The following is a 72,089-nucleotide window of genomic DNA, read 5'->3' as shown; positions in this document are numbered from 1 at the left end:
TGTTCAGAGTCATGCTGGGAGCAGATAGCACATCATTTGTCTTATGACTAATCTGCTGCTTGGTGAGGAGGAGAGCTAGGGCTTCCTTTCCTCCTATGCAGGGCAATGGCAAAGCTCTGAACCATGATGAGAAATTTTCATTCAGGCTGGAAGCAATGAGCCCCATCAGGGGTGCAGTGAGCATTGGGAAGGTTGGGGACTGAGAAACCTCCACAAGGTGAGCAGGTGATCAGCAGTTGTCTGCAAACAGATGCTGCTCTTTTCCTCACAAAATGCCTAAGATGCTTGAAAGGTTAATCAGAGATTTATGAAGCTAAGAGGGAAAGGTGAAGGGATGCACGGCAGCTGGCCAATGTTTTATGGCCAATGTTTTATGAATGACAGCAGCATCCTTAAAATAAATGAGGCTGTTAACAAATCATTGGGTTCTTGGCATATTGTTATCAACATGCATAGGCAAATGAACAAGTGAATCATTTCATTAGCTTATTCAATGTTTTGTGCCCGATGAATACTAATGTAAGCAGTGTCAGGGAAATGGTGAGGTTATTTCTGGCTCATCTAATTATAACATAGCTGGATTTTTTTTTCTTTTCACTAGTATTTTGAGATGCTTAGTTAAAATCTGCAGTGAACTAAATGCCTGGGAAAACCTCCGATCTCTATGGAACTTTTGCAGGAAGTCAGAGGAGATTCAGACAAGAAGCCTTACAGAGAATCACAGAATTAAGTATGAGTTGGAAGGAACCCCTAAAGGCAATCTGGTCCAACCCCCCTGCATGGGGACACCTGCGGCCAGGTCAGGCTGCTCAGAGCCCCATCCAGCCTGACCTTGAACATCTCCAAGGATGGGGCATCCACCATCTCTCTGTGCAACCTGTTCCAGTGCTTCACTACTCTTATAAATTTTTTTTTCCTTATATCCAGTCTAAATCTCCTCTCTTTTAGTTTGAAACCATTTCAAGTGAAGTTCAGGTTGTTCAAGGAATTGTTGGTTGCTATCTTCTGGGAAGCTGTCCTTAGAGGTAAAGGAGTGGAGCAAAGCTGGCTACTCTTAAGGATGCCTTTCTGAGAGTATGAGAGCTCTCCATCACTCAGAATAAGAAAGTGGGCAGGGAGGCAGGAAACCAGCATGGTTTGGTAAGGACCTGCTGATCAGATTGAGGGAAAAGAAGGACAAGTACTACCTCATGAGACAGAATGTGTACAAGTCTATGGGATGGATGACATGCATCCCAGGGTCCTATGGGAGCTGCCTGATGTCATTGCCAAGCTGCAGTCCATCATTTGAAAAGTGGCTGTCAGGTGAAATCTCTGGTGACTGGAAAAAGGGAAACATCATTCCAATTTATAAGAAGGGGAGGAAGGAGGACCTGGGGAGCTCCAGGCCAGTGAGCTTCACCTCTGTGCCTGGGAAAATCATGAAACAGATCCTCCTGGAAAACATACTAGTGATGTGCAGGTGATCTGAGACAGCCAGCATGACTTCACCAGGGCAAGGCTGTGTCTGACCAATCTGGTGGCCTTCTATGGTGGAGTGTTGGCATCAGTGGACAAAGGGTGGGCAACTGATGTCATCTCCCTGGACTTCGGCAAGGCATGTGGTGGTCCCCCACCACATCCTTATCTCTAAATTGGAGAGAATGGGATTTGAAGGGTGACTATTTGGTGGATAAGAATTTGGTTGGAAGATGATCAGAGGGCTGGAACACCTCTCTTATGAAGACATGCTGAGGGAGCTGGGTTTGTTCAGCCTGGAGAAGAGAAGACTGTGAGGAGACCTCATTACTGCCTTCCAGTATTTAAAGGAAGATTACAGACAGGAGGGAAATCAACTTTTTACATGGGTAGATAATGTTAGGACAAGAGGAAATGGCTTTAAGCTAAAAGAGGGGAAATTTAAGTTAGGTGTTAGGAATTAATTCTTTACTCAGAAGGTGGTGAGGCGCTGGCACAGGCTGCCCAGAGCAGCTGTGGGTGCCCCAGTCCTTGGAAGTGTTCAGGGCCATGTTGGATGGGGCCAGGGCAGCCTAATCTGGTGGGTGGCAACCAACCCACAGCAGGGGTTGGGGCTGGGTGGGGTTTGAGATCCATTCTGACCCAATCCATTCTGTGATTCTAAGGCACTATTTGGCAGTGTCACATGAGGTGTCCCTGCTATTGAATCTCTCTGCTCCTGACCGCTGCCCCCAGGCCAGCCTCTCGCTGTGGTCCTGTCTTGGCCTGCTTTGATTCAGCAGCAGGGTAAGTCCTTCTTTATTCTCTTTTAAAGTGTGCATTCCTCTGTACCCATGTGCATACATATTGTCAAAACCAAAAGTGGTTTTGATTTTTTTTGTGGTTATGGCTAAGTGAAAAGCAGAAAACTAATTAAGGTTTACAAATCTCGATTACTGTAGCAGGCTGAAGCAGTGAAAGATGAATGTAGCAGCTGACACTCATGATTCACCTTCTTTAAACAAATTGATGTATTTTTGTGGTGTGAATTTGTTAGCGAAGAAGCTGCTCCTTAGCTTACCTTACATTGCTGGGGAGAGGATACCAACAGGTGATGGTCGCCATGCCTGTGTGTGTATGGTGGTGCTTGGGGTGCTGCCTCAGTCCTGGGGGGGCTGGAGGGATCAGTGCAACATGCAGGCAGTGCTGGGAAACCTAAAGCTGTCTTTAAGGATGAAATTTGCAGTTTTAACAGTGTGCAGCCTCTTGTTGGGTTCAGGTGAGTTGATGTAAACATACAGCTGAGGCCATCAATGAGCAGGCTGCCCGAAAGCTGTGTGTGCTCTCACTGAAGTTCCCCTCTACCTTCCCGCAGAAATCAGGATTTCAGCCTTCCTATAAGAGCAGCACGAGGAGCTTAGACTTGAACAGCAAATTTCAGTCATTAAAAGCTCAGTTCTTTACATATATCCCCACTTTGGTTGGCCTTGTAGTGTTCCAAGATCAACTGGAAACACAAATAACACTGAAGGCTTTGATGCCAACAGTGGGATAGGAAAATTCTCTCATCAGCCTGCTGACAATAAAAGCGGTTCTTGTTTGTGCAGCAGCCAAGCCATTGCTGAACAAAATGGAGCAGAAAATATATGATTGCACTGCATCCTTGTTTTCTGGCACGTGAAGAAAGGGTTAACAAAAGAGAGGAACTACTCTTTATAAAACTGCTATGTCCAGCATCAAGTCAACCAACATGCTTTTAAGAGAACAAATGGATGTAATGTTTGAAAAGCAGAAAATGTCGGCGTGACAAAATCAGAGATGGCTCTGCTCTGAAAGGTCTCCTGTTTGTCACAGTCTCTGAGGCAGTGGTGATTTTATGACTGGAGGTTTCTATGGTTCTGCACTGGTAATGTCTCTAGTCCTCCAGTAGCTACCCATCGTTTTGGTTGTACTTTCTGGTGGTGGTGTGTGCCCTGACTCTGACTTACTGAATGCTGAACAAATATCAGTTCCTAAATCTGGGAAAGAAAAGAGGAAAAAAAAAGGATGAAAAAAATTTGTCAGATAGAGCTTAGAAAAGTAATTGAACTTTACTGAGCTGAAATGAACCTCTCTGAAGCAGCACTTCAGGCTGTATTTGGGATTGAAGTAGCTCTAATTTGTATGAACTCAGCAGGAAAACTCCTGGGCAGGATTACACAGACCAGTGTTGGGTGCTTTTCTAAGTCTCTCCAGCTTGTCTTTCTTAATTATCTGAAAAACAGGACTGTAGCTAGGCAATTCTACCCTGAACTCATGTTTCTCAGCGTGCTTCTGCAGACCAGGGCAGAGTGTTTCTCATTGTCTTTGGGAGATAGGAGTGAGCTCCCAGTGTCAGGCTGGGGAATGGCTGGCCTCAAACTGGAGTGGTGAGGGAAGAGCTGCCCTCAGCAGAAGGCATTCAGCACACAAAAGCATTTGAGATCTCTTGGAGCTCTACTGAGCACTCATCCAACTATTAAACAACACTGCAGAGTCATATGCATGCTTACTCTCTTGCTGGCAGAGCTGATTTGTCTTAATAAGACTCAGTCACTCTGAATGGCATAAAAGCCACTTGTGAGATAAATGAAAAGATTTTTTGCACCATGGTCCTATATATATCATGCTCGTAAAAAAGATTTCTTTATGTTTTGCTGCCTACTCTCCACTCACATGTGCTGCATACTCTCCACTTCACCCTCTTTTTCTTCCTGCCAGAAAGCAGCTCTGTAAGATTCCCAAAGGTGCATTTTTTATTGTGTATTTGCTTCAAAGCTCAACATATCACGGGAAGCACTCTCATTAACTGCAGTGTGTTTCTATTTGGGTTTTAAGTGAGCTTTAGATAGGTGTGAACAGTGTTATCTAACATCCTTGTAGGTGACATGGATGGTGGGATCAAGTGCACGCTCAGCAACTTTGGAGATGACACCAAGCTGAGTGGTGCAGTTGACACATTAGAGGGAAAGGAAGCCTTCCAGAGGGACCTGGACAGGCTTGAGAGGTGGACCCATGCCAACCTCATGAAACTCAACAAAGCCAAGTGCAAGGTCCTGCACCTGGGTTGGGGCAGTCCCAAGCACAAATACAGATTGGGTAGAGAATGGTTTGAGAGCAGCCCTGAGGAGAAGGGTTTGAGAGTGTCAATTGATGAAAGATTCAACATGAGCCAGCAATGTGCGCTTGCAGCCAAGAAGGCCAACCTTATCCTGGGTTGCATCAAGACAAATGTGACAGCAGGTTGAGAGAGGTGATTCTGTCCCTCTACACTGCTCAAGTGAGCCTCCACCTGGAGCACTGTGTTCAGTTCTGGTCTCTGGTGAGACACTGGAACAGGTTGCCCAGTAAGGCTGTGGATGCCCCTTGCCTGGAAGCATTCAAGCTCAGGCTGGATGGGGCTGTGAGCAACCTGGTCTAGAGGGAGGTGTCCCTGCCTATAGCAGGGGGTTGGAACTAGATGATCTTAAAGACCTCATCAAACCCAAACCATTCTATGATTCTATGGTCCATTATACAAAGACAGGTTGTTAAAAAAACAAACAAACAAACAGGATTTCTGTGTTTTGCTATGATGCACTTGTATGTAATTTGCTTCCAGTTGGCAGTGAGTATCACCTGTTTTCAAGACAGCTTCAGGAAAAAGTAATCTTTCACATCTGGCACATCACTTGTTGTCTCTAAACAGGGAGATATCAAATTCCTTAAAGCACAGTGACGCCACTCGCGTAGAAATACTAACTTGCAACAAGTCTGCAGGAATCTCTTAAATATGAAATATATACATCATCTACTTCTTATTAGAGGGGAAAAATGTGTTCAGTATTTACAGCAAGCCAGCAATCTTCTTTCTGTTTTTATACTTCTGTTTATTCAGCTGTGAAACCAAATTCTTTTCTCGTGGGACTGTGTTAAGGTTTAATATCTGTAGAAAAGTATTCTAAACTCTGAGCAGAAAGTATTTCTTGTGCCAAATGAAGACAAACACTAAATTCAGGTTTTTATCAATTTGTCACAGTAGCCAAATTTGTGTTTATTTCCACTTGATTCATTCTGTTGAGATGAAACATTACGTTGAGCTCTTCTGTTTTAATTCCTCCAGAGCAGTGAATAGCCTGGAAGCTCAAGCTTCCTATGGGTTTGTAACCAAGTTGGGAGAGCATGTGAACCAATGGGTTCTACTTGAAACATACAGATAAAGAAGTTTTTAGAACAGGCAATACTTCAGCAAACTGATTGAGGAAACAGAATGGATTTTCTCCTTGAATATAGATAATTCTAATTGCTTCATGAAATGTAGTGCTAACAGAACCAATAAGCAATTACAACATCACTTATTTGCTGTATAGAAAATTTTGAGTGCAACCAATTATTTAGGCATAATTTATTTTGCTACTGGCAAGCTATTAACAAAGAACAGGCATTGTTAAGGGGGAGGGAGACTTAATTTTATGCTTCAGGAACGTCTCTGCTAAGCAGAGGTGAAGACTTTCTTCTTCAGATTGTGCTTGGCTCAAATTCTGAGTAGTGAAAGTCAAAAGATTGTGTTCTTTTAAAAAACAATAGGTCCAGTGAATTGTGGATTTTATTTTAGGAAGATGTTTTTTGTGAATAGGCCAAATGTTGCTTCTGTCCTAATTTTGTACAACCCTCAGAACAAAGTTATTTTGTGTTTCTGAGTGCTAACAGTACATCAGTATTTACAGCTAATGGTGACACCAGGGTGCAACTATTTTTGGTCTCTGTGATCAGTCAGATTAGTGATAGCAGGAGATGGGTGGTGGGGCTTAGAGCTGCTGTTCAGTCATGGCATGGAGCCAGGCTAAAACCAAAGTCCACAAGCTATCCAAGTTTTCCTGGTAGGGAAAGTTGGTAGGGCTACTGTCAGATCCAAGGGAAAATATCAGAGTGAGAAGATGAGAAGCACAGAATCACATAGAATTGTGGAATCATTAAGGTTGGAAAAGACCTCTAAGATCATCTAGTCTGACCGTCCACCTACCACCAATACTGGCCACTAATGTGTGTTTCTCCATGCCACATATTCACGGTTCTTGGACACCACCAGGGACAGTGAATCCACTGCCCCCCTGGACAGCCTGTTCCAATACCTCACCACTCTTTCTAAGAAGTGTTTTGTAATATGCAACCTGAACTTCCCTGGCACAACTTGAGACCATTACCTCTCGTCCTATTGCTGTTACCTGTTCAACTAGAAGAACATGAGGAAGAACACCAAAGCTTGCAAGTTGATCTTAGCCCTTTTGTTATGGGGTAGTTTTCCTGAGTCGTGAGGAGCTGATGGAAATGCTGTATGTCCACGAATGCCTTGGGAACATGTTTAAAAAAAGAGAGCTTAAAAGTCACCTTGGAGAAGTATTGGATCAACTGAAATGAAAGAAAGCCATAGATTAAAGACTTGCCCTCCAGTCTCACCCTGGATTCCTGGATGAGGGATACAATACTGAGCAATGACAGAAAGTTGTGAAGTCTCCTGCCAGTAATTTATTCTGAAAAGGCATTGAAACTTATATTTTAACATACTGCCTGGGATGTTTTTTTTTCTTCCAAATATTTAGCTTCAAGATAAATAAGCATTATGATTTCATCTGCTAGTGCAGAGTGTAAATGTGTGTCTTATAGTTCCTGGGAAACTTCTTATTTACCTTCAAGAAAAGACAGAATAGATAAATCACTATTAAGTTAAAAATATTGCTGTCTTAAGACCTTTCAGATCAGTTTAACAACATTCCTCTGGAACTCATGCAAATTGAACTGTTGATGTTGTGCTCAGAAATGCTTTTTCTTATTAATCACAATATTTTTTCTGACTGGCGTATATAATTATCCTCTTTTGCCATCTTTCATTCTGTTAATTCTCTACATTAATAACTGTGTCAGTCAAAAACTCATCCCAAATTTATTGGTGTGGCATATATTCAAAGCCACGGATTTCTTGGCAGTGCTGAGGCAATTACAATGATGAGCATTAGGACGGGCTGCCATGGTCTGCTCCTTCATGCTGACCCTAATCAAGAATCACTCTCTGACAGATCCTGTCACCTCTGCAGACTACAGTTTACAGCATTCTGAGGAATATTTCTAATAGGTGTAACTTTTGTTCCCTAGCATCCAGCTGATGTCAGCCCATTTTAATGCTTTACCATCAAAGAACAACAATTCTGAGCTTAGAAATGTGATTTCTTTTTGTAGTATAAAGAAAATATTCCTTTATTACAATTCACTGTATTCATTCTTGTCGTTTTGGATTGTGGCCATTTTAGCAAGTAACCCAGAAGACTTGGCAAAGGTAACCCATTTTCCTGCTCGTTTTCTCCAGCCTTCCAGCAGTGCCCAGAGTAGCCACTTTCTTCTTGTGGGAAACTCAGCTATCTTTCAGCCCATGGTGACCGCCCTGGTTTCCTCAGAGCTGTTTAAACATCTCTGCTTACTCCCTTTACAACTGTTAGCTGCAAATTTTAGCAGATGGTGCTCACCTCCTCTGTTCTTCCTGTGGGTTGAGCACAGCATTCTCCAACATCTCATGGGTAAAATATAGCCCCTTGCTCCTGTTCCCATTCAGCACAGGCCAGCTGAAGCCCAGTTGGCCTCAGTACACCTGCAAAGACTTTCTTAACTCTCTGTTACCCATCATATAGCCCCAACCCATGGAACTGATACATGCTGTAATGTGGGACTGTGGCTGTACGTTCTGTAGTAACTGCAGAACTGAAAAACCAAACAGTTATACAACAATCCTGGGAGCTGTCTGCCCAAACCTACACATCTAAACCTGGTCAGAGCTGATCTGAAGATTTTCTTGTCAGAATATCATCAGAACTAACATGTTACAGCGTGAAGCATTTTCATCTTCCGTCTGTGTGGTGGGCTCTGCCAGTCGGCACTGTCCAAAGCTGTTTGTGGGGAGATGAAGATACCATAGGATGACTTTGACTTTCCAGTCAGCCGCCATGCTGCCCCCTTATGTGCTCCATAAAGGACTGTAATTGAAATAACACAACATTTCTCCAATAAAAGCATGCCACAGATGAGCCACGTTGACATACCATAGAAGTAATGCTCCAGGCAGGCAACAGTGCTCATAGGCAGCCCCCGGTGCTTTGTTCAGGGCTCCAAAACAGCTCTTGAGGGGAGAGTTTCAATAAGCAGGAAACATTAAACAAATAGAGGTATTAAACACTCCTTGTGTCTTATTACCACTGAGTAGCCCATCAGAAGTAAATGCACTTATTAATGGACTTGTTTGCAAAACTGATTTTGCTAAATGTGGCTAAATGGTTCTCTGCTTATGGCAGCACTGAAATAATTTAAAAATTAGAGGGAAGATTTTTTTATCTTGGTGTAATATGTAACCTCTTTGCCTCTAAGCTCCTGTGCTTTTCTTACTGCATTCCTCCTGCAGTTCTCTCCTCTGTAGTTGTATCATCCCTCTCTCCCTGGGCACCCTGAGCTACTGTTGATCTAGCAGTTGGCAGTGCTGCCTGCAGCAGGGAGGTTGGAACAAGATGATCTTTGAGGACCCTTTCCACCCAAGTCATTCTATGATTCTTTCCATGGAGAGGAATGCATCACCATCTTCCAGGTCAAGCTGGTGAAAGGTGATGGTTTCCTGTGACCCAGCACTGCAACAGTACAATGTCATACTCCTGGAGTGAGTTAATCTCGCTATTACATTTAATAGGCACTTGCTGCTTGCAGGGTGCTGATGGGCAAATGAAGTCACCGCAGCCTGCAGAACATGATGCCAAAGATGGTTTCTGTGTTGGGGGAAGCTGGTGAGCAGCAGGAGCTGGTGGTGTGCATGAAGCTGGGCATTGGCAAACAACACAAGGCTTCTGCCTGGGTGTTCCTGCTTGAGCAGGCATTGGAGAAGATGACCTCCAGAGGTCCCTTCCTACCTCTGCCATTCTGGAATTCCATTTGGAGTGGCAGTAGATGGAAGATTTTATATCACTCAGTCATATACGTGGTCAGTCAGCTGGACTGCTACGGACTTCTTTTACACTCAGAAATCACAGGCAACAAGATGACAGAGGATGGTATTTGAGATTTTCCTTTAGTGCCACGTTGTTGGGAAAGTTCCCATTTTTACTACTTGCAGACTGCAGCTGAAGCTGCACTCTGTGCTGCCATAATGTTCTTCTATTGAACGAGTTTTCTTTAATGAGCTGATATATTTCATTTGTGAAGGGCACCAATAACTCACTAATTCAATGGGAGCTGCAAGTGCTCAGCCTATAAAATACAGAAAATGATGTGTAAGGGTGGGTATGCATCTATCATAATGGACAAATGGTAGGAAGCTGCAGTGCACTTTTTTTCCTAATCTGACCCACATGTCATATTGTATGCACATATTTCTCAAAACCATTTCAGTTTTTATAAGGCAATCACGTTATCAAAAAGTTAAAATTAGGCATAGAAAGACAGATCCTGCAAGGTATTTGCAGTGTAGGGAGAGAAAATGGGCAGAGCTTTATCAGGAAATTAAAGTCAAGCTAGCTATATTGCCTCACCAAGGATTGTTTATTGCAAAGAAATTTTTATTCCAATGCTCAGTCAAATAAAAGTCCCAAACCATACATCTGGCTCCACTGAATAAATTTTCTTTCCAATTCAAAGCCATATGCTGAGAGAGCTTGCAGGAAAACTTGCTCTGCAGCCTTTTGTTGAGTTGTGCTATGGAATAATGGGAAGATATTTCAAGGCACCCTGAGAGTCTTCTATCGTTATTACTAGGAGAGATATTGATGTGAATTTAGTGGCATTCATGAATTTTAATCATTTCTTCTTCTTTCCCGATGTGCCTGTGAAGACAGTGGCCCTTGCTCTGTGTGTATACCTGCAACACGATCAAAACTGCAGCAGCTTGTGTCTCTCTGTTTGCTTTTATCACCCTTGTATCTTCACTTCTCAGCTGAACACTGAGCCTTGCTGATTTTCCTCACTTTCTCGTTCATAAAATATTTGGCTTCCATTGAAGGAAAAAATAATGTGTTTTTTTTAGTCAGTCCATCTTGAAAATGATTTCTTCTGCAGTCAGGTTTGATTATTAATCACCTTCAAATCTGAAAATAGCATGTTATGTAAGCAAAATACTCTCCCCCTTGGCCTCTAAAAATATTTTTTGAAATATATTTCTGCATTTAGTTAAACTGTTCTTGTTGATTAATCTTCACTCCTCCTTCACAGGTAGTGGTGGAGTTATATATAGTGACTGAGTCTGTTGGCAGGAAGGAAGATATCTTTCCCGAGGAAGCATTTGCTGATATTTGTAGGTAACAGCAGCAGACACAGTCCAATCCCATCAGTGAATAGTGCACTGATATGACAGAAGGAAGGAATGCCATCCAAAGGGACCAAACAAGCTTGAAGAGTTGGCCCGTGCCCCATTCCTGATGGCATTCAAGGCCAGGTTGTGTGGTGTTCTATGGCAGCCGTGCCCACAGCAAGGGATTGGAACTGTGTGGGCTTTGAGGTCCTTCCCAACCCAAGTCACTCTCTGATTCTGTGACTCTATGAATATAGGAACATCAGGAGATTAAAATTGTTAATTCTGCCATTTTCCATAGGAAGGTGGGCATGTAACTTCTGAGCAGCCAGTTAATTTCTGTGAGCTTCTGGGCGTAGAGAAAAACTTCAGTGGGTTTACACAGAATATAATGTATTAGGAATGTAAACTTGGCAGAGTGTTAGATGAGGTCTTTATTTCATATTGCCTCTACAGTAGGTTAGGGAGAAAAGACGGGCAGGAGCAGGGCACAGAGTGATATGTCCTGGCTTCAGCATTGCTAGGCTGCTCACATTTTACTCTTTTGAATGTGTTTTGAATGACACAAGGCATAAAAGAAAGAGGTGAAGATTGAAAATCATTTGCTCTTGTAACAGTATCTAGCTTTTCTTGCTTCATATCCTCTGTGTTAATTCAAGGCTTTTTCGTCCAGGCCAGCACATGGTGACAAGAGAATGGGAAATAAGGCCTTAGTAAGGTCAAATAGGAAAACAAGAGGATGTAAGTTTGAGAAAAACAGTGATTAAAAGGACAGAAAGGTTGCTAATGTGGGGCTGCACATGCCTGTGAAAAGGCAGCTAATCTCACCAAGCTAGCACAGCAGATTCAAGCAGTGCATTGTCCTTCAGCTGCCCAAAGACATCCACGATCCAATGTGCAAAAAAAGAGCAACTCTGCCTGTTTTCTCAACGTAAGCCACGAGGAATAGTACTGTTTAGTGGCTCAACCATCAGATCTACAGCTGGGACCTGGTGCTTCATTTCTGCTTGCAAAGCAGTATCCTGCCTCTTAAACACAAGCTGACAAACCCAGCTTATCTGGGGCACCTCTGCAAGGCAACACGTGGTCAACAACCTCTGCAGCCTTCAAAAGTGTCACCACACATTGCTGTGCCTTGCTCAGAGGTTGCCAGGACGATAGTAACAATATAATGGTATGGAAAACAGAGTTCCTGAACCAGGGAACATTTCCTCTGTGAGCTCCTATCAGGCACAGCTGCATGTCACCAGAGCTAAAACTGAAAGCATGCACGCGTGTGTATATGTGCATAAGTTATATACAAAGGCATACTCAAAAGATTAAATATAGGAAACTTTTTTAAATGCTTGGGTTTATAGCAAAGATATTTAAGCCCCTAATTCTCATAGAAATACCACTGGGAATTGTGCATCTATACATATTTGCAGGTCTCGGCACAGTCTCTGTTGCAGAGAGTTGGTTTGTGGTCCCAGCAGATATCTCTCTGCTGGCAGGAGTGAAGGACCAGCAAAAGAGCTCACACATTTTTCTCTGATCCTTCCCTTGCTTAGCATCATATTCACTTGATAAATTAGTTCCCTTTGGCTCATCATTCCCCATTCCTGCTACCTTTTTATGCCAGACCATGCAGACGAAGCTCAGAGGTACTTACAGTGATTTTGAGCATACTGACTAACCTTCACAACCTTTAGTGCCCCAGGAACAAAGCGGAAGGCCATAAATCTTATTTAAATTGCCAGCTGAGTGTGATCTCTTGAGGCCTTTTAGTCTGGCATTTGTATAGATCTGCACATAAAATTCATTCATTTTCTTTATCCTGTTGCAGGTTTCACCAGCTGGCTGATCTGTAACTAGGTCAGCTTCATAAAGCATCATATCCATGCCAGGGCTTTGTCTTCATTTCAGAAGACATAACTGGAAAGGCTGGATAACAAATGGGTGAAACTACACTGTTCTGAGAGTGTTAGTTCATTGCTCTTACAAGCCTTGATACTATTTTCAGACTTGTGAATTGACCTAAGCCATGAGAGACCAATCCACTAGCACTTGTTATTCCACATGGTTAATTACTGGGACATTGCCCATCAGCTTATGAGTCCCTACTGTAGCTGGAAGATACCCAAAGAAACCATTACATTGGAACTCTTATGATATGCAAGGTGGCTGCAGACAGGGGAGAGCATATTGGCAAACATACTGTGAGCAAAATTCCATTCCTTCTGAAAAATGGAGTTTAAATGGAAGTCTTGACAGCTGAGGGTCCAGACAAGGCCACAGTGTGGGCAGCCTCCCCCAGAAAGGAGGCAGAGAGGGAGGGGGAACTGGCTGGAGAAGGAGGGGGGTTCTCAGAAGTAGCTTCCTCTGTGACTTTGGAAAGAAAAGCAGAGTTGTTTCTAAACATAGAAGGAAAAAGCCATAGAACAGTGCTTTGCAATAGTGAACTGAGTTCACATGTACAGCTATACTCTTATCCTTATCTTGTTCTGCACCAGAGACCCTGTTCATATCTGTTTTTCAATAAAGCAGTCAAAATATAGTCCTTCAGTGGACTGGGAGGAATGAGTAATTAGATTTCAGAGCAATCTGATACATAAAAATTGGTGAATTACCTTTTCTCTGGAGCTGTAACTTGATTTTTCCATTGCAGCTTTTCTCCTTACATAAAATCTACTTGTGCAAAAATTTAATGACCAAGTAATCTTCTTCCTGACATCTGTTAAATTTGAAAGTGATGAACTGGCTTATTACCTCAGTTAAATTTTTAAAAAATGCTGTTCCTAATCAATTTCAGCAGACATCTACAAATGAGGCAAGAGTTACATAAGGCAAGTGTTTGAATTGCAGTAGTATTGGAAAGTAAAGGAAAAGTCTGTGTTTGTGCCCTTGTGAATAGAAACAGATGTGAACATGCAGACAGACATCTATTTGGAGAATCTAATAATTAAATTGGCTCCTTTTAAAATAAGGCTTAGAATAGGATGAACAACTGTCAGCTTGCTGGGGGGTTCTCAGGTCAGATGAAGACAGTTCTCTGCTGACAGCTGTCGCTTGTAGAGGCTGGCCTCATGGCTTGCCCATTTGCTCTGGTGCAACTGAGCCTGCAGGGATCACTTCTCTGATCATAGAAAAGACCACTAAGGTCACCTAATCCAACCATCAACCTGTTACCACCATGCCCACTGAACCACGTCGCTCAGTGCCACATCTCCATGTTTCCTGGGTACCTCCAGGGACAATGACTCCACCACCTCCCTGAGTAGTCTGCACCAATGCCTCACCACTCTTTCTGAGAAGATATTTTTCATAATATCCAACCTGAACCTCCCTGGTGTAACTTTAGGCCATTACCTCTCATCCTACATCTTGTGAAGATGTATTACGTGAGGACAACGTGCTGTTATTGCAAAGTAAATTGAGCAAGAGCAGTACATTCTAAGAAGACCTGGAGTACTGCCCCTGTTTACGACCTCCACATAATCATCGGGCTGAGGAGAGTCACGACTTGTTCTCTTTGCCAGGCAAGTGTCTGCATAATTTCTTATGCTACTGCTGTTCTTGGTGCTCGTGTATCCCGAGTCTGTAGTGCAAGGGCTGGCTGCTTTTTGCCAGCACAGCTGTGTGACAGAGAATCACTTCACATGCCTGCTTGTCATGCCCTTGTTTTCATGCCCCAGTGGGAAGTTTGCCATTTGCCCAGCTCAGTGGATTCCTAAATCATCTTCTCCGGTTTCCCATTGCAGATCAGTTGTCCCTGCCAGTGCATAGGATCAAGAACCACCTGGCCCACCTGAAGTTTTTACCTCCAACAAGGCAAGTGTCATGCTCCAGCACTGTACCAGTGGTAACCTTAAGTGAGGTCTCAGTTTAAGAGCAGAAAAGCAGTTACAAGGTGTGTTCTGCCTCACTTAGATGTCAGGGGACATTGGTGAACTTTGTAGAAGAGGTCATTCTTGTTATCTCTTTTGGCTTTAGTATTTCAGATGTCTCCAAAGCAAACTCCCGTGGGAGAGCTGAAATGTTTAGTCCCCATCTTTATACTGTGATCACTTTTGGGACCGCCAGTGTAAGAAAGGTATTGAGAAACTTAGGGAAGTTTAGCAGATGTCACTGGTATGGCTGGGGTTGGAGTGATATGAGGAGAGGCCAAGAAATTTGGGCTTGTTCAGTATGGACAGAGGATAGCTCAGCCCTAAAAGTACCTTCCAGTACCTGTAGGGGGTTATCAAGAAGATGTATTCAGGCTGTTGCTCCTGGTGTGCTAAGAAGGGATTTGGTTTGCAGCAAATATTTTAGAAAGACATTTATCCAGCTGTCCTGTACTGCAGTCAGGTCCAGTCAGTTTGAACAAAATGCCATTATATGAGGAAAGTAACTCATGAGCAAGAATGAGTGAGGAGGAGACACAGCCTTTTTTCTGCTTATAATGAATAGCACCGGGTCTGCTGCTGCTGGGATGAAACCTTATTTTTACTATCACCCATAAATCCGAGTGCAAACCTCAAGCAAGGATTACATTTCTTTTCAACTGCACTTCATCATCATCCAACAAGTCCCAGCAACCATTCTGCCATTGCATTTTTTTCGGTATGTTTTGGGGGATAGATTTATTTTGTAAGCCCATTTTTGCTATTTTTGGAGCCCTCACTGCAAGGCCATTGTCCTCCCCAAGGCTGTGCTGCAGTGAGAGAGCAGCTGGTGAGAACAGGGCCAGGAGCGTCCATGTGCTGGATTGGTTTCTTCAGCCAACCCCAAAGTAGCAGGTCCAGTCCCTGCAGCACCACGAAGTTGTGCAGCCTCCAGGGTTGCTGTGCCCAGCACGTGGCATTGGAAGCCTTTCATTCTCCACATTGCTGTCTGTTTGTTTAAATCCCTGAGCTATAATGCAGCCAGGAAAACATGTGCTGCAGTCAGAGCTACAGCCCTGCTTTGTCTTTAGAATCTGCTGAAATATTTTAGGAATTCACATCGTTGGAGGTAGTTTATTGCCCTGACATATGAATCTGCAATGTTGCCTCATTAAAACGTAAAGTTACAGTTTGATGACCTGGGATGAAAACTGTTTCCTCTTCAGCGTCCTCTGATATCTGATATATCATGATATGGTGAAGCACTGGAACGGGTCGCACAGACATGTGGTTGATACCCTGTTCCTGGAGACTTTCAAGGTGAGGCTGAATCAGGCCCTGGGCAACCTAATCTAGCTGTGGTGTCCCTGTTCACTGCAGGGAAGCTGGACCAGATGGCCTTCAGAAGTCCTTTCCAACTCTAAGGATGATTCTATATTGGTGCAGCAATGGCAGGCTGCCTGCCAATTGCACATGACCCTGAAGGTACCCACCCTGCAGGAAGCTGCTGTGCCTCTCTCTGGCCACATGGTCTCTTCTTTCTGAGAGGAGCAGACAGAGCACCGCAGAGTGCTGCTGTAAGAGGGAACTGTTGACAGCAGGAGATTGCTCAGTACTGAACATCCTTCTAAAATGTAGCAAAGGAACCCAAATAACTTGTTTTCTGCACAGGTTAGCATCTGGCTCTTAATGCTCTGCTTACTCTGTAGGCACGTAGCAGTGTGAACTTTGTGTTTACATCTGGAGAATAACTGAATTCTGTGAGGTCAGTGTTTAGGGCACAGAACACCCTCTGTCCCAGGGGAAGGCCATGTGTCTATAAAAGCTTTTGGGTGCAAGACAGAGTCTTTTGACACTTTGTGGAACCTGATTTCCTTTCAGGGACTGCCTGGTTTCTCTGAACTCACACAGCTGAAATATATCCTGACTTGTTTCCATGCCCAGATTTCCCTTTCTCAGGTGTTGGTGTGCTCATCCTTCATCACTCACACTGGGCAAATGAAAGGAAAATGCTGCCAGTAACTTTATCACAGAATCATAGAAACACAGAATCATATAATCCTTACATTGGTTGGAAAAGACCTCTAAGATCCTCTGATCTAACCATCAACCCATCCCACCATGCCCACTAAACCATGTCCCGCAGTGCCATGTTTCTCGAACACCCCTGGGGACAGTGACTCTGTCAGCTCTGTGGGCAGGAAAGTGTTGCTGACAAGCAGTCTGTTGCTTATCTTCAAAACACACTGCATTAAGGAGAGGCCCACTAATGTGCGTGTATTTCTAAAGGCCTTGCAGCTGATGTGGAAATGTCTGACTTGTCTGCATTTTCTGGACCTAGCATTACAGTGAATTGTTTGTGTGGATTGACAGCTCCTTTAGATTTCAAGGTCAAAAGCCATATAAAAATAAAAATCCTCTGTACGATGCTTTTAAATGAGCTTACTCTGTAGCTGGTCTGACCTCCTTAGTTGTATTTTCTGAGATAACTTTGTTCCAGAAGCTCAGAAAGGCACCTCTGTTCCCAGAGCTGTACTAGGAAATGAAAGCATTCTCTTTTTCCAGAACTTTGCTCTTGCCCTGTAAGCAGTGCTATTATCTTCCCCACAGGCCCACTGTTTAGATCCTGATGGCTTTTACACCACAGATTTGTCCACGCTGAACACTGTTGATGTTGCAGGCTCATGTGCCTGTTGGGCAGAAAGTCTGAAATCTGGATTTTGAGGATGTTTGTAGAAACTCAGAATAAAGGTTACATGGACACAGTCATGTCACCTTCCAAGGACTCCTCTCCCAAATGTTTCTCATTGCACTATTATCTATAATTATATATCTGTTATTATCTCTTAATATAATAGGTCTATTACCTATTATTAATAATTGTTAATAATAATCATTTGAACCACCATACTGCTTTGAAATCTCTACTAGGAAGGGTTTATCCCTTCAGTAAACAGAATGAACACATGTGGAGCAAGAGAGAGTCCATGGGACAGAGAGTTCACAGCCTGGATAGCTGAGGTGGAAGAAAAGACAGAGATCATGTGGCTGGTTCTAGGTGTGAGCTCAGCGCTTTGCAAAACACTTTAGGTAGAACCTTGAATGGTCAAGAATGGCCTCGTTCCTTCAGCGGATATTGGAGACTGGTTATTCTGGGGTGCCAAACTGTGTTTTTGTATGTTGCCATGAGAAGCTCATACCCAGTTTTGTACTCCTCATACAGGTATTTATCTACAACATACAACCCAAGACAACATTGAGCAATTTGGAGATGCCAGACCCTGCTTTTTCATGCTATCATTGGGGAGAAGTAGTCTTGATGTCTAAACCAATTAGTTCACAGTTTGCATGACTCCACTTTAGGCTTTTCTGCCTTGTCACCTCTCCTGATGGCAGGGAACAGACTTACTTTCTTACTCCAACTGAGTGGTGGGCCATCTCTTCCTAGATTAAGCTCTTACCTATTTAGGAAGCCTGGAAGGTTTCTTGACAACCATATGCTTGTTACTAGCAGAACACAGTTATTCTTTAATCCTTACAAGGCGCTGTTTGCCTGTGTTGCTCAGTTGGTGGGAGCGCATCTGTCCGTCTCCAGCTATCTAAGAGCTGGCCATCTCAATTTTCTATAATCCCACTATAGCCTCAAGAGACAGGACAAAACACTTCACTTGTAATTGTTCCTCTTGTTTTAGATATAATGAGGAAGAAATAGGAACTTGAAGTGCTCATCTGACTCATTTTAACCATTTGCATTTTAATGAGCTGACCAGAACCCTGAAAGACTCCATGGCTTTGCAATGACTGAATATAGGAGGTAATAGTTACCAAAGAGGTAAATGTCTGCATTGCAGGCACCTGTAGTTCATAGGTAAATCTTACTTATTTTCACTGGAATAATTAAGACAAAATAAAAATGTTTTTTGGATGAACCAACTGAATGGTGTGTCTGGAAAAGACTTCTAAGATCATCCAGTTCAACAGTTCACCTACCACCAATACTGCTCACTAAGCCACGTCCTTAAGTATCACATCTACACACTTCCTTGGCATGGCTTGCCCTGGAGAAATTTAAGAGGTACTACTGCTCAGTGTGGAGCTGGATCTCAAAATTATGGATCACTTCAGCCTGTTATCCTGTGTCCTTCTCTCATGGGCAGCTCATGTGCAGCAGCCTCTTGCGGAGACATCTGGTAGATACCCCCCACCTGCAGTTGGGTTCCTGCTCTGCAGATCAAGGACACCTTTCCTCATCTACCCCTGCTGCACAGGGCAGATAATGATGCCAGGTAACTAACACAATTTCACATTCAGTGTATTTTGGCTTCTTTCTGTTTTCCTAAAAAGCCAAGTGCATCTCACCATTTTCTCTGTTTATAGAGCAGGGCACGGAAACAAAATCAGGGCCATATGTTGTGTTTGTTTCTGCAACTGTGTTGCTTACAGCACAGAACAAGGCACACAGAGCTGCATATTGCAAAGGTGTACGGCCCCACACAGTGTGGTTACAACACAACCCCTTTGGTCTCACTGGAAGGTTTGGGTTTGCTTCTCTGGGTCCCCATGAGCTGCTGACCTTGTGCATTTTCCCTCTGTACCTTTCACTTATTCTTACTGCTGGCAGTAAATCACCAGCCGACAATGCCAGATGTATAGTGGGCCAAAGTACACTCAGTCAGGAAAGAGCAAAGGAAAATATGTGTTGTATTCATGTACATTTCACATTTGCTATAAAAACACAGGCCTTGCTGTGCAGTGTTTACAAGAGCTGAAGCCCTGTTAATAGTAGGGACTGAACTGGTATTTCCCACGTGTATGGCTTCTTTAAGGGAGGTGGTGTGAGGTCACCACTGCCATCCAGCTTGGCAGTTTTGGAAAAGGACACTCCCCATCATGTTAAATCCCTGGAGCCTTATGTGCCCTTCCTTGTGCTGGTGGCAGCAGCTCAGCTATGTACAAAGGCTGGCTACTGAGTCACTGGAACCATAGCATCCAGTGAGTTAGTGGAAAGCTATTTGCCAGGAATGATGATTCAGTGACCCAAATCTGATGTATTTTTTAATGTGAATTTGAGAATAATTTGATTATACATCTGTTTTCCCAGAAAAAAATTCTCATTTCACTCTCTCCAGTTTTCCAAGAGCTGGAGGCAGCAGAGCAGCCACACAGTGCAGGATGCTCCTGGCAATTTCCAAAGTGCCGTGAGCAGGATATGCCAAGAATTCTATATCTAAATATCCACCAAATGTCCTCTGTCTCTATAAAAGTCTCTAGGCCCCTTACTCTGAAAGCTAGAAAATGTTTTTTTTTAATGCTTAGCTATCAGAATTGCCTTTGTGCAAACTTGGGCCTTTTGACTGAGAGGAGGAAACTGCCCAGAAGAGCTCCTTGGAGTGAATCTCCTTTTCCCTGCCTTTGCCCTAGACCTGTAGTCACCAAACCAGACATCCTATCTGCTGTTGAAGGCTGAAACTCCATCCTCTACTTGTCTTTTTGTCATTTTCATTACACTGAGCCCTCCCTGGCATGGCTTTCAAGTAAGGAGGGATTCACTCTTATCTGAATGAGTTCTGTCTGGAGGAATGCAAGATAGAAAGCACTGAGCAGAACCATATTCACCCTGCCACTATGCATGAGACTTAAAAAGCTGTCTTTGATATCGATGTTAGTCATGCTCAAATGCAACGCTCTTTTCAGATGTTTTCAAGATTTGCATCGAATCGACAATATCTACTTTCATAATGGCTTTCAGGCTGAGATTTCAAAATGTTTACATGTGGAGGATGAGCACTGATGGGTAACTTGCAGATGACTCAGTCATTTAGTGGCAAAGCAGAAACAGAACTGGAGTTTCCTGCTGAGTGCACCCTGATGCAAGAGGGCAAAATGCTGCCCTGTGTTTTGGCTTGCCCATATGCACAATGTAAGAAAGGTAATTAGTGGAAGGTGATAGTTTACATGGTGTGACAACCGTTGGGGTAGGCTGGGGGATGAGACCTATTTTTTTCCATTTCGTATTTTTCTAGTACCCAACACACTGTATCTTTCTATTTCCAATGAGCTGTTAGTGATAACAGTATCATCAGAATTCAGAGCAGCCTCTGCAATTTCTGACCAAATATTTCTTCTGCAGATTAAATATCTAATCATAATAAAAGTGAATAAAGATGTAGTCTGCATGGAGCAAAGGTAAGATCTGCACTATCAGCCTTGGATGAAAGACAAAAATTATTATCTACTCTTCTGGTAGGCTGAACTGTAATACCACCGAGCACAGCCAGGAACTGCAGTAAATTCAAATATCCAGAGGATAGCTGTAGGGTTATGTGTGCATATTGTTAAACACTGCCTGACAAGGGAGAATGTTTTCTTTACTTGACTGGGAGAAATAGTATCCTGAGTGCCGATTACATTTATTTAACTAGGACAGGGAAATGTAAGCAGTGCAGGCCATGAATCTATGTGCCTGGGAACCACAGAGCAAATGAATGAGCTGTAACAAGAATGGGAAAAAGAGTTTTCTTACAGCAGAAGACTGCAAGATGCAGGCTACAGAGGTTTGATCCAAAAGAGCTGGGAAGAGCTTGCAGTCATCTTGAGTAGGATTCATGTATGGCACAGACACAAGGAGCTAGCTACTTTCTGTTGTAGTCAACTGAGAAGAACAGTGATTTGTACACAGCATCCTTAAAATAGACATCCACATTGACTTGGGGGAGTCTGGTTTGGGTGGCAGCCTGCTGTATTGTCCCTGAAGGAATTTTCATTTGTACTGAAAGACTGCCAGGTTTCCCTGAGGAAAGAGAAGGCTGTTTCTCATCAGAAGTCCTTCCAAGCTGTGTGAGACAGAAACAGCCATGCAGGGGGAGGCATTGGACTAAAGGAAGTCTTACAGATTTTTCTGACTTGGGAAGGTCTTGGACCCTATGACCATCCAAGCTGATGAAATGTTAATTCACTCTTGAGCATGAATTTGAGGTAAAGTGGCCACTTGACATCTAGTGGTTGGGAGGGTCCTCCAGAGGTCACTGGTTGACTCTGCCATGTGCATTACTACTCACATTACTGTCGACCCACTGAACTGATACGTTATATAGCAGTATCTACAGTTGGAATTGAAGCCCAACAGTGTCCCTAAACCACTTTGGTATTTCCCTGTTGTTTATAGAAGTGACATTTTGGTGCCCAGACATCATTCAGAAGAATTTGTCAAGGAACAGGTGTGAATCCTGTGGAAGAGCAGAAATTTTAACAACATATCTGAAGCTTCAGCCTGTGCTGACTAAGGAGCTCTGCAACATAGGAACATTAGTAGTACCAAAACATGAAGGAGCACACAACAAAGTTTTTCTTTGTCTCCACTGAGCTGCAAGCTTATCTTCCCTGCCTTCCTGGTTTATCTAGAGATAAGTGAGATCACCACAAAGGGAAGACAGGGATCTACTACAGTTGGGCAATGTATTAAGTTGGCTTCAAGACACAAGGCACACAGACCAGCTGCAGAGGGAATAAGCTCATGGAGTGAAGATAGGATGGCTTTCAAAGGACAGTGCTGGCCAGCTGGTTTGTGGGTCCCTTCCACTTTGGGCTATTCCATGATTAGAGAAAAAATGAAGAGCAGGTGAAGATTAGTTTTGCTTCTGCCTTTCTTCCCCATCTTTATCAAAGTAGCTGAGAACACTTAATACCATTTTTTTACAAATTACACTTGTAAAGAGTAATTTGGCAACCCATGGGCTAGAACGAATGCAGTTAAATAGTAATCTAGGTAGTTTACACTTTGGAAATTGGCAATTCAACTCAAACAATCTTTAAAAGAGCGGCATCCTCTGATGCTATTGGTCACTCAGAAACTGCAGAATTATTCTGGAAATGATCACTTAAAGCAGAATTGCTTGTTCTGTATGAACATTTGCTAAACTGTTGAGGTTTATCATTCTATGGCAGCTTGAGTCAAATATAATCCACAGACTGAAACTTCAGAGCATCCTACATATATGTGCATGATGGGAGGGATTTTGGAGCTGTGAGGCAATGTGAATCTAAACACCTTGAGCTCACTAAACTGTATAAAACAGAGCATGATGGCTCTGTGTCCGGCAATGCCAACATCATTGCTTCTCAGAGGCTCGAGCAGCAATTGAGCACTACAAGAAAGGACTTTCTGATGCATTTAGGGGGAGTTTTCTGAGTAAGAAATTTGTATCTGCGCAATGATCAGCCAGAATTATCACTTGGTTTGTCTGCAGCTGCTGCCTGGATGGCAAAACTCCACTGCAGCACTGGAGCATTTCCTGTCAGTCTTATAGGAAATTACAGTGAAATTTTATATCAACTGCAATTGAGTTTCATACTGTTATGGGACCAGTTCAAACAGTGGGCTGGTTGGTAATCATGTGCTGCCATAGCCAGATCTAGTGCTTTGACAGATAATGTGGTGCCTCGGTAAGAATTGAAGTAGGATTTATCCCATGCACATTCCATGTGTGTAAACAAGCCCCAGACTTCATGCAAAACCACAGTTCCCAGTTTTGTTTTGGCTCCTGCCATCCTGAGTACTCAACAACGTTCCCCAACTGGATGTAGAATTAATGCAAAACAGCATGATGTTTTAAAGCAAAGAAATGGAGCATTTCATTTGAAACAACCAGCTGAAGTTAAAAAACAAAATCATAATCATTGCCTGTTTAGCAGACAATTAAAGAATAACATCGTTCACTAGACAATCTCATTAACATAATGCCAAGGAGATCAACCAATTTACTGACAGCAACACAGGCAATTGGTTTCCTCATTTCCACTGATTTGCCTCCTGTTAAATATCTGGAATGAAGCTAACCATCACTTTGCATGAAGTCTATAAATTACCTTACGCACACTGCAAGCTCTAGTATGGAGGGTCTTATACAAAAATAGTCTTTTACTTCATTAAACAATCTAACCTTGACCCAGGTGGACAGACTGACTAATGATCTCCTCCTCAGTCAAGTCAGGATGTGTTTTTGTAACACATATGGCATTTCCATGGGCCAAAGAACATGCAGAGTGGTCTCTAATTCTTGTCAGTGTTGGAATAAATAAAGTGATTATTATTTTTTTTTAATTAAGTGGTATAACTTGAGTATTAACTTGCTAATCACTATGAAGTTTGCAGTTCTGAATTCAAAGAAGTAAAACCAGTTTCATGTAGGGCAGCTTGGGAGAGTTGCTCCAGTTTGTCCTAGTCTGTCCAGTGATGTCTTTGCATTTAGAGTTGGGGTTCTTCCGGCTGTTAAAGAAAGGTTCCACCTCCACAGTCCAGATTTGGCATCTGAAAATATCAAAATCCACAAGGCGTGGACCTATGATCACTATGGAAGCTTCCAGCTGCTATAATGATCTTAGAGGTTGGATCTTTCATAAGGCTACCTATGGAAAAGGCTCATGCAGAACCTTTGTACTTCTTGAGTGTCTGTCTGTGGCCTGAATTCTCATGGGTGTTGCCTCAAGTAGCCCCGGGAAGTGTCCTCAGATGAGAAAGTGTCCATTCCCACTCTCTGGGGTGGTCCCAAATGCAGTCCATTGAAAGGCAGCTGTTCAGATGTTACTTTTTTCCTATACCACAGGATAGTTTACAGTTTCTACATACAAAACAAACTGTTGGACAACCTAAATTACAAAATGTAAATCTGAATATAAAGGACGTAAAAAGTGCTAGGTAAGTGGTTCATGGCATTTCTGTAGTTTTGCATAACCAAAGGATTGTATTTTATATCTCCTTCAAGCTCTCAGACATATTTGCATGCATTGTCTCTCTTTCTTTTTTTTTTCTTTTTTTTTCTTTTTTTTTTTTCACAGTAGATAGATTGCATTTGTCTCATTTGACAAAGTGAAAAATTGAGGTTCCTTGATGTCTCAGCATTGAAGCTTGCAATAAGCATGGTGACCTCATGGTCCTATGTTCAATATTGGCTTCAGCAAAGTCTAAATACCTCTTACAGTCTTGATATAAATCATTTGGTGAAGGATGTTTGATGACTTACTCTGATGACTACCTGAATTAAAAAATACCCAGAACCCAGGCTTGGGCTGTCTTTCATGCAGAAATGGCCCCGTCCAACCTGTTCTTAAACACCTCCAGGGACAGCATACACAACCTCTCTGGGCAACCTGTTCCAGCACCTCACCAGTCTCTCAGTAAAAAACCTTCCCATGACATCTAATCTAAATCTTCCTCCCTTTATTTTAAAACCATCCCCCCTTGTCCTATCACTATCTACCTGTGTAAAAAGTTGATTTCCCTCCTGTATATAAACCGTCTTTAAATATTGGAAGGCCACGATGAGGTTTCTCTGCATCTTTCTCTTTTCCAGTTCCTTCGTCCTGTCTTCATGGGAGAGGTGATCCAGTCCTGGGATCATTCTTGTGGCTCTTCTCTGGACCCTCTCCAAAGCTCTACATCTTTCCTGTGCTGAGGGCCCCAGATTTGGATGCAGTACTCCAACTGGGGCCTCATGAGGGCAGAGTAGAGGGGGACAATCACCTCCCTCTCCTGACTGGCCACCTCTCTTCTCCTGGAACCCAGGATACCATTGGCCTTCCGGGCTGCAAATGCACACTGCTGGCTCATTTTAAGTTTTTCATCAGCTAGGACTCCTAAGTCCATCTCAGCAAGGCTACTCTCAAGGAGTTCTTCTCCCAGTTTTTATACATATTTGAGATTGCCTTGACAAAAGTGCGAAACTTAGTAGAACCTCATTAGGTTCACAAAGGCCCACCTTTACTGTTTATCAAGGTCCCTCTGGATGGCATCCCTTCCTTCAGCTCTATTAACCTGACTGCTCAGCTTGGTGTCATCAGCAAACTTGCTGAGGATGCACTCAATCCCATGATCTATTTCATTGCTAAAGATGTTGAAGAGTACTGGATCCATGACAGATCCCTGGGGGACACCACTGGTTACCAGCCTTCACCTGGACTTGGACATAAAAGAGACTTATGGTGCTTGATGGTTCAATGGGAATACACATTAAGAACATTCAGGGCTTTTTAGGACTGAATAAAAATCTCAAGTAATTCATCTTCACAGCTCATCTGAGAAGGTCAGCAATTATTTCCCAGTCTGAAAGAAGGAGAAAACTGAGCTGAGCTAATTTACCTCATATCATACAGAAGGTTCAGATTTCAAGTACTACCTCAATTTCCCTTGCTTTACCCTCGAGGCCATTATTCAGTTACAAGGGGAGTACATTCATTTTTGCTTGCCTGCTGAACTATTTTGTTATTTTTTGGCAAATATCTGTCTAGAAAAATTTTCCTGGAAAAAAATCTATGGTACTTGGAGCCAAACTCTCTGAACTCCATTTGCAGTATTGGCCTCAGGAATCTGACAGGGAATTCAGTGGGAGCAGAATAAAGCTGATACTTCAGTTGCCATAAGTTTCCAATAAATAACTAAAGCATAGAAAAAGTGGTTTAAATGCAAATGAAGCTCTGCCTTAATAGAATTATGCAACTTAAGAGGCCAAAGAACTTTTCTGCTATAGCCATGAAATAACAATATATCATCTGCAGTGTTATGTACTTCCTTGGAGTCTAGAAATATATTTGAAACTTAACCCAGATCTGAAAAGAAACACACCTTCCTTCAGAATGCCTCCTAAGCCAGAGTGAAAGTTAGCACCCTGACTACATGAATAGCAATCATTTTATTCTTAGACAAAAATAAATTTAAAAAAATCAGATTGGCATTTTATTATGCAATAATTTTGCTAATAAACCCTGACCAAAACTAAGAGCCAGCATGCTGCATGCTGGTAAGGTTCTATATACATATACATGATGTATATGCACTTATTAAACTAACCAGCTCACGTCCCCAAAATCCTCGAGTAGAGAGAAATTAGCCAATGTAATATAAACATGAATTGGATAAGAATGTAAGCACTGGGTGCTGTTTTGTTTGTTTGTTTGTTTGTTTCCAGAAATACATTTAATTTTTTGAACAAACTGCAATTGATTACGATATACAACATAGGACAGGCTGCTCAGGGTGGTGGTGGAGTCACCACTGCCCCTGGAGGTGTTGAAGAAGCGTGGAGAAGTGACAGCGACTTGGTTTAGTGGGCAGTATTGGTGGTAGGTGGATGCTTGGACTAGATGATCTTAGAGGTTTTTTCCAACCTGAATGATTTGATGATTTTACGACATTATAGAGAAAAATGCCTGTTGTGTTTGTTTATATCCAAGCACATCTTGCAAATAGGGGAAAACAGACTTCTGCAGTGCCACCCAAATAGGTTCTTTAGGTGCTCTGTTCCTATGTATGAATGATCAGAGAGTGATTCTTCAGTGAAGATCATTACTGATTTAGAGAAAACTTATACATTTAGATTTTTTATCTATTGAATGAATACATCAGTCAGATAATCACATCTATCAAAACTGAGGCTGTTCCAAGGAGAATGTTGGCCTTGCTAGGTGTTTCAATTTTTGAAAAAACATAGCAATATTTTTAACATAAGAAGACTAGATTTGTGGTTCAAACCGGTATGTAATTATTTAAGTAAATATTTTTAACAAATGCAGTATAACATCATGTTAAAACATTTTCTGCTAACATCAGGCTTTTTTACTTCTAGTTTCCTGATCTAGAAACTAGGCAAAGCCTCAAAAAAGAAATTAATTTTTAATCTCCAAGATAGGAAAGCAATTGGATTCTTCTGTTGATCACAGAAACAGTGGTTTGGGGAGTTCATCTTCCTGACAGCCCACATGGCTAACACATTCTGGGGGCAGTTACATCTGTTATGAACCTTGTCAGATGTCTGGCACTGGCTGTGGTGTTTGGTCAAAAGTCCCTTGGTAACTGTGTGATCTGAGGTTGTTCAGTGTTTATCTACATCATTACTGAAATCCTATGGATATTACACCATTTATCCAGGCTACACCACAAAGTAGGCATTTCTTCATATCAGCTAATGTGCAGAACAAAGCAGCTGGATTACACAAAGCAGTGTAATGAGGTGGTAAATATTTTCATTGGGTTTTCATTGGGTTTTTTGTCTTAGTAGGCAGTGGAAGGCAATTACCTCCGAGGCGAGTGTCAACCAATTGTTTCTTGGCAAGACAGTTCAGCTCAGGAACTGGGGTTGAGACCACCAAATGCTGTTCACAACCTTGTGTAGGCTAAACCCCTCAGCCAGGGACATCCAGATGATTAACTCCCATAAGCACAAATAGGATTTATTTGAAACTATAATTAGCTTTAAAATTCACAATAATAGGAACTGTCAGGAGCATCAAGTGCATCAGTGATTAGAGTAAGATAGAACCAGATTTTGGTTATATTAAGGACTCATGAAAGGGTACTTCAACAACCATAGATTTTTTTGGGGGTGATTCCAGGATGGTGCTGACACATCCTCTCAACTTTCATGTCATCCAGACCTTTGTGCTGTCACAGAGTAATCCCACAGACAAGTCCTGCAGAGTGCCTAGATTCATCTGGCTGGGATGTGATGGTGTGACTGAAGTAGCTGGAAGCTGTTGGAGCCTCACACATGAATGAGGCAGACATGAATGCCTGTACTCTTTTTGGTGCCTTGTCCTTGAATCTGGGAAGGTTAGAAGTGAGGTCTATCTTGCAGAAACAGCAGGGAATGAAACTTCAGCTACAAACAACCCTTATTGACATAAGCTGATCTCTTCTTACCTCAGACTTGGGGCAGTTTTGGGAGCTATGCTGATGGAGGGTGAAACGAATCCCCTCCACTCTGAAAGGTGAAGGGAGGGCATCCCGTATCATTATGGAACCAGCTGGTTGATAACTACTTGTTTTCTGGTAATTGGCTATTGCTGTTCTTCGCTTTTAATTTACATCTGTTCTTCCACGGAGTAGAAAATGAGATTGAATTGTGATTCCCTTTGACAGATGTGCCTAAGAAGGCCCCTTTCCTCCCCAAACTTCCTCTCGGTCAAGATATCCATCCATGCCTGGGGCTCTGAAGGAAGGCACTGAACATCTCTTGTGACTTCTTTCTGCACTTGGCCCAGCTGCACGTGCTATGTAGAGATGTACAGGCACTCAGTGTTAATCCTTTGCACCTCAGCAGGTCTGTGCAAGCAAAGGTGTGTGGTCAGTCCTGCCCTGTTTGGTTGAAGCTCCCGGTTCAGCAACGTGGTTCTACTTAGAGAGGGTTGTAACTGTCTTAGTTTCAGCTGGGATGGAATTGCTTTCTTCAGAGTGTCTGGTAGAGTGCTGTGTTTTAGTTCTAGGAGAGAAACAATGTTGATAACAAACGAATGTTTATAGTTGCTGATAAGCAATGTTGTACAGAGCAATGCCATTCTCAGTGAAGGGCCCAAGTTGCTGGAAGGGAACAGGATTAGAACAGCTGACTTAAACAAGCCAGTGGGATATTCCATGGCACATGACATCATGTGGAAGGAGTTTTGAAGGGGATGGGAGTTCTTTTCACTCTTTTCCACTGCTCAGGGATCTAGATGGGCATCAATCAGGGGGCAGTGATGTTTGTGCATCACTTGTTATATACATTCACACACATATATATTTATATATAAATAGTCATAACTATCATCCTTTTCTTTTTCTCTGTGTTAGTAAATTTTTTAATCTCAACCCATGAGTTCCACTTTGAGTTTTTCCTGATTCTCTCTCCCATTCCCACTGGTAAGGAAGGGGGAGTGTATGAAACCCTGTGTAGTGTGTGTTAAACCACAACAATAGCCTTGAGGTCATTCTCCCATATGATACCTCTACATTGACAGGTATGTGTGTAGGACTGTGGTAAGACAAAATGTCTTCTCTGTTGTCTAGAAGGGCAGTCTGTTTTTGCTATTAAGGTACTGCATGCATGTTCAATCATAGCACAGAAAACATTTCATCTGCCTTTGACCTTCTATAATTATAGAGCTAGCCAAGGGAGGCAGATAAGCACATCTGGAGGGACCATCATTCCATCTGGCTTATACACTGCTTTTAGGACAGCATGAATTATCTTCTGATACCTATATTTTCAGAAAAAAATGGTTCCCATATGCTGACTGATAAGCCCAAACTTCAGGATGAAATTTTGCCTGTCTTTATTTCCATGACTTTTGAAAATCTGACTTTTATTAGAAAGACTTTATGCAGATATTTGTCTTTTTCGCTCTGTCTCTTTTCCATTACACTGGCAGTGATAGTAATACAGTCAATAGTTCAAGAACACTGACCTCATTGATGCTAACATAGATGGACTCACACCAGCTGTGCAGCTGGCCCCATGGTTTACTGAATATCTGCCAAGCTTAAAACAGTGATTATAACTTCCACAGATGGATATTCCTGTTTGATTTACATTTCTGCATAATGACTGCAGGATCAAACTTGTTACCTAAAATGCTATATTACAAGAGTCTGATATTGGTGTACCAAAGGTGCCAGGAATCCAAGTGGCAGGAAACAGCACTATCTCTTTCCAGGAGGACTTGGCAGAACTGGCTGGGACGAAGTGATAAAAGCCATCACAGAGTCAAGACCTCGTTGATGCTCAGTTGAATAAAATGACAAATTACCTTCTGAGGCAGGGTCAGGGTTCACTGAATCCATTAATTTCCATGTGTTTCTCAGCGCCTTCAATAAGTCACCTTCTTTCCCCACCCAGATGGCAGATGACTGTGCATTGGCAGGAGAGAAAGGAAGTCTGGTGAAATAGCTCACAAATTTTGAGAGCGTGACCTGGCAGGACCAACAAAGTGAAAACAGAAGATAGCAGCCAGAATGTTTTCCCAGGTTAATACCTTATAATCATTTTTGTTGCATAAAACCCTCAGGTTTTGCTGGGAATGTAATCCAACTGAACACATTTCAAATGAATAAATAAGATTTCCCTGATGGCAAGCTAAGTGCAGAGTGGTACTGAAGCATTCAAGGTAGCTATGGTGATTGCATCTTCCTGCTAACTAAAAAATATGCTAGAATTATAACAGGGCTTGTGACCAACCAATAATTGTGCATCCAGACCACAGTAGTTCATAGGAGAGAGAATTGTAAAGTTGCAGGCTTTTACAAAATAGTATTTGGATTTTGTGGTTATACTTGGAAAGTAACCCAAGAGATTACATGCCAATTTTTCTGCAGGGGTGTAAATCGGCTAAGACAATTATCACAGCCTGGCTGTTTGTGGGAAGAGCTCCCCTGTTCATCCCACTGCTTTGAGGACCTGCCTTACACAGACCTCCAGAGATCTTGGAGAGGATGAGTAGTCAAGAGAAGGTGATTACAGCATGGTGGTGGGCAAGCACAGGACTTCTTAAATGAGATCTATCCTATGTATCTCTCCAAAGCAAAGGTCCAACATGAACTCCATTGCACATCAAGAAATTCATAATTTGCATTGTGTTTTTCCTTACGTCACCCAACCCATCCGCACCCATCCCATTAGGAGGTCCAGAAGTTTGCCCACAGTCTCATTGAGCTGTTGCTATTCAATACAAGTATTCAGGTACAGTAACATTTTTACTCATACGAATTTACCTGCTTTTTGTGTATAATATTTGTATTTTCATGTTAACATCTTTGGATTTAGCAAAGATTCACAGCTGTTTGCCTTACCTGGTAGCTCATAGTATCTTAACAAACAATTTCTGCTATGCCCACTGACACCTTCCATAATAAAGTGAGGAAATATATTACCAGAGATATTTGTAGAAAAGCATGAAACTTTAGATTTGAAAGTAAGTCAGTGCCAACAAATAATCAAAATGATTCTCATCATCTCTATGTCTGGGTGGAGGCCCGTGGTGAGTAATGCTCCCCAGAGGTCCATCCTGGGACCAGTGCCCTTCAACATCTTTGTCAATGACATGGTGGGATCTAGTGCACCTTCAGCAAGTTTGTGGATGATACCAAGCTGATTGATGCAGCTGATACAACAAAAGGAAGAATGCCACTCCCCTTCTACATCTGACAGTTGAACAGTGAGACTTGCTGCAGGGCATTAAGAATGCCAAGATGGGGAAGAGAGGGAAAGATTGCATGGGATTTTACATGTACATTTCACATGATACAAGTGAGTTTGTGAAGATAGCCAGCACATCCCACTAGACTTTCTGGAGCGGAAACACCAATCTTTTTTGCTTTTATCAAGAGTCTAGTGGGGTAAACTGGGAACACTGCTAGAGCAAAACAGCTTCTCCATCTTGGATACCTGAGGAAGCTCTCAACAATATCATCCGTTTTCTCCAGCGTTTCAGGAAATCCCTCACCTTGACAGTCTCACTGCACACCCATCACAGAGTCGAAGAATCATAGAATGGCTTGGGTAAGAAGGGACCTCAAAGACAATCCAGTTCCAACCCCCTAGCTACAAGCAGGGTTGCCAATTAGGCCTTAGATAAGGTTGCCCAGGGCTCCATCTAACCTGGTTTTGAATACCTCCAGGGAAGGGATATTGTAGGGGAACTGCTGAATTACAGCCTGAACCTCTGACTGATCACCTGAGACAAGCAATGACTCAGACCTGGGAGCACAGGTGAAGGCAATTCACCTGGGCTGCTGGAAGGGGTGGAGCCTGGCTGCACCTCTCCTAGACCCATTTAAGAGCTGACTGCCAGTGGAGATGATCTCTTCTGGAGATCCCTTTTTTGGAGTTTTGCAGTGAGCCCAGGATGAGGGTAAGCACTCTATCTGTTCTCTTTTGTATAATCACCTGCTCAGCTAAACTCTCTGGTATATTCTGTAATTATAACATCTGTGCTTTCATTGATTATACAGCTATCCATCACTCAGAGCAGCCTGTGCTAGTGCCTCACTGCCACCATCTCAGGGAGAATTTTCTTATCTAATCTAAATCTCCTCTCCTTTAATTTAAAACATTTTTGCCTTGTCCCAGGAGGATGGGCTGCCTGTACAATGGGAAATATGAAGCATTCCATAGGAAAAAAGGTGCTGGCAGCTGTCTATTGGGAGCATTTCACCTATTTATCATAAGTGAGCACTTCGGTTTGACTGCCTGCTGCAGCCAATATTGAATAGAGTGTCAATTCTTGAATTTGGCTGGATAGGCTCTTTTTTTTTTTCTTGTCTTCTGGTCTTTATTTTATTGTACTTAGCACTTTCACTCCATGCCTCACTAGAAATATTAGATTGTGTGGTTATTATTAGCATGCATTCAGGCTCTTAGTGGTAGGACACAAGCAGCTGCACATGTAAGGACATCTGGTAAAGTGACCTTTTGTTTGTGCCAGTGTATGGGCATGAGTGCACAGATACAGAAAGTACTTCAGATCTTTCTTCCCTCCCTTGTTCTATTTACAAACTGAGTGTATTTAGGATATGAGGATATGAATCAAAGCTGACTTGCACTTTATTTAGCACTGTTGCTGTTCTTATTTTGACCCCATCAAGTATTTCCTTGGTAGCTAGATCCTATTTGGCTCACTGATCAATCATTTGACACTAGAAGTATGCAGTTTTACTGCTGATTTATTGCCTTTTTTGCCTCTACAGTTAATTTTATGAAGTAGTTATTCAAATCAGTAAATAAACTCTCTGTATCACAATGTGGCTCTTGCAGAGATGTGTGCACCTGGTGTTTCCATGAAATTCTGGGAGAGAATCAGTGAATCTGTAACACGTGAGCTCTGCTTGATCATTAAGCATACCATACTTGTAATGTTTTTCTTTTTTAAATAGGAAACGATGTAAAAAATGATTGGTGAAGAATGGGAAAGTAATCAGTTACAATATTTAGTGATTTCACTTCATCTTTCTCCTCAGGATTTGAATGCTTTATCATCTACTAATTAAGACTAAAAACCAGCAGGGTTTTGCTTAATGAGTACTGAGATATTCTACTCCATGCTGAGCTGAAAATAATCTTGAGCATACTAACAAATTTCTATTATATACCTCCCTATGGTCAGTATTAACAGGGGCTGAAATATTGTGAACTGGATGCACAGCCAGATATTAATGTCAAGGTAAAAATTGGGTTTTATAAAGGTAACAGCAGTAGTTTATTTTCAAAATGCCTCTGAGGGGAAAAAAAAGATTTGCATACTTTCTATTCTACAAATATTTATTTATCCAGCTGGGGAGAGGATTCCCCATTTAAAATTTGAAATGTAAATCAAGTTCCAAATCCCATCATATTAATGTTGTCAGTGTTCTCTTATACAACCATGTAGGAGAAGCTTTTCTTTAGAGTATAATTGTTCATATTGCCAAGTGATTTCAGAATCACTTAGTACCAAATATTAAGATATATATGGTGGAGAAAGATGGGGGGGGAAAAAATGTGAAACTATTTTCTGAACCCTAAAATGTCTTAGAGTCATAGGATTGTAGAGGTTGAAAAAGACCACTAAGGTCATCCAGTCTGAACATCAACCTGTTGGTCATCTTGTTCAATATTTTCTTCATGGATCAATAAGGATATGCATTGCTATAAAACAACTTGAGTAGAGGGGTAATAAAGATGATACTAAATCCTCACCTGCATAGAAAAACTGATTTCTGTGCTGAATGGGACGCTAACTATGCTGTAAAAAACAAAGGTGTCACAGATATGTTTTAAAGTTTGTGTTTCTTCACTTGCAAGGTTTTGGTGTCACTCAAATTGCCATAAATACCCTCTCCCTGGGGCATTACACTTCAGCACCAAAAACATGTGTAAGATTCAAGTAACTGTAACTCTGTACTTGCTCGATTAATTAACAAATTACAAACAAATTAAACTGGTGATAGTCCAACAAACATGTAGTTTCTGTGTAAATTATAAATAGATACTAATGATTTCTGTTAACCTGCTTGTTATGTGATTATTAGACACTGTCCCAAAATACATTGGCTGCTCTGAAAGTAATGCCTCCTGTTTTGTTATGTTGGCCCAAAACATCAGGTAAAAATGTTGGTGGTTTGACAGTAAAGACTGAAACTTTCCATCAGTATTCCATTACGTTTTGTTGCTGTGTGACAAGTGGCAACAGAGGGGCAGGCTGACAGAATGGCACCTGGCACAGAAGTGCGTATGATGTGATAGTGTGTAACTGAATTCCTTGGTGCAGAAACACAGTGAGGCAGTGATTGCTGCATTTCTACAGTGGTGACAGTGACATGAATGACAAACCACATTCAGGACAGCCATGTAGATCTTTATGAACACAGCATACAGGTTCTTGTTCATTGCTGGCAAAAATGCATATCTAATTGTGTTGACTACGTGGGAAAATACTGTTTTGTAGTTGAGAATTTGCTTTACCAAATAGTGTTACTGAGCTCTTCCTATTTGTTGTAATTTCCAAATAAATAGGAGGCGTTACTTTTGGAGTAATCTACATACACGATAAATTTTTTTTATCCACCCACTCAGGCAAGTATACTTTGATTTGAAATTTGATGTATGCAAACTGTGGGGCTTCCACTTATAAAAGCACTGGAGATTTCCTCTAGTGAAGGGTGTTTGATTCATCAGGCTTTATATTTTGTTCTGGCTTGGTCTAATCATATTATACTTTTGCCTTCTCATTTACATTGTGAACAGGTTAAGCACAAGGGGGGCATGTTTAGATTGGATGTCAACAGGAAGTTCTTCACCGAGTGAGTGGTGAGGGGGTGGCACAGGCTGCCCAGTGGATGCTGGAGGTGTTCAAGACCAGGTTGGATGGGGCCCTGGGCAACCTCCTCTAGTGCCAGATCTGGAGCTTGGTGGCCCTGCCTGTAGCAAGGGGGTTGGAACTTGATGATACTTGGGGTCCTTTCCAACCCAAGTCATTCAAAGATTTTATGATTCTATGAATGAGTTTTAAAATGTGGGAAAATCCTTCCTGTCTCTTGATGCAACAGCAAAAGTAGTAGCTTGAAAAAATCAGAGTCTGATGCTTGCTATTATATTTTTCTGCTTTTTTGTCAGCTGGGAACATTTCTCCCTTTTTGTTACTTGGCAAAACAAATATGCTCCTTTCAGTACTCAGCATTTGCCTGTTCTGTGTGTGTAGACAGCTACCCTGGAGTGAACACTTCAGTGTCAGTTTTTTGGGAAGATGTGACTTGTCCTTGCAAACACTGGAAACTGTACTTATAGAAAGAATTTGTGCTTCCTCTGCACTCACTGTCATTTCTGCATATTTTCCTTATGTTGATCCTATCACACTGCTGGAAGAAGACTTGTGTACAAAATCATTGAAAGTGTTGCAGTTAGCCTAGGATAGCCAGGCATGCAGCACTGACTATAGGGCTTAGTGATGAAATGAACTGTTTAAACCTACAGAACATCCTTAGCAATTTTTTATGGGTATATAGGGTGAGATGGGTAATGGGCATCTAAGGCACTGCATTCTGCAGATCCAGAAATGTGTCATCAGTGAGAAGAACGAGGGTGATGAGGAACTGGAAGAGGTTACCTAGTGTTGTGGTTGATGCCCCATCCTTGAAGACTTTCAAGGCAAGGCTGGATAAGGCCCTAAGAAACCTGATCTTGCTGTGCATGTCCCTGTTCATTGCTGGGGAGCTGGACCAGATGTCCCTCAGAGGTTCCTTCCAACTCTAAGGATTCTATGATTCTAAGAGTTTTGGACCGTTCACTACAAGAAAGACACTGAGGCCCTGGAGCATGTTCAGAGAAGGGCAATGAAGCTGTGAAGGAGCACAGATCTTATGGGGAGCGGCTGACAGAATTGAGATTGTTCAGTCATAGAAGAGGAGGTTCAAGGGAGACCTTATCATTGTCTACAACTCTCTTAAAAGAGGTTGTGGTGAGGTGGGGCTCAGCCTCTTCTCTCACATAACAGCCATAGGATGAGAGGGAATGGCCTCAAGTTGTAGCAGGGAAGATTGAGGTCAGACATTAAGAAAAACTTCTAAGAAAGTGGGGTCAGGCTTGAAATGGGCTGCCCAGGGAGGTGGTGGACTCAACATCCCTGGAAGTGTTCAAAAGTCATGTAGATGTGGCACTGAGGGATGTGGTTCAGTGGGCAAGGCGATGATGGGTTGATGGTTGGACTAGGTGATCTTAAAGATCTTTTCCAACCTTAATGGTTCTGTGATTTTATGGTTTTGTCTGGAAAGGACAACAGTTATTTCCTTGTAAACACTCCCTCTGAGATTCAGGGGTAATATTTTGGCACACCTAGAAAATTTCCTAAGGCTCTTCTCTGTACTTTTGGCTCAGTTTTCTTTAAATTTACTGCTTCCTTGGAAGGAAGATGAGTCTCCTACTGGTTCTTTTCATACCTTGGACTACATGAGTCTGAGCCAGCAACTTTAACCTCAGCAGTTCATTGTTATGGTACTGCTAATCCACTGTAACTACTTCTGCAAAGAGTTTTCTTCGGTTGCTAAATCTTATTCAGCAATATAGGGAATCACATGAGTATTCACACTTATTTGCGTGTATATACATGTGTGTTTTTGTTCATGTATGTGCATATGTGTATTAGCAAAGCCTATATTCATACATTATTTAAATAAATTGTAATATTAAAATAAACATTAAAATAAAAGGTTTTCTTTCTCTCATTCTGATTTATCTTACTCAGGATACCTATCTATGCAACTTTAATCTTTATTCTACCCAGGCATGTTCTCCATTAGCAGCTTCTAGCTCTTTACCTTGGGCTCACCTCCCTGCTTGGAGGAGCAGGAATTTGCCCTGAGCATGCTAGAGTGCAGGGAGGATCTGAGCACCTCCTGTTAGGTGAGTTATAGCTTTAGCATTCTTTCTAGGCTGGATGCTGTTTAATCACTTTTAATTCAATACTGGCATACATCTAGGCATACATCTCAGAAAAGATACACAGATACATTATTTTATAACCAGTTGATCACTTTTCCTTCCGCAGCCAAAGAAAATGTAGGAACAAAATTTGCTTAGCTGGTTTTGGAGATGCATGTTTGTGGAGTATAACTCAAATGCAATGGAAACCTAGGCAATTGGCTGGAAAACAGAAAACTCTCTGCTGTCTTCAAAATCCCTGCACTTTTAACTCTTCTATTAACTTCTCTGCCTCTCCAGCAGATATTGATTCTGTCAATTCTCATTTCAACCAGCCTGCATATGGGAGAAAAGTAAGGTCTGGCTGACATGAAATGAACCACAAATTATTGCACAACTGTTGGAAATTCAATGCATTCTACAGTGTCATAAGTCAATGTTTGTTACAGATGCCACGGCAACCAGGCTCAAGGGACACTGAACATGTAGCAACAGACACAAAGTATACAGCCTGAGGACTGAAATTCTTATTCTTATGGATAAAAATACTTTATCAAGATTTTCTTAGATAGGATTTCTCGATCCCCTTGTGAGAAAGAAATATTGACAGTGTATGTTGAGGGACTATGCAGGAGTACAAGTTGTACCTGTTTCTACCACAAAGCTTTTGAACTGCTTTATAGAGACAGCTGAACAAGAGCTAGGACAAGATTAAAGCACCTGTCTCAATAATAGGAATATCTGCAATCAGAGTAGACAGAGTGAAAACATATATACATTCATGGAAGAGATTGCTAGCTTATTAATTAGTTGGTGAACCAAAAAATATACCTGGAAGGGACTGATGGAAGCCATCCTTCTGGGCAAATCACTCCATGAGCACCCTGGACAGGTCTTCAACCTTCTGGCTTTTCCCAACGCAGTATCTCTCAGAGATGGAAGGTGATGTGGTGTGGGGCTGGCCTGGTAGTCTCTTGCTTGCCCTACCTAAATGATGGGTCTGATAGAAAATACTTTGGAGGTGTTCAAGGCCAAGTTGGATAGGGCCCTACCCCTGATCTAGCACTTAATCTAGCTGTTGGCAACCCTGCCTGCAGAAGGGAGTTGGAACTTGATAATCCTTGATGTCCCTTCCAACCCAAGCCACTCTATTCTATGAAAAAAACCTCATTAGAAACTGACTGCTCATCAAGAGACTGTGTTGTGGTTGATACCTGCTTCAAGTGGGTACATCACATTTGTGCAGCACCCCTCTGCACTTCTTGGGAGGAAGAGAAAATCAGAAAGGGAGACAGAGACAGACAGCATCTTTTCCTGTGTTATAACTCTATACAACACACTGCCTGTTTTCACTGGGGACTGTAGTCTTGTCTAAGCCAAAATTTGCCTAACAGTTGCTGAGTTTGTAACATACACTGAAAGTAAAAAGGATGGAAAGTACTGAATGAGGAGCAAAACACATTTTTAACGAGGAAGTTGTTGGGTGATCTGGCAGTGCAAAGCCTGGACGACAGATTTTCTGCCCAAAAATCTATCATTCCTTAAGTCAGAGAAAAGGATAATTAATTATTGCAGCTATGGGTATTTTACTAAGGTAAATTAATGGACTGACCTTAGGCTTTCCCTCTTCCCCTCCTAACACTGTGTCAAATATACCATTAAATTATAATTATTAGTACTGTTGGCCTATATTCCTGCTTACTTGCATATCTATATTCTTTAAAATTATACCTTCTTCACTTTTAGTCTTATAAAAGATGCTTTCTGATGCTTTTCACTTGCAGGCAAAAGTGGATCACAGCTGAGTCATTGCACTTCAAACAGAATGAAAGCTCCTGAGATGAGCACGTAGAATGCCACCTGATTCCTCCAAACTTTTCAACCCTGGTAGGCACCAAAGCATCCTATGCCCATTGCAGGCTTTCAAGAAACAAGCAGAGCAATCTTGGAGTGAAAATGTGGATGAAAGCTTTAACGCCCTATGGATTTAAAGTCATATGAGCTGACACGCCTTTAAATCTGTTATTATTGGACTACCCAGGGTTGGAACAACTCAGTGCGGTGCCCAGGAATGATCAGTGAGATTCTCTCTGCCTTTCCTTTCAGTGCTGTTTTCCAGCACTGTTCTTGCCAAGCGCAGAAAGGAGGGCTGTCCTGCTTTGCTTACCACAGCAGTAGCCAGGGTGGCCCAGGACTTGTGCGTATGTCATAACAGCATTTCAAACAGTTAGACGGATTTCTTCATAGGAAATAAGATGGAACAAAGGATGTCCTGGGATGGAAACTGGAATGGAAATAGGTCCTCAATGTAGCCACTAGTAAATTCCAACTTTCATAGAACCTGTAATTGCCCATGCTCCTTTAGGATTAAAAAAACAATAATAATAATGGCCAAAATGTACATAGACCATTTAGAAATGGAGAAAAAGGAAGGTTAGCCTACTGAGTGCTGATCTTCATGATGCTTTACTTTTTTCAGACACTGCAGCTTCAAAAAGTGAAGAAAACAGGACAAAATTCTCTGGCTTTTTAATACTGACCTTATTTTCCTTCTGAAGAGCCTGCAGGGACCAGTATGCCTTCAGTAGTGGCTGGGGAGAAGATGAAGGGAGGGATTTGAGATATACCAGAGGTTTCAGCTAGAGAAGAAGTAGTTTCTTCATTGGTTTGTTCACTTTGGAAATGATTTACACTAGCTGTTCTTGTGCTTTAAAGGACTGAACTATTAAATACATTCTGTGTGATGCTACAAGACGATCAGGCTTAATTTTATGAGGAAGGAGACACGTTCCAGCACTCTTACTCCTATGATCAGGGTCATCGTTCAGGTATGTTGGAAGCTGGTTGAGGTACTTCATTCAGGACTGTTCTGGCACACTTCAGAACTGATAGCATGAACTCCACTGATAATCCCTCAAATAGCTGTAAATAGGAAGATGATTTACCATGAGGTGAAAAATAAAAGTTTAAAATAAGGGCTTTGATATAGGCCTTGTACAAATAAATTGCCATGATCAAAGTCCATGGCTGGAGGTTACAGTTTAGAGCAGATAAATTTGGACAGTTTGGAAGGATAATTGGTGAGAAGACAGTAAGTGCCAGTAAGTTTCAGAGACTGGAGAGAAGACAAGTCAGCCCATATCACCACTGCAATAAAGATGCCAGTGCTAGTTCCTCAGAGACCTGCTGGGTTTGAGCCATCAGCTTCCCAGTGAGAGAGTGAGCACCGAGCAGCATGCATGTACTGCCTGGGACATCATCACTTCTCACAGTCCTGGTTTCCTTATAGAGTTGAGGAATCCAAAAAATGACACCCATGCCTGGGAAGGGAATTGTTGGGTTCAAAGAAGCAAGAGAAACAAGAATTTTGTTGCGCATTTAAGATGTCATAAAAATGAGAAGTGATGCATCAGGTTAATTCCTTGTTATTTGCAACGCAGGCTGCTCCCAAGCTTTTATTAGCATCATTCTGCTCACAGACTGACTCATAACTTGAACAGCAGCACAATGGATCTGGACACACAGCCAGACTGTGACATCACTGCCTCCCTTCATGCTCAACATCCCGGTTCTTGGAGGCGCTGGACAAGTCTTAGCACCATGTCTGCTTCCTACTCGCTTTCTCAGGAGCTTATTATTGTTTTTGTGCTTATTGAAAGGCTTCCCTTCGCCACAGGGTACTTAAACCCCAGAAATTCAAAACCAACAAAAGGTACACCCAGAAGATCATAAGAATCTCCATATTGGTGTTTGAATATAAATTTTGTCCATCTGTGGTGCTGAGTCATTAGCAGTGTTGCCAGGTCTGCAGAATATGTCCATGCAGAGGATTTTGTGTCCCATAGCCACAGTGATCGCCATGTCGTTCAGCTGAGTCCTGGTATGGCAGTATGGGTGAGAGTTCCAGAAGTCACCCTCATGTGGCCTGTGAAGGAGCTCTGTGTCCACTTCTCCCTTTGGTCTTTCTCCAGCCCCAGAAGTTTTTCTCTAGTGAATAAGGGGAGGCACAGGACCATCCTCTCTCATTTCCCAGGTCTGGATCAGCAGGGCAGCCTTTTCTCCCTGCTTATTCTCAGCTATACATGTTCAGAACAAGACCTCAGAAGTGGGATCTGCTCATGCTTTTTCCATACAACAGAGAAATAGCAGCAAGCAGAACTCTTCTGCGCTGTTGGGCTTTCTCCCATCTGCTGTAGTTGAGCTCGGCTGCTCTCCTCATTCTTCTGCCTCAGTGTCACCTGGCAGAGTTGCTAGGGAAGCACTGTTAAAGCAGTGGAGTTGAGCACTGACATGGCATTGTGCCCAGGAGAGTGGTTGCCATGAGAGAAACCAGGTGTGTTATGCAGATGAAGTATTTTGATTTCCCTTATTCATCTTCCCAAAGGTGATTTTAGCAAAGCTGAATTCTCTTCCTGCTCTTCTTTTCCATTATTATTCATCACCCTGCAATTAGGACCCACCATAATTACTCCTGGCTCTGTTCCTCTTGCCCAAGGAAGAAATGGAAATAATAACACCAGAGAAGGGAAGCTGAAGTCAGCTGAGATGCTTACAGGAAATTTCCCCTTACCTTCTGCCCTCAGACAAGATCTGTGTCCTTCCATTTCTCCTTCAGCCTAGCTACGAGAGTGGGACCAGTATCACTCCCCACCCCGAGCCTAGAAGGAAACCTGCAGTGAGTCCAGCAGCTCACAGCTGACATGGGGAGCTGGTAGGAGCTTGGAAAGCAGAGATTAATTCTTGGCAAAGGCGCATTTGATGTTCCAGTGCTATTAAAGCTGCTGGATATAAAAAGCACTGGCCTGACTGATTATTTTGCAGGATATTAAAAGCATTGGCCTGTCTGATTATTTTGTGGGTGAGTCCAGCTAGCTGGATTTCCTCATCATGGGAATTGGAATGCTGTTGTTTTCTGATGCCATGATGCACTGTTTTTATAACTCTATTTGTTCATCATCCCTTCTCTGATACCCCCACTGCATATTCTTGTGTCTGAGCTGAGTGACAGGACCTGGAGTTCACTCCACATCTGGATTCTGTCTCCAAAAATGAGGATATTTTTAACCTGAGCTGAACTCCTGCTATTCTCAGCTCCTCAGCTGGAGCCTCCTTTGTACTCTCCTATCTCCCCCCCCTTGTAGCTCCTGAGGCTTCTTATTTTCTCTCTCTCAAATCTTGTTAATGAGGATATTGGGAATATATCCCTGCTAGGAGGGGAGGAAATATCTTGGTATTGCACTGAATGTTAAAAGGCATTAAGAATAAATTGGTTTTTTCACACAATGTCTTAGCTCTCAGATTTTATTAACATGAATAAACTCAAGACTTATGTAGGAAAACATCATCAATGGACTAATGTGGGAAAGGGTGTTTACTTCAAAAATAAATTTGTCCCCGTTTTTTTTCTGTGGTCTTAACTTGCTTAGCTTAAGAAAAAGAATCTTGAAGGAGAGATACAGCTCCTGGTCTCTCACATTTGATGTTAGGCAAAAATTCTTTGCTCAGAGGGCAGTGAGGCACTGTCACAGGCTGCCCAGAGAGCTGTGGATGCTCCATCCCCCAGAAGTGCTCAGGACCAGGCTGGATGGGACACCCCGAGCTGGTGGGGGACAGGCAGCCCAGGACAGGAGCTGGGGCTGTATTGAGGCTCCTTCCAACCCAAACTATTCTGTGATTCTGTGAATGGTGGAAGATGAGACAAGGGAAGTATGAAAGGATAAGGGCTCCCTGAAAGCATCAGCACTGCCACCAAACCCAGCTCATCTCAGCTGGAGAGAGATTGCCTTAGCACTGTGGGTTCAGCTCTTCCTGCTGAGAGCAATTCTCTCATTTCCCCCACCTTCTCTACAGTGCCCTGAGCGAGCTGCTGGTTTGAGAGATGGTGCTTCAGGGGGTAAAAGAAAGTGAGCTGATAATACCACCTTTTTTTTTTTTTCTTCATTCTTTTCCAAGGAAAGATGGTAAATTAGTTAGCTTTTGAAGCCTTAATTAATTTAAGAGGCTGATTTCCCTCATTTATATCATTTAATGTTTCACATCTAGGGCAATGTACAGGAGAGCTCCTCCTACCACTATGAATATCATCCATGCCACAAACCTAGGAGAGGAGACATCTCAGTTCACTCTGTGATTATAACGATATGTAACAGCAACGATGGCAATAATGCACGCAGCTCAGGCATTAACAGGACAGGATTTCCTTTGAGGCAGTGGTTTCTCTTGAGGTATTGCCACACCACGAAGCTGCCAGCTGGAGGCTGCCTCTGGGGCTTAGTGGCAGCCAGGCACCAGTAAAAAAGCTGTACTGAGGTAACTTTTAATGCAGAGAAACATATTCCTTTCAGCTGTGCAGCTCAATGACTGTTTCTGACTGTGCTTACTCAGGCTGGAAGGCAAAGAGAAGAGAGCTTAGCAAACTCAGGCTGCCTACCCTCCCTCTGCTCACAAGTTATGTGGGGCCATGTAAAAAAGGGCCTGAGCAGCATGGTGACTCCTGGTGGTATCTCTTTCCAATACTTTTTCCACTTACCTCTTCACCAAGAGCTCTGAGCATTTTTCCATTGTCCTTGGCAGCACAAGAGGCAGTGGGCACAAATGCTAGGTTTGTGCTGTTGGGCCACTAGACATCAGGCAGATCACACTGATGCATCACCACTTCTCTTACTGGCTTGCAAACTAGGCTTAGCTCTATCCTCCATAGGATAGTTTTATAAAAATAGATCATTTCATTTGCATTTTAATGTGCCTAAAATTTTCAGGAGCTGAACTGTGGATGGGAGGCTCCAGTTCCCTTTCCCTGTATTGGAGATGATGAGACTGTGGCTCTGTAGGCTTGCTTTGCACTAACAGCCCTTACCATTCTGTGACTCTGCATCAGAGATTTTATTTTCATGTTTTAAGCTTCACAGAAATGTTTGTTTTTGAGCTGGTTTGGTTATCCAGCCACTTAAACTAGAAAGAGGCAGGAGAGATGAGAGAAATGCAAGGACTTTTGGGACTGAGCTGTGACATGACAGATTTCGGTCACTTGCGCACATCCTGACGTTAGGCTTGACTGGATGTGGAATGGGGAGAAGGCTTCTCCTGGGGCTGTGGCAGCAAAATAAGAGATGGTTTCTGTGTTGTTATTGCTGAGCCAGTATCCTGGCATGCAGCTGGGAAAAGTGGCCTACTGAATTCTTTTGAAGACTCTGTTTTGGAAAAACAATTAACAGAAAAATTACAGCCTATAAAGCTATAAAGAGAAAATGCGCACTAATACTTCTACGACCTAATCCTACTTTGCTTCTGCATAGCTAATTGTGAAAGCAGTTGGTATTTGTAATCCCTGAGAATGGCCTCAAGAGGCTCCATTTTGGAGCCCTGCTGTAATGTGATGACCAAATTAAAAACAAGTGGGGGCATATCATGCCCCATTCTTGCTCTGCTCACACAGTAAGTACTGGGTAATTATCTCCTAGAGCAGATTCATCTTTAATTACTGTAATAGAGTCATAGGCTTGCAGAATGGCTTAGTTTGGAGAAGACCTCCAGACTAAAGCCCACTCAGCCATAACCCCCTGCCATGGGCAGGGCTGCCCCCCATTAGCTTAGGCTGCCCAGGACCCCATCCAACGTGGCCTTGAGGTCCTTCAGGGATGAGGCATCCTTAGCTGCTTTGGGCAGCCCATGCCAGTTCCCCATCACCCTCCGAGTAAATAATTTCTTCCTAACATCTAATCAAATTTTTCCTCTATTAGTTTAAAACCATTCTCCTTTATCTTATCACTATCAGACCATGTAAGAGGTCGATCCCCCTCCTCCTTACAAGCTCCCTTCAAGTCCTGGAAGGCTGCAATGAGGTCTCCTCCTTAGCCTTTCCTTTTCCAATCTAAACAAGACAAATTCCCTCAGACTTTTTCCACAAGGAGAGGTGCTGTCCTTCCATTCATTGTTTTCTCCCTCTAACCTTACCGGCCATACAGAGTGCTTCGTAAACAGACCGTACTGACAAGAATGGAAGTGCAGGTGAGGATTTAAAAAGAAATAATTTTGTTTCTAGGTATTTTGAAAGTCTGCAGAATCAGTGAAATATTCAGCAAGAAGTATAGAGTTCCTCAGGAAGTCCTGATGGATGATTAGTATTCTTAGCTATGAAATGGCATTTCAGCTTTAGAGCTGCAATGGCTGTGATTGTATTGTGATGCTAAATGTGATGTATTAAAAGGTTCATGTACATATTTCTTTATAGTCAACCTCATGTAGTAACTTCTGAAGCCACTTCAGGGTGTTGTTGATAATGCTTGAAAACCATTGTAAAGCAAGAAGGGTGAATCACCAGTGGCAGAGCACAAGAAAACACAGATTAGATATCAGGAAAAATTTCTTTTCAGAAAGTGTGGTGAGGCATTGGAACAGGCTGCTCAGGTCACTGGTTGAGTCACCATCCCTGGAGGTATTCAAGAAACGTGTAGATGTGTCACTGAGGGACATGGTTCAGTGGGCATGGTGGGGATGGGTTTTGGTTGAACTGGATGATCTTAATGATTCTATGAAAATATGATTCTAAATCTATTTTGGCCATTTCATGTCGAAATAGTAAGCTTCTCTTCTGTAAGAAGTTCAGAATTGAAAATGTGAAAATTCCTAAAATCTGTTCTTTCTGTGCTTCTCTTGAATGTAAAGTCTGTGTTTGCTTTAAAGATGTAAGATCTGTACTTTGTGAAAATAGGCTAGTTTGGAAAAGATCATTTCCCTGGTCTCGCCACCTGTATAATATTCTTGCTGCTGCAGCATGTTGGTGTCAATCATGTTGGTCAGGTTGGAGGGCAGGTTTAAGGCCTGTCTCTTTTTCCAACAGAGAATTCAGCATTTCAGAGTCAAAAAAGACCTGCCCTAAGTAGAAGTTATTTTTGTAACATGGAGAACTCATTCTCCTTTTTTTTTTTCCTAACAGATAAACAAACTTAGTTGCTTATAACTTTGGCATATAGTAGTCACTCAAACTGAGATAATTCCTCAGAGGCTACAAATTCAATACTTTGTCTTCCAACTCTTTTGTGGCTTTCCCTAGCTCATTTAATCTAACATCAGATGACACTGACAGTCCTTTTATGCCTCTACCTCTTTCTTGTTTTAAATTTTGAGTCCTTTTTTCCACTATTCTCTTGAAATCCAATTTCAAAGTGCCATGGTGCTGCCAGAGCTATCAGTGTAGCAAATAAATACTGAGTGAGGTTTTCTACTGACTGACTGACTACTCATGCATATCTGCAATACATCAGTATGTGGTACAGTGTCCGTGGCTCAGGTCATCCCATCTCCAAAAGGATACAGTATGACCTGAAACAGAACTGAGGAGGGGAATAAGGATGATTTCCTAGCTCTGGTTTGAATTTAAAGGGCTCCTTGGTCTTGAATGAATGCAACAGAGAAGAAATGTGACAGAGGTCTGTAAAAGTATGAACAATAAGGGAAACGTGAAAAGAGTGCTCATTACTTTTCACAACATAAGCCACAGGAAGAATCCAATTAACTTAGTAGGTAATGGGTTTAAACCAAAGAAAAGGATGTACTGGCTAACAACGAATTCAACTTCACAGCTGGGATTCTTAGAGGAGGTCAAACATGAAAACAGGCTCCAGAAAGAAACAGATATATTCAGGTAGTAATGGGCTAATTAGCACAGTTATTTGGATGAAGTTTCTGACCAAAAGATCATCACAGCACTGATTAAAACACATTACAGTTATTCCAGGTAGTTATTACAGACTAGCTTATCTGAAAACTGAACACTCATCAGCATCAGGAGCACTTGAGATGCTCTTGGAGAACAACTTACATTTTGTTTCAGCTGAAAGAAGCCCAGATTCTCTCCAGCAAGCTCAATGGGGCACAGACTGAAACACAATAAGCCAACAGGACTGAGAGATTTGTTTCTAAATTGCATTCCTGATCTGAGCTGCAATGCATTTGAAGGTGTAAGGCCAGGTTGAATGGGACCCTGGGCATGCTGATCCAGTGCCTAATATAGTGGTTGGCAACCCTGCCCACAGCAGAGGGTTAGAACTAGATGACCTTTGAGATCCCTTCCACTCCAAGCCATTTTAAGATCATATGACTCTATGGCTCCCTATTACCCTATTAGTACCAAAAGAGTACTTGACTTCATTGGATTCATTTTCTTTGCAAGGGGAGGATGGGAGCTAGATTATCCTCTTCTCATTACTATGCAGATGAGATAAAGGCAGAAAATGCATTTAACTGGAGGAAATGGCTAAAATACATAGTGATGCCGTGAAGCATCTGTGGAAATGTGTTAAAGATGACTATGTGGAAAGTAGGCTTTGCTCTCAAGGACAGAGAATGGATTTATCTCCTGTGGCTACAACAGTGGTTTGACATTTTGTTGCTGCAAGGACATTTCTTCCTCTGGATCCAATACAAGAAATCTTAAGAGTTGCACATAAGCATTCACTGTTCCATATTTACAGAGGATTAGATACATGTTTTAAATTTCCTTTCCTTCAAAGCAGTGCAGCACACAGAACTCATGCTTTGATGTATGAGAAAAGGATAAAGGAAACAGGAATTTGGAAAGGTTTTGTTCTTTTTGATGCAGATATAGTGCTGTATTTGACAATGACCTTACTTCTCCTGTTTGAGGAGTGTATAAAAAATAATTTTGAGTTTTTGAATTCAGAATATATTTGCTTTCCTCCACTAGCCAGCTCCAAATGCCACAGTGATGTGTAGGACAAAATCTGGATGTTTTTCATTCTTTGTGAGTTCAGCTTTTCAGCTGTGTGCTACAGTGGTGTGTTAGTGGATAAATGTTTCTCTCTCTTTGGCTACCACTTCTTGTCTGTAAAGGATCAACTTCCTGGTTTGAGGTGCAGAGAATCTGCCAAATATCATGGTGTTCATCCAGGTTCCCAGATGGTGTTATTCTGGGAATGTTATTTCAAGAGGCTTTTATATGTACAATGTTTTCACCCTTCTTTTTGTTTTTAAAGACTCTTTTTCCATGATTGCATGACAAGTTGAAAGCACAAGCACAACAAAATGTACAGGCTCAAGAGCAGAAAGCAGAGGAAAAGATGCTGAAATACTTATTAAGAGCCTTAAAAGGATTACATCAGTGGCTGATTATTTTGGACCAAACAAAGACATTTGAAATGCAGCTGTTCACTTCCAGCTCACCTGGGAATGCTTTGTGGCACCATGCATTTCTGCAAAATACGAATTCTCACTGGCGTCTTATTGAATTAGCTGTTAATTAACTGATCTCTTGACATGAAAATCATGCACAAATAGCACGCTAGCGTTATTCACTTGACTACTAGACATAATGCTGATGATTTTCCTAGGTACAATTTGGATACAATGTACAAACAACAGATTGAACAAAAAGCCAATCTGTTAAGCTTCAGAATTACAATTGAAGACCTTACTTTAGGGTCATAGTAAGGTAAATAAAAACAAATGAGAAACAAAACCATAGGTCAGACCTGCAACATTCCTATTTACTTCTCAGGTATGTTTTGAAATTCTTATGAATTTGTGTTTGCAAGCCTTTACCCAGGGAAGTACTAATACTAATGCCATTTTGCAGGTGGTTGTCTAAGGCACTGGCAGATAGAGGTACTTGACCACACATGTGGCTACTGTTTTAGCAGACCCATGGTTCTTTCACATACCTGGAGCCTCTGGTAAATGTGTAGTTTGATTTTTTTGGATTCTAATCCAGATGCTAACCTGATTTGAACTACTTCATTGGCCTAATTATCTTGCAAAGATACTTCATTAAGCATAATGAAACCAAGGCTTCATATCTAGAAGTTCATTTGCTTCTCTAAGGCAGCCATGTAGCTACTTCCATACTTAAAGGAGGAAGGAAGGCAGCCCAAAGGCCGAGACTTATCAGACCAAGACTCTGTCGAAGCCAAGCAGTGCAATTCCAACTTTGGTGAGATGGATGAATGGATCTCAGTTGACTCATCTGGCCTCTGTGCTGCCCCTCAGCTGCTCATCTATCCTCCCTTGTCATCACATAATCATGCTCTGAGGTTCAGATGAGAAAAATGGTCAGGAAAAGCAGGAGTTGATGTTTCAAGGGCTCATTGAATGTCTGATAGAGTGCCTTCGTCTCAACAGTCTGTTCAGAGAAGTGAGTTGTTTTCTGAGTCATGATGTCTGCTGAGACACACAGAGAGCTTCAAACTGTTAACTACAGTTTAGTTAGTCTGATAGAGTGCCTTCGTCTCAACAGTCTGTTCAGAGAAGTGAGTTGTTTTCTGAGTCATGATGTCTGCTGAGACACACAGAGAGCTTCAAACTGTTAACTACTAAACAATCAACCAACTTAATAACTATAACCCTTACAAGACAGACAGCTAAAAGAAAATAATAGGACGTGCAGTATGCCCTCAGGTGACTCATATGTTTGAAAGGAGGATGTGAATGGTGTGAATGGCTTTTATATTAAGACTACTCAGAAATTTTATTCACTTGGTTTCATGTCAGATCAGCAGGTTCTCTACAGCTTTGGCAATTTTATTCTCTTGTTAATTGTGTGAATACATTCAGTCCTACAAACACATAAAGCTTTGCCAAACTAGAGGAAACATGCAGCATGACTCTGTCCTATCATTTTGGCTTCATGTAAGAGAAGAGGCCTTTTTTCAGTGTCATGGCATGCTGTTGTAATCCACTGTCTGAATAAGTATATCTTCTGCTGGATATTCAGTGCTTCTAAGATGGAGCCAAGGCAACTCATTTTTATCAAGATTAAAGGATTCTGAGATGTTATTGAGCATCCATTCCCATGGTTACTGCAGAAGTGCTGTACTTGCAGGCAGACTGTAAAGAAATATTTAATGATTGACTAGTTCAAACAAAGTTTTTTGAAAGCCCACAGTAAAATTTAATGGAATTAGCGTAATTTTTTATATGCAAAAAAGTGACTGTGAAAAACAGCAAAAATGATGCAAATCCTGCAGTCTGTTCTCAAAGAACTGCCTAGCCTCACCCAGAAAGTCTGCAAGCAGGGATAAGTATGACAACCTGACCACCTACTCCTGTGCTTCGACCTCAGAAAGGAATGCTTTCTCCTTCATTTCATTCAACAAAAGGTTAAATATATTAGAAGACAAAGATGGACTGTATCTAGAGTGCTTCAAATTAGTCCATTTGGTTTCAGTTCTGATTTAGAAAGATGTCTGAAAAGATTGACTCTTCCAAACTTTCATCTTCTGCTGTTTTCTTCCACATATTGCTAGTTCCTGAATTGGATGGTCCTATTTGACATAGTCTAAACTCCTAGTACCTATTCCTTGCAGAAAAGCTTGAAGGATAAATTTCATTACTCAAAAAGTAGAGAGAAGGCAAATCAGGATTTCTTTTTGCATGTCGCTTATTTCTGTTTCTTCGACTTCTAGCATTAGCAGTTGAGAAAGAGTTTAATATGGAAACAGTTCAGCTGATAACTGCTTAACCTTTTCTAATTCTGAGGAAATGTCATTTCATGGAGCATTCCTTGTGTTACCTAGAAAATCACAGCTCTGCAGGGCATAGTTGCACAGTGCTGCAGGTAAGGACCAATCCTGTCCTCATGAGAGAAGTTTCATGCTTTCACTTCTAATCTTGTGGCATCTCTGGGCTGCTCCTGCAGACAGCTCAGTAGGACTATTACTGAAGCTGCAATACACCATGCAGTCCTGTCTCTGATCCTGTGTTGTGCTGCATCCTGCTGGAGGAGGACTCTCAAACAGGGAAATGACAGCAACGCATCAGGGCCTGGGAATACACTTGTTCTACTTTTTGTAACTCAAGTTTTGGCAAAGGAAGAGCTCTGTCTCAGTTTACAGCCTGGCTTGTTTCCCCAGTGAAATCTAACCCCCTTCAAAGCAAAGAGACAAACTGTTTACGCAAAGGCTCTAAGAGATATTTTTGTATGAAGGGTAGCTTAGTGAAGTAAGGCCTGTGCATCAGCAACAGGAAGGTTTGATTGCTTAACCTGAGTGGTGATAGCAAAGAAGGGATTTGCTCCTGACACTGGCCCAACACACACTCATATGAGCTCTTATCCTGAGGCAGCAAAGGTTTGGGTCAGCTCTCCTTGGGCAGCTTGGAGCAGCACAGCCAATGGAGACATAAGGTCCAGGGGATCATAGAATCATGGTATGGTTTGGGTTGGAAAGAACCTTTAGAGATTATCTAATCCTAGTCCCAGGCCCTAGACAGGAACATCTTCCACTAACAGAGTTACACAAACTCCCATTCAAAGGGTCTTTGGACCAGGCAAAATTATCAGTAAGAATTTACCTTCTACCTTGTTTCAGATGCAAACAATAGAAAGAAAAAGCCCCTGACAACAAATGCTCTGATGTACCAAATAAATAGAAAAGTATTTTCAGGTTGAAGAGTGAAATCAGGGTAATTTTGCTAAACATTCCATGACCAGGGATGCGTTTAAAAACCCACAAGACTATAAAGTAATCAACAAAAGCCAGTAGAAATACATTCATTTGTCATCTGGTAATTTGTAATTTAAATACATAGAAATAAAGCCAGTAAAACTGGCTGCTAAAAGCTGTTGAAAAATTTGTTGTGACATTCTGAGTGTGGAAGCTCAGACTTTCACCTTGGGGCACTTGGACAAACAGTTTGTATTTGAGTAAATCAAGGCTTCTGGAAAGGCACCTGGTTCTGTTAAGACTCCAGGAGAGGCAGGAGAGTCTCAGTTCCACACTAAGGATTAGAATGAAAGCTAAGTTCCACACTAAGGAAAGATTTTAAAGAAAAAAATGAGTTTCCTTCATTGCTAAATATGACCTACTTCAGCATTAGGTTTTTTCACAAAAATACATTGTAAAGCCATGAGAGACAACGGCTGCAGAAGACTTAAATGATTGCAAGTTACTTCTAGATTGCTTCTGACTCATTAGACAGATATTTGCACTTCTTGTTTTATGCAAGCTTTTCACTTTTGCTCCTCGCTTTTCATACATGTGTCCTCACTGACTTGGAGTTCACAACCTGGAGATATCCTTTATTAATATTATACACCAACTATATCTTAAATTAGTGTTATATACTAATAGATCAGTGTATCTGCACATTTTCCAACTTACTCATCTTAATTGTTTCCTCCAGTAGGGTGTAAACAGCACATCTTGATCTATTGCACGTTTGACTCTCCTCCTATATTACTGATGGATCTGGGACATGGACCAATGTGCTATGTGGTAGACAGATCCCATCAAAGAGAATAAAAAGACATTACTCTGCAGGTAATGTGTTGTAAACACTGTCTAACTTTGCTCTTGGTGGGTCAGCGTTGTGCAGTTCAGTCACATTTTTGCATTTAGTTATTGCTTGGTGTTCAGTGGTCTGGCACAGACAACGTGGTTGCTGATGACTGATTTTTGGCTTACAGATGACACAAAATCTCTCCCTAACTATCTGCTGCTGATCTATAGTGTGGAATAAACATAACATAGGCTGAAGGCATATTCTTATTGGGAAATAAATTCTCATCTCATTATTCAAGTAGATTTTCAAGCTCTCAGCATTCCACAACTTGCAAGGGCAGGAATTGCAATGTTGTTTCGAATGTGGATATTTGTCTCTGGCCAAGGTGCCCTGTTGGGCTCCATGTGACAGTGCAATCAAACAAAGCCTATGCTAGCAGAGGAATTTTAAATGGTTCTTTAATGCTAAGTTGTATAATTAACAATAGACTTGCAGTGCTGAGGGGGAAAAACATGGAAAAATGAGTGTTTGTCTGTTTAGAAATCTATCTTCATTGCCGACTGACAGATTTTCTAAAAGAAGAGTAAATAATTTCTGTCTGGATATTTGGAAAAAAGTTACCATACAATTACATGACAGCTGTAGAAAAGGGCTGGACTTGTTAGAAGCACCTTCAGCTCAGACAATATCCAAGCAGCTGAGATGTACCAAATCACCTCTGGTCTGCTGAACTGTACTGCTTGCCTGAGTCACCACAGTGAGAGGTAATGCCCCAGAGAGGAGACAGTAGGTCAAATTTCACTGCAAAGCAATGCAGGCCAACTTTAATAATGAGCTATAAAAGTCATGTAACTTTCCAAGAGGCAAGAGCAAATGGCTCCACAGGCAGTTATTAATAGCCAAGTGTTAAGAATTGTTGTTAAAATTGTTTAACTTTGCACACCCACAGAAGATCCTTGCATCTCAGTCTCTCTTGGTAGACGATGAAGACAAGAGCTCATGGAGAATGAATTATCCTATCTATTTTAAATACCATTGTACAAGAGATGAATGGAATATTAAATATTCCTAGACCTCTCCACTGACTCCAGTGGTTACGCATATGAGAAGTTCAGGTGGAGGCATGGGTAAATGTAGTCAGTGTTTATTCAGAGGAATTCTGGCCATGCTACCTTGGGAAAGCTCCTTAACTACTTAAATATCTGAACCTTCAGTTGCATTGGAATTTCTGCTTCAGATCAGATCAACTCATCTGCAAAAATAACATTCTGTATATTTTGCAAAGACCTGTCCACGAATTGGAGAGCTGAACATAGGTATGTACTGTAACTCACACACCCTCCAAAATGCAAGAGTTAAAATCCATAAAACTACTACTACAAGTTCATGTTGATTGACAGAAGTACTGTTTATTAGGTCAGAAGGTACCTACAGGATAAAAATAATTTAGTAATAATCATGCTCTGAAACAGAATTCACTTATTCAAGGATTTTAAGAGCTTTTCTTTGACTTGGATTTTTTCTCCAGATTATGCACTTTAGTTTTACTTTCAGAAACTCTCACACAGACAAAGCATGCACAGTTTTAACCTTAATTCAACTGTACAGCCCATGCACACACATAGGACATATGTTTCACTGCAAGTGAGACCTGAACTTGCGATCACTGAATGAACATGAAAGCACCTTTGGAGGTGCAGGATCACAATCACAAGCATCTATGAATGTGCTTGTGTCATAGAGTCACAGAATCATTAAGGTTGGAAAAGACTGCTAAGATCGTCTAGCCCAACTATCAGTCCATTACACCGTGCCCACTGAGCCATGTCCCTCAGTGCCACGTCTCCACGTTTCGTGAACACCTCCAGGAATGGTAACTCTGCTACTCTCCCAGGCAGCATGCACCAATGCCTCACCACTCTTTCTGAGAACAATTTTTTCTACGTATCCAATCTGAACCTCCCCTGCTGCAATTTGAAGCCGTTACCTCTTGTCCTATCTTGTCATTTCTGCTTGTCTTCCTGTCGCTGTCCGGAGGATCCTAGGACTTGCAGGATACAGCTACACCATTTGTTTTCATAGCAGGAGCTTAAACCAATTTGTGTCAAGTCTCACCTATGGTTTATGTGTTCTTGGATCTGTGCTTTAATGTGTTGCTAACTCCAGGATATTACATCACCCACAAGCAGGCATGATAAATAATGTGCTGACCCACTCTCTCAAACTCCCAAATCAGAACCTGATCTCTCACTAATCCAGCCCAAGATCATCTTCTTCTCTTTGGTTTGTTTGACTCTTCAGATGTTTCTGAAGTTTAGAAGATACTATGTAAAAAAAAACAAAAAACAAAAAAAAAACAAAACACCTTTATTCAACAAATAGATCAAATATCATCTTTGCCCTCTCTCTTGCTCTAACTTGCTGTATGAGTTAGAGCTATCTCACCTGCATTATTTAAATGTCTGTTTCATGTGACCCCAGCATTCATTGAAGGAAGTAAAGTGGCAATCAAACAGGTGGCTTTTAGGTTTCGAAGTTATGTTGAGATAATTCATGTAGTCTGGGAAAATTATAGTGAAAAATAATTGCTTCCTACTTCTATGATCCCTACAGAATAGCTAGCTATGTAAAAGGTCTGAGGAAGTGGTTATCATTAAATCATTTGATAGAGAGGATTCCTCCATCCTCCCTTTCCCTGGGCTGCCATGTGAGGGATGGAGACCATGACAGCTGGTGAATACAAGTCACGTCCTCACCTGTGCAGCATATCAAAAGGGCCTAAGGGGTTTGCAGACTTGAGGATGTTTCACTCATCATGGGAGAGAAGGATCTGATCACCCCTGGTCGGTGCAGAGTGGAATGCCATAGACCTCTTGATACTCCTATAAGGATCTGGCCCATCCATTTTTCTCCATGCTGTGTAAGGAGAAAGCAGTGTATATCTGGGTGTCCTTGAAATATCTTCCAGCACACTGCACAACCACGGTGTTACTGCAAGCCAGGAATTACATGACCTCTGCATATCTCAGGGAAACATTTGATACTGCCCACATAACCTCATTGGCATGGATAGCACTGCCAATGAGCAGCCAAAGTAGAATTCCAGCTCCTCACATAGGAGCAGTGCAGCAAGTTGGAGACCTGAGAAAGGTACTGCACTGCTTTTCAAGCCTTCTACACCCTCCTTGATTCTGTCTTGGGGAAACTGGATACTAGAGAAATTTTTTTCTCAGAAAAAGTGGTAGAGCACTGGAACAGGCTGCCCAGTGAGGTGGTGGAGTCACTGTCTCTGGAAGTGTTCAAGAAACGTGTGGAAATGGCACTGAGGGACATGGTTTAATGGCTATAGTGAAGAAGTGTTGACGATTGGACTAGATGATCTTAGAGATCTTTTCCAACCTTAATGATTCTATGAATCTGTGAACCATTTGGTATGTAGCTGTCTTCAGGGAAGACCCTGAAGATGAGCTGAGCCAGTCATAGAGGTTGGGCAGCACTCCTCACAGCCTGTGGGCTTCTCTCAAGCTGAGGAAGGCCTCTCTGGACTAAGAAAGTCTAAATCAAATGTTTACACACTAAATACTTGTTTGCTCTGGGCTGCCCCAGTTGGAGCAGTAGTGAATTCCTGAGACTGGACTTGACCTTCCTTGGAGACAAGCATGCCCAATGCCTTTGTGAAGCCAAGATCTCTGTATGCAGACTAGCTTTATTATATATTTCTTTCCAAAATGTGGTCTTTTTTTTTTTTAATAATATGCAAAACACATGCCATATCACAAATGATGGGATAGATTAAACAGCTGGTAAGGAAGTCCCCTCTCAAGGACCAGTTTAAGAATAGTACTTAAATAGCATAAAGGCCATTGACCAACAAAAGACTTTTTGAGCTCTTGTGCCTTTTTATGACTCCCTGTTCACCACAGTATTGAACAGTAGTGAGGAACTGAAAAATATTTGAATGCTATAGTGAACACTTATTTCTGTCTTCCATTACAGATGATAGGTAGACATCAGATGTAATGATAAGGAAACATCAGAGTTGGGGGAATTAAAGGATTAGTGCTTGGTTTGTCCTGAACCCCTGTGAAAAACTTCTTTTAGCATTTATTATTTGTCTTGCAATACCTAGATTAGACTACGTTAAGCACTGGTAAAAATAAATAATAACTCTGAGTGTATGAGGTTCACATCTGGAAATAAGTAAAACTGAGTACAGGTCACATGCAGGCACTCTGACATCTCTTTCCAGAGTGAGGTTTTGGTCCTGATCTATCTACATTCAGATCTTGCTCCATTCTGGGGCTTGATTCTGAAAAGTGGACCTCAGAAGTGCTGTTGTGGAGGGTGCATTAGAAAGGAAATACAACGAAACCAGTCTTGTAGAAACAAAGGAGGTAGCATTTCATGGGAGATGTATGCACTAATAATAGGACATAATATATAGTGCCCCCAACTTTGTTAAACTCCTGGATCAGTTTTGAGTGCTGTATGATGGAAAGCATGGCAGAGGGGATCCATACCAGAGTACAGTCCCATGTCTTGGTTGTTGGTTCATATGCTTATGGATAGTAATTAGAGGGAAGCAAAATTCTTTAAAAATGTTCAAAGGAAACAAACCAGCTGTTGATGTGTGCTAGAAATACTTGTGTGCATTCCTTATTAACATAGCACCATGCGATGCTGGGTCATGTGTGTGGCGCGAAGGACTGAGGTCATGTAAATAAAAGACTGGTGACATTCAAAATACCTTTTCTCATTGTGCTAAGGAAGCATTACTTAAGGAATAAATCACTTTAAAAGCTATCAAAATTTGCAAGCTGATGCATTGAACAGCTATGTTTTTCCTTAAGAAAGAGATGTAACTTTCCTTAAGTAAGTCAAGATCAATTACACTTTGGATTGCATCACTTTGGATTGCACTTTCCACACTTATCAAATATGAAGATCGTCTTTAAAATGAGATCTGAGCTAAGGACTGGGGGAAGAAAAATAGCAAGCAGCAAATTGCAGTGTGTCTGTAGCCTAGTGACGTGTATCCTGTGATGCAATAAGACTGCATCATAGAAGGAAAAGTAATTCAGAGTGGGATGGAACTGGAGGTGTGAGAGTAGCAGTAGTAACTCCTCAAGGAGAAATTCAGCTGATTTAAAAATAATAGTTGCCAGGCAAGACAGAAAGTCTTGGAGACAAGCAGGTGGCTGCAGCAGATTCTTGTTCGAAACGCTAAGGTGAGGGCAAATTACCGTATTCTTCCAGTCTTTCTGTTTCCTTAGATTCAGAAGAAGCCTGATAAACATGTGGAAATCTCTTGTCTTCCCACTGAGTATCCTCTTTCATGGAAAAATGAAGCTGATATGCAAAGTGAACTACTTTCTCTTCTCTGAGTAGGGTATTGATGCTCCCTTTGCTCCCGCAGTTCAGGAGGTTACTCAGAGGTCAGATACTCTTATAAAGTAATTTGATGCCTATTGTAAAACATGATGCTCCTCTCAGTTTCTTCAGAGCTCTGAAACATTCCTTCTGCTTCTCCACTAATGCTTGCAGCCAGTTGCCTCTGGTGAGGAAGGAAGGGATCAATTCTCAAAGTAACCAGATTATGTCAGAGATGGGAATAGGCAGAAGTAGACAAACAACAGCCAGAATGATCCATCAGTCATTCCCAAGGGGCTCTTCACAAATAGCTTTGATGTACTCTCAGTGCTGAAATTTATGGGCATTGTTAACAAACAAAGCTCAAGGCATTGCTAGAGGAATGAAGTGTTTTCAGTTACTGTACACTACAGGCAAGCCAACAAGCAAGCCATCAAAGCTTTTGCAGACAATTAGTTTTAAACAAACTGAGTGTAGACTTTTGAGACAAAAGTACTTCTGTTATTTGATAGGGAAAGATTAATCATACCAAAGGTTTGATGGCTGCAGTGCACAAATCTCCACCTGAGCTTCTCATCGTGAGCTCCTGATAGTGTCAATGAAAGAAAAAATGCACAATTTAAAATATGATGTATATACTGGATTTTAGATGTAGACTTTAGAGTGACATAATAGCAGATGAGGTGGCCGAGTGGTTAAGGCGATGGACTGCTAATCCATTGTGCTCTGCACGCATGGGTTCGAATCCCATCCTCGTCGGCAGGCAAATCTTTATGAAACTGAATGTGTACAAGTCTATGGGGCCTGACGACATGCATCCCAGGGTTGTGCAGGCTGATGTGGTTGCCAAGGCACTCTGCATCACATCTGAAAAGTCATGGCTGTCAGGTGAAGTCCCCAAAGACTGGAAAAAGGGAAACATTGCTCCCATTTTTAAGAGGGATAGAAAGGAAGACCTGGGGAAATAGAAGCTGATGAGCCTCACCTCTGCATGACAGAATCAGTGGACAAAGGAACAGCAACTGATGTCATCTACCTGGAATTCCGCAAGGCCTTTGACGTAGTCCCACATGATATTCTTATCTGTGTATTGGAGAGAGATGGATTTGGAGGCTGTGCTCAGTGGAAAAGGAACTGGTTGGATGATTGCAGCCAGAGGGTTGTGGTCAACAGGTGGAGGCTGGTGACAAATGGTGTTTCCAGGGTCCATCATGGAACTAATGCTCTTCTACATCTTTATGAACAACCGAGGCAGTGGGATTGAATGCACTCTCAGCACATTTGTAGACAACAGCAAGCAGAGTGGCACAGCTAGTGCAACAGAACTTCGTAAGGAATGTCATCCAAAGAGACCCGTCACCCAAGTGCAAGGTTTTGCACGGGGGCAATCTCTGATATGAGCACAGTCTGGGAGAAGAACACACTGAGAGCAGCACTGCAGAGAAGGATCTGGAGGTCCTAGTGGATGGAAAGCTGGATATGAGTGTGCCCTTGCAGCCTGGAAGGCCAACAGTATCCTGGACTGCTTCAAAAGAAGGGTGGCCAGTAGTGTGAGATTGTCTCCCGTTGCTCTGCCCTTGTGAGACCCCACCTGCAATACTGCAGGCCTGGGGCCCCAGCACGAGCTGTTGGAGTGGGTCCAGAGGAGGGACACAAAGATGATTAGGAGAGCTGGAGCTCATCTCCTACGAAGAAGGATTGGGTGAGTTGGGCTAATTCAGATTGGAGAAGGAAATCCATGTGGAAATGTGGAAATCTGCGTATAGCCTTTCAGCATCTAAAGGGAGCTTAAGAAGATGGAAAACAAAATTTTACATGGTCTGATCTTGATAGGACAAGAGGAAATTGTTTTAAATTAAAAGAGGAGAAATTTAGGCTAGATGTAAGGAGGAAATTCTTTACTCAGAGGGCTGTGATGCATTGGCACAGAGTGCCCAGAGAAGCTGTGGATGCCCTAACCCTGGAGGCAGTCAAGGCCAGATTGGATGGGGCCCTGTGAAGCCTGTTCTGTTGGAGGGCTGCCTTGCCAATGGCAGATAGGGTGGAAGTGAGTGGTTTTTAAGGTCACTTCCAACCCAAGACATTCCATGATTCTGTGATTCCATATTCTATGATTCTATGATAGTGGACACCCTGATATGCCAAATTGTCATCACTGTTGAGGTAAGCCAGATGAGTGTCTCTGACATACTCTTCTCTATCTTTGATCACATGAATCCCAACAAAGTAGTAGTTCATCCTAAGAATGCTTGGCCTATGTGAATTTCCAGTACTTCTCAGTGATTATAAATCCTCTGCCCCAGGGGATCCTGGTTTATTTCAACCTACAGGGTTTGACAGTCATGTCCAAGTATCTCATTGATCTTTTTGACCTAATAATTCATGACCTTTGTCTTGGCAGTCCCAGGCAGAGCAAAGCCTGGTTGGAGTTTTATGTCTATTGGCCCTTTGAGAGAGTGTCTTCTGAAAGCAGATTTCTGTTTTGGACTTCTGTTCTATATTTTCGTATCTACAGAGATGTCTGATACTACTTCTTTCTCTTCCTAGTAGTAATATTTCCTCACTCTGCTGAAACAGATGCTGACAGTAGAGTATCAGCCAGTAAAGATCTGAGGCCCTCAAGGATAAGGTCCCCCCAAGTCTTTTCATCTTCAGTAACATGTTTTGGTATGCACCAGTATGTAGGTGACTGATTTCCATTTTGCCTCTGCTATAGATATCTCTCACTCTCCTTGGCTTTCTCCTTAAGCCCCTTCCCATTTCTTTCAATTTATTCATCATCAAGAAGGGCCTGAGAATTATCCAGTAGCTCTAAAATCAAGGTCTGAGAAGATGCTCCCAATTATTTCTATCCTATGACTTCCTCAGGTGCTTTCCATTACTGAAAAAAGCTAACATTTTTGACTTTTCATTCCAACCTGGAAAAAAAATTATAAATCTGAAATTTTCTGCTAGAGAATTAAGAAGGAAAGTTTGAATCCCACAAATCATATTTTCAAAGGGAAGCTCCCAGTCTGGATATTTTTAGCCTCAACTTAATTAAGTCTATCTCCTTATTCAGTTCTTACTTTCTTCACTGAACTTACTTGAAGAAATAGTGGGCTAAGAGGGTTTATTTTACCAGCGTGTTCTATAACACTTGCTAATTTTGGTCAAATAGCTTTCCTCCAGATCACGTGTGGGTAGCTGGTATAACCAGCAGGGTACATATTGTAACTATCAATTTTGAAGCGAGTGCAAGTTTTTGCTGTTATGATGTCTGTTTGGCAAATGGTTTCTGGTCATAAACTATGCAGTAAAAGATGGAATTGCCTTCTGTGTTTGTGCAATTAAAAACTAATTATAAGACTTAAAAAGTTGTTGTTGTAATGCCAAGTAATGACCTTCTGTGCATATTCCAGCAATGAGTATTTTCCCTGTATTCCTTTTTATTTGAACAAAATGATTTTGTTCTTCTTAATGTCTTTTCTGTGGCAAAGGTAAGGAATTCTAGATGCATCTCTGGTGTAAACAAATGTATGAAAATAAGGAACAAATTTCTTTCAGTGAGTTTGAAGAGCTTTCATCCAGCTAATAGAAAATATGGAGATGAAGCTGTAGGAAGAGCACTACAGGTTGGAAAGTGATTTTGTTCTGTGCATATGTTAAAGAAAGCAATATGAATGCCTATTTCTATATGCTCAGGAGCAAGAAAGAGGGAATTTTATGTTGTGGACAGTTGAACACAAACTTCTTAACTATTTTCTGTGTCTGAGCTATAACTGGTGGAGTGCTGCCCTGGGGCTCTGAGGGAGCCAACCCCATGGAGACAGTACAATCATCACCTTGCTTCACCTTTGTCCTGGCCTTCTAAAGTTTCCTGAGTGAGCAACAGCTGCATATGAGAGTAAACTCTGCTTGTGCCAAGGCTTGACAAGCATCCTCTTCCCACAGCACCCTAAATAGGGACCTCATTGCCAAAGCACCTCCAACCTACTTTCTTCTTCCCTTCCTTTCCTGTCTAGTCTACTGTCTGTACCTGCAGTCCTCAGGGGAGACAATTGTTGTGACATCCATAGGTGAAATAAATAATTATAAGACCTTGTAACTTGTATTGTTCATGTTTCTCAAAACATTTCATTAGTGTCTGTAAGTTGGCATCTCATTTTTCCGAAGCAGACATATCTGAGGCAAAAAGGAAAAATAAGGACTGTAGTTCAGTATTTGTTCAAGACTTTAGATGTCTCACTGGGTCTTAACCAGGCTTTAAACATTTAGTCTTAACTGGTTGCATGTACTATCCCTGTCATTATGGGCCACCTGAGAGAGCAATTCTTAACGAAGACTGAGTAAGGAATCATTGCACCCAACTTCACACATCTCCATTTGGACTAGTTTCCTTTTGAGTTCGGTTTCCATGTTTCCTTTTGAGGCTGTAGAGAAAAGTAACATACAATTCATTATGTCTACTGCAGCATGAGATAGACTACCCCTATTTTTCTCCTTTGATCATAAAGATTATTCAGTGACAACTGGCTTGACAATTTATAACTGTATTTTAAGAGTTGATTTTCATCCACTGTGATAAATGCCACTGTTCTCTGAAGTTAGTTCTAATACATCAAAGAGTCTGTTTGCTGGCCTGTGATGTACATCTGTACAGGTTCTGAATCAGCTGCAGGGTACAAAAGAGACTAGTATTTCTGGGGTGTAACTTGTAGTTCTTACGGATTCAGCTAATGTTGTAACTTAAAAGTTCTACAAAGTTGTTGACTATGACCTTTTGTCATCCAGGACTTGTGAAAGAGGATGAGGAAGCAAGAGGAAAGGACCCCGCTGTGATAGGGGGGTTGGAACTTGATGATCCCCGGGTTGCCTTCTAACCCAAGCTATTCTATGATTCTATGATTTTTGTGGTCCTGGCATTCCTCAGCATTACAGTGAGTTTTAGAGCCAATTTGCTTTGGCTAAGGAGGACAAATAATAGGAAAAATGAACTACTGTACAAGAAATTTATTTGCTGTGACTACTGAAAGCCACATCTTCCCACCCATCATATTATGGTGTAATCTCTGAAGTGAGACAGGCTTTTCCAAACTTATGCCATCAGGTGAAAAATGAAGCTTCCTCACTATTATTCACATTACCAGTATCAGCCTTCAGTCCTGCTGCCTGTTTTGGAAAATAGCTTTTGTTGGATAGGAGCTCTATCTAGTAGTATGAGTCTGACATATTCCTTTTTAATTTATTATTTTATGATTTTGTGTGATAAAATTGAGTGCTTTTCACTTATTACCTTTTTCAGTAAATAAGACCTAAGCCACGTCTCTTAATTAAGCAGTACAGAAAGTGGCTTGTAACTCTGTAAGACACCTCATCTCTGCACAGCCTGCTATGTGAGGCTGGGATGACTTATGGTCATCCCAACCTTGCCCACGCAGCCACTGGGATATGTGTCTTCCCAGAATAGTTAATCTCAAATTCCATTTGAGCCCCTCCTGATAGTAGCACTAGAACTATGCAGTCATGCCTCAAAGGGCCATTTTGATTTAACTAGAGAAACAGAGAGATAAAATGTAATCACTCCTTCCTGATTTAAAAAATAAAAAAAAAAAAAAAAAAGACCTCTCTGAAATAATTTTAATGGAATGGGAGGATGAGTATGTTTGAAGAATAATATCCATTTGGCTAAATTAATTATTGAGATAAAAAGTTCTGATGGAGCCAAAATAAGCAAAAACCCAAAGCCTACTCAGTCTGTGAAAAGATACTGGTTTTGATTAATTTGGATGAAGCCGTAAACTTAAACTGTATGCAAAACTACTCTACTACATATCCACAGTTAGGAGGCTGCTCCTGGGGCTATTCTCCATCATGTGGCTGTTTTCTGCCATGAATCCCATAAACGCTACAGCCACACTTCTAATATGGTGTCACTTTGGAGGATTCCATAGATCCCCTTGCTTCCTGCCAGCAGAAGCAATTCTCCAAATTTCAATTGCACCACTCTTCTACAATACGAGGACACCACAGGTATTAGAACCAATGTGGTTGTTTTATTCATTATAGAAGGAGAAAAACATTCACAGAAAAAGAATTCAATACAGAATCATTAAAGGTAGGCATGAAAGAGAGCTCAAGAGATTACCTGATATATCTTCTTGCCTCTTCCTGTGCAGGGGCAGCATTAACTCTGTCTCAGCTGTGGATGGATGAAATCATATCCATTTCCAAAGGACTTTTTATATATACACATTTTCTTGTTTTTTCAATCTTTTATTCTTCTCTTAATTTCAGCCGATTAAATTCTGTTAAAAAAACAAATAAATGTGATAGGAAGGAAAAAGTCCAGAAAAAAAAGAAAGGGTTACTCAGAGAAAGTGCACTTCTCTAAATGTTATCTGTTGAATACAAGTGGAAGGAAAGATGTGCCATGTTCTGCCTAGAAATAATTGATATTTCTGTACTGGCTATTTTCAGAAACACATCTGTGAAAAATGGACATGCTCTGCAGTTCCTGGTATTCAATCCAATCTCATGGAGAAGTCTTGACTTCAGTAACAGATTACTTGTGCCACATTTCCTCAAAGAATTCTGATGAAAGATCCAAATGTATTGCTGATGAGTTTTATATGTATTCTCTACTGTCTGCATTGTTGTAAATGCCAAATTTCTGCGCACAGGCTATTAGCAATGTAAAATACACACTGGCATAGTTCTCTAATGCACTGAACAATTTACTAGTGTGATTTATGAGGGAAAATTTTGTTTTCATTGGCTGTCACTGTGTTTGACCGTGCCTTTGAAATACTCTGAACCTCATTAGCTATGAAGCATTGTGCTTTATCTACTTTTAAAATATCTAGACAGACATCTATCTAGACAGTGCTGAGAATAGAAAGAGACGGGGCAAGATTACCCTCATTTACTTACATAGGCGACTTTACTGCTTCATGCAGATCCGTAACCATTCAAACATGAACATGATGAGGATATGATGAAAAGCAGGGCTCTTCTATGCTGGTACATTAACTGAAAAAAAACCCAGACTTCTTTTCTTCTCATATTGTGTCCTACCACTATGAGAGAAAATACTGAAAAATGTTGCTTCTGTTCCCACTCTCTCCAGTCATTCGAGTTTCATGGATTTGAATCCTCACTGCAATACTTCCATAGGGTAATAATTCCCTGCTACCCAAATTCTCAAGGATATTTGATATCTACAACCCTCTAGGCAATGCAGGCTGCCATTACGTGTTATTGCCTCTCCCACAGTTTATCCACTTACCCAGACCTCTCAGAACTTATATTTTTTTTACCACTGAGCATTTCCAAACCTACATAGAGTGCCCTGCAGCAACCTGCATAGGCTACTGAGCCATCAGATAAGAATAGAGGCAACAAAGCTTTATTTCCTAAAAGTGCAAAGTACTTGGTTATATAACTGTAGTGAGATGGAGGAATGTGAGGAGAAAGGATGGGAGCAGTGGGGCACTGGACGCAGAATGGATACCTAAGTAGATGGCCTAGAGTGAAATAGAAGATAAAGGCCTGTCTAGGAAATGCCTGTGACTCATTAGCCAGATATATTCATAAATTGCCTTCACTCTGAGACTGGGGGGGGGGGGCTGAAATTTCCTAGTATATGATCAGGGTTGACAAAGCTGAGCATAAAACCCCATTTACATACATTTGAAGATTTATCCTCCTGCCATTTGTACACCCTCCAGCTGAACTGCTTCTGACCCAGTGATGGGGCAACCAAACTCACTGTGGGCCACGGCATGTGTGTCCACAAAGGGACACTTAGGGACTGTGCAGGATGGGAGAGCTGTTGTGAGGGTTACAAGGAGGTGCTGGCAGGTGGCACTCGGGAATATTTGGGAACACTTGGGAGCAGGAATTAATCGGATTTTCAAGGACAGAAAGAGTTCTATTTCCATTACTTTCATTTTCTGTGGAGGAATCAGAGCTCCAAGTGGAATCCACTTCTGCTGGTGTAAAGGGAGGCAGCTGATTGCCATCACCAAAAGACCAATAGCAGTGGTTACATTCATCTGTTGCTAGATCAGATAAAGCTGAATGCCGAAACAAAGTGATGTTTTTTATGCAAGTGCTGTCACTTCTTGCTCAGGTCCTCACTGGCTGAGCCTCCAGGCACCAGACAAGGGTCATTTCTGTACATGTCTGATAGTCCTCCAGTCTTCAGACCCAGACTCTCTTTTTACCATGTTTTCCTTGAAATTTAAAATAATCTCAACATCAGTTCATTATATTTAAATGTCTTTATATAGGTGATTCCTAAATAAAGTCATTTCCCTCTAACTTTCTGGCTCTTTACTGAGAAATTTTGAATCTGTAACACTTCGCCTCTTGCTAGTTGCAATAACATCTTTTATTTTGCCTCTTTTCACACTTACCTGCTGACTGTATCCCAGCAACAGCAACCAGGGGTCTGACTGAACTTCCATCGTCTTCTATTGGCAAGGGGAGGAGCAGGGAACAGTGAGACAGTGTATTTCTTTCTCATTTAAGCATAATGGAATTTACATATGCAAAACGGCATACTTAAGAAATACGCAAGCCCACAGAAACAGGTTTTTCTTATGAAAGATGAAAAATGAAAGATTGCTTTGTAAATTGAGAAACTGAGCAAAAGCAGAAGCTTACATTTGACTTTTGACTATGGAAAAGTAATAAACAGAATTTATATACATCAGCCTTCCCCAGCTGAAGTGCTGTCACTGTGGCATTGTTCCATTTAGTGAGTGATGGGACACAAAGTCTTTCACTGTTTGAGAAGATTATGATAAACTATAGTCATAACTGAAGCACTAACTCTGGGAAAAGATTGATAGATAAAGGTGAATTTAACTTTTCCCTCCTCCTTGTCACATACCTTGTAGTGGCTTAGCATCTGTATCACTCTTATTTACCATGCTGGCTTTTATGCAATATGATTCCTACATCAAACTGAGAATTTAGGTGTTGGGCTCACTACCAGGTAATGGGGTAGGTATTTTCACTGATGGTGCTGGGATGCAGGATTTTCACAGTCCCCTTCACTGACCTTGCCCACTTGGCTTTAAGATGCTGCCATGCTGGGTCATTTCCAGGGCCTGCTTGATGCAATATCTCTTGTTTAGTAATAGAATCATAGAGTGGCTTAGACTGGAGATTTACCCAGTATAGGTTTAGAGATTACCTAGTCCCAGCCACTTGCTGTGGGCTGCTTGCCACCCACCAGCTCAGGCTGCCCAGTCCCCATGCAACCTGGCCTTGAATACCCCCAGGGATGGGGCATCCACAGCTCCTCTGGACAGCCTGTACCTGAGTCCTCTGTATTTCTCTCTTTTCTATTCTGATCTATCCTTTTAATATCCACTTTAAATTTCCTTCTAGAAAACAGAATATCCATTTTACAACCAGTACATTCATTCCTTCCAGCCAGCAGAAACCAGCTGCTGTTGCACAATTCATCTCTTCTGGTCTCTGGAATGTTTTCATGCTGCATTGATACAAATAAATAAACTGCAGTACACTGTATAAAACTCTTACTAAAAAAGGATTAGTCTTATTAAACAAAAGAATGCACTGAAATAGAAGAAGACTGTTCAAAATGCTTCACCATCATGATTAGTCAAAGTGCAATGCCAATATGGTTCCCTTGGCTTTATAGCTGATTTACCTCAGATGGAGCTACATTACAAAAATAAAAAGAAAAGAAAGGAATTTTAAATGAATTCAGCAATTTTTTATCCAACAATGCAACATTTTTGCATTTCACTTAGTTTTTGAAATATCCATGTTCTCTCTGAATCCTTTCAGAAGCTTTTCTCCTGGCATCTCTTGCACTTGAATTCAGCATTTAATATTCCATAAATCCACTTAGGATATAATAGAGTACTGTTTCACCTTTGAGGTCTGAGGCATAAGAAAGATATGAACCTCTTAAAGCATGTCTAGAGGAGGGCCACAAAGATGACCAGAGGGCTGGAGCTCCTCTCCTATGAAGACAGGTGGAGAGAGTTGGGCTTGCTGAGTTTAGAACAGCAAAGACTTTGTGGAGACCTTACTAAGGTATTGACCTTCCAGTACCTAAGAGGGGCCTACAGTGAAGATGAGGAAGGATTTTTTACCATGGGCTGTAGTGAGAGGAAAAAGGATAACAGTTTTAAATTAAAATAATGGAGATTTAGAATAGATGTGAGAAGGAAATTCTTTACTCAGAGAATGGTGAGGCAATGGCAGAGGCTGCCCAGAGAAGCTGTGGATGCCCCATCACTGGAGGTGTTAAAGGTCAGGTTGTATAGGGCCTTGGACAGCCTGATCTAGGCAAGGGGGATTAGAAATAAATGGGCTTTGAGATCCCTTCCAACCCAAGCCATTCTATGACTCTATGATTCTATAATGATTTAGATTTAAAAAAGATTTAGAAGCACCCTTATTCAATGTGTTGTGCACTCTTTCTTGTGCACTCATATTCCCTAGACACCTTTCACTTGAAAAGTTTTAAGAGCTTTATAAATCCACTGAGATTAATGATAGGGCAAAGAAACAGTTTTCTTTGACCATTTCCATCTTTATCCAAGGCTGGCTGCAGCATATGCCTCAGGAAAAAACAGAAAAAAGTGACTGGATTTGTCTGACTCCCTCATAGTTCCCCAAGCATTACAGCTTAACCAGTCACACAGTTATTAAAATTACTTTTGCTACTAACCTACAAGGCTGTGTTCAGCATGGATGAGACCTCAGCTGGAGCACTTGAGTCTGTTCAGAGGCAGTGATGCAGAATTACGGTAAAGGTCTTCCAATACATGGCAGGTTCCTATGAGAGAGAATAATCCTCAGGTTGGATAGCAGGAAAAAATTCTTCTCAGAAGGAGTGGTGAGGCATTGGCACAGGCTGCCCAGGGAGGGGGTGGAGTCACCGTCCCTGGAGGTGTTCAAGAAACGTGTAGATTTGGCACTGAGGGATGTGGTTAGTGGGCATGGTGGAGATGGATTGGTGGTTGGACTACATGATCTCAGAGGTCTTTCCCAGACTTGGTGGTTCTGTGATACTATGGCTTATTTCCATCCCATAATGGACATGAGAAGAAACAATCAAAAATACGTAGAAAAATGAGCAGATTGGAGAGCAGGGTGCATTTTCAATGACATCAACAAATGAGGAATGAACCACTTGCCTGCTTTGAAAGTAGGATCCCTTCCACCCCTAATAAATACATCTTCTGTCATTTGTCATTTTGCTCAGTTTTAACCACTTGAGCTGAAATTTCCCAGCCTGGGAATTCTCCCTGGACCTGAGGTAAAGCAAAACTTCCAACCCAACCAACAACAAAGTTTCAGTTTCCTCCAGTTCTCTGCTCCATTGCTGATTTGAACTGGAAGGACTGAGTTTGGGAAATCTTCAATCTCTGCTGTTCTTGATCCTCTGATCCAAATGGGAGGAACTAATTTAAAACAAACAAGCATTAAAAAACCACAGTTCTATACAAACACAGTAGAGACATTTGCAGTTGACAAACAGAAAGACTGCAGTCAGAGAGTCAGCCTCAACCTTAATGGCCTCTGAAATAAATGATGTATGCTCAGTCACTGGAGAAGATCATTTATTGCTACTTTTTGCAAGATGTGAAAGTCTCTCAAAACACCATAAATGTCTTGCACAGAGCTTTCCCCCGGTGCCTGAATAAAGTGAGAAAGTGATGAAAGTGTCATTCATTTCCTCTCCAAGAGCTGACATAGAACCAATCTCTGTCCCTTATCTCTGCAAACTTTAAAGACTCTCACTGAATTTGGAGACTAAGATGAAGCATAAGCCTTTGATATCTATTCAATCTCAGCGTGCCAGTGTCACTATGTTAACTGCTTCTGCTGCCACAGCACAGTATAAAGCTCCTACACCTTCTGTATCTTGTTGGTACCCTTAGGAAGAGAAGGCTGTTCAGACACTATTAGATTTCCCGAATGGGATCTGCTTGCTGCTGCGGTTCTTCTGGACTGTTTTCATTATGAAATGGGCTTTATTTCAGTTAAACACCTATTTGCAGCATGAACTAACTCCTCAGCCAATTAGTTTTAGAAACACTAATTAACAGACTGGAAAAGCATGCTTGTTTTCTGAAGTTTTTGCCATGATTTTTTCTGCTTTAGAAATTTAGAAATTTTGAAATTTTGAAAAACAGCAATGTTCTGAACACCAGGCAGGAATATAAGAGATTTCTGTATTGGAACAGTTATCCAAATACAGCCCTGTCCAGCCTAAACTTAAATTAATGTATCCAGAGATGGGGCATCCACCACCATACACCAGTCAGGTATCTGCACTTAAACATGGGACAAGATTACGGAACAGTAAAACAAGATAAAGAAAGCCAACCTCAGACTCTCCCCATCCAGAATTGTTCCTGACATTCACCAAAGAGCTCTAAGGTATTTGCAGCAACTGGAGAGCTCAAACAGAAGTTCAGGCATCACCTCCCTGCGTGGTGCTAGTTTGTATCTGACCCTACAGATTGCCTGAAGTCTCAGCCTTGGCCAGACTTGTTCCCCATGTTTCCCAGGGCATCAGCTATGGCCAAACTCTTTCCTTATCTCCCATCTATATTTGATATATTTGAATTTCACTTGCTGGTTCCTCCCTGTAATAAGAAGGCAGCTTCAGTGAATCAGACTGTTGTTATATGGGGCCGTCTGCTCTAACATCTTCCACTTTCGTATACTTTTTGGAGATAGATGTGGAGACATACAAATGTAAAGGAACTCCCTTGTCCTCCCAGCTGGTCCTGCAGCTCTAGTGCCATTTTATGATGGGCATTTCTTTTGCTTTACTAAATCACATGTTGTAAGATGCATTTATTGTACATACGCTGTAGGCAACCCACTGTCCTTCTGAGCTTTATCTCTCCACAGAGACTAAGAGCTACAAGCACTACTGCTGCAGATGGAGTTGGCCAATCTTTGTTCACTCCCACACCAACCCACACTTGTGTCGCAGAGGCTCACTGGTGATTTTTATTTATTGACCAGTGAGTGGGCTGTTGGAAAGCAGCTGAAGGGGTTTTCATAACTCTAGTCACTACCTGGGGGCAGGATACTGAGCAGAAAAGTCATTGGAAAAGGGAAAATCTGCATTATTTTTTCTTAACAGAGCGAATTAATGTGAATTAAGTTTCATATGCTGATTACCTAATGCCTGTGTGGTGGGGGATGCTGTGGAAGTTTGGAAAAGCCCATAGTAGTTAAGGACAAAAAAACAACTCTCAGACTGCAGCCATGCTGAGCATCCATTCAGGAGAGGAACCTACAGTATTTTTTCCACCATCTGAAAGAAAATGTTCTTATTTTTCAGAAATACAGTAGTCTTTGGAGAGACTCACAGCTGCAGTACTTTGGCTGCAGAGTTGTTATTTAAATGTTCATTAGCAGACATGTCACAGGGAACAACTTTCAACTAATTGTATATTTCAACTTTAAACTAATTGTATATTTTGAAGATGGTGCAGTGATTCCCAAGGTGAGCACATAATAGTGGATATAAACACATGCTGCTTCAATCCTCCCACTGCTTCTCTGGGCTGTGAGTGGTCTGTGAACAGAAAGAGCTTTGTAACTGCTTCAGATGGATCAGATGTGGGCTTTATTATCTGGGAAAGACTGCACGGATTGGTGCCACTGCAGATATCTCTGGCATGAATGATGTATGAAATTCAAGCAGACTGCTCAGTACAGTACAAAAAAGGTTAAATGGCCCTGAGGATGATATTCAGAGAGCATATAGGGGCACTTCAGCAGCAGGGTAGTCTCAAAGCCACAGAGCGCACCTGTCTCTAACTGGGGCAATACAATTTGTGCTTGTTTTCAGGCACAATATCAGGGGGTGACCAGGCACACAATTTGCTGATTGCCACTTCTGCTCTGAAGATAATGACATGCAACCTAGAGCCCCACTGCCTTGCATGGCTTTGTCCCATTGTGCTGGTGTTGTTCTCAGCTGTGAGTCATATCTGAGTGCCCAATTCATAGCACTCAGTCTCGTCAGGATGCTGCAAGGCTACACAGTTGTTTTCTTCAAGAAGCAGAAAGGTAAATCCTGTTGCAGCATAATTCTTGCTACTCAAGAAGAAACCAGAGAGAGAAAGAAAAATGTAAAAAGAAAATGGAAAATGGAAAATGGAAAATGGAAAATGGAAAAGGAAAAGGAGAAGGAGAAGG

The 72,089-nt window shown here is 41.7% G+C and overlaps 2 long non-coding RNA genes and 1 other non-coding gene across 3 annotated transcripts; 1 reads left to right on the top strand and 2 right to left on the bottom strand.

Moving 5' to 3' along the window:
* Positions 1-27,740: 27,740 nt before the first annotated feature.
* LOC128091112 (uncharacterized) lies at positions 27,741-54,775 on the bottom strand. The gene is made up of 3 exons (XR_008211249.1): positions 54,508-54,775; positions 30,148-30,310; positions 27,741-28,841 (listed from the first exon to the last, which is right to left on the bottom strand). It is a non-coding gene; the product is annotated as an uncharacterized LOC128091112 (long non-coding RNA).
* A 3,792-nt stretch (positions 54,776-58,567) lies between these two features.
* TRNAS-GCU (transfer RNA serine (anticodon GCU)) lies at positions 58,568-58,649 on the top strand. Its single transcript has one exon. It is a non-coding gene; the product is annotated as a tRNA-Ser (tRNA).
* Positions 58,650-61,338: 2,689 nt separating this feature from the next.
* LOC128091111 (uncharacterized) lies at positions 61,339-68,692 on the bottom strand. Its single transcript, XR_008211248.1, has 5 exons — positions 68,590-68,692; positions 66,290-66,346; positions 64,803-64,948; positions 64,018-64,177; positions 61,339-62,302 (listed from the first exon to the last, which is right to left on the bottom strand). It is a non-coding gene; the product is annotated as an uncharacterized LOC128091111 (long non-coding RNA).
* Positions 68,693-72,089: the final 3,397 nt, after the last annotated feature.

Source organism: Tympanuchus pallidicinctus, unplaced genomic scaffold (genome assembly GCF_026119805.1).
Source record: "Tympanuchus pallidicinctus isolate F22 unplaced genomic scaffold, pur_lepc_1.0 scaffold5, whole genome shotgun sequence".
Lineage (NCBI taxonomy): Eukaryota > Metazoa > Chordata > Aves > Galliformes > Phasianidae > Tympanuchus > Tympanuchus pallidicinctus.
This window is presented reverse-complemented; position numbering and strand designations above follow the sequence as displayed.